Source organism: Helianthus annuus, chromosome 9 (genome assembly GCF_002127325.2).
Source record: "Helianthus annuus cultivar XRQ/B chromosome 9, HanXRQr2.0-SUNRISE, whole genome shotgun sequence".
NCBI lineage: Eukaryota > Viridiplantae > Streptophyta > Magnoliopsida > Asterales > Asteraceae > Helianthus > Helianthus annuus.
Genome location: NC_035441.2, coordinates 145133826 through 145205914, shown reverse-complemented (window position 1 = coordinate 145205914; position 72089 = coordinate 145133826). Strand labels below are relative to the sequence as shown.

The 72089-nt window shown below is 35.8% G+C and overlaps 2 protein-coding genes and 2 long non-coding RNA genes across 5 annotated transcripts; 1 reads left to right on the top strand and 3 right to left on the bottom strand.

Moving 5' to 3' along the window:
* Nucleotides 1-22815: 22815 nt before the first annotated feature.
* Nucleotides 22816-23601, bottom strand: LOC110893012. The gene has a single exon (XM_022140136.1). It carries the CDS (start codon nucleotides 23599-23601, stop codon nucleotides 22816-22818), a length of 786 nt encoding a protein of 261 aa, XP_021995828.1.
* Nucleotides 23602-26128: 2527 nt separating this feature from the next.
* Nucleotides 26129-27831, bottom strand: LOC110895190 (probable esterase KAI2). Its single transcript, XM_022142466.2, has 2 exons — nucleotides 27383-27831; nucleotides 26129-26737 (listed from the first exon to the last, which is right to left on the bottom strand). The coding sequence occupies exons 1-2, from the start codon at nucleotides 27748-27750 to the stop codon at nucleotides 26293-26295; spliced, it is 813 nt and encodes a 270-aa protein (XP_021998158.1). The 5' UTR covers nucleotides 27751-27831; the 3' UTR covers nucleotides 26129-26292.
* A 15941-nt stretch (nucleotides 27832-43772) lies between these two features.
* Nucleotides 43773-48942, top strand: LOC110895188. 2 transcript variants are annotated; one of them, XR_002566969.2, is made up of 8 exons: nucleotides 43796-44210; nucleotides 46625-46642; nucleotides 46721-46909; nucleotides 47042-47122; nucleotides 47377-47514; nucleotides 47644-47790; nucleotides 48593-48644; nucleotides 48725-48941. It is a non-coding gene; the product is annotated as an uncharacterized LOC110895188 (long non-coding RNA). The 2 variants fall into 2 exon arrangements; XR_004867471.1 differs by having other exon boundaries at nucleotides 43773-44210; nucleotides 47377-47790; nucleotides 48725-48942.
* A 3966-nt stretch (nucleotides 48943-52908) lies between these two features.
* On the bottom strand, nucleotides 52909-54326 carry LOC118482148. The gene is made up of 3 exons (XR_004867470.1): nucleotides 53717-54326; nucleotides 53490-53519; nucleotides 52909-53364 (listed from the first exon to the last, which is right to left on the bottom strand). It is a non-coding gene; the product is annotated as an uncharacterized LOC118482148 (long non-coding RNA).
* Nucleotides 54327-72089: the final 17763 nt, after the last annotated feature.

Sequence of the window (72089 nt, the reverse complement as noted above, 5' to 3'; positions counted from 1 at the left end):
TAGAGCATACGCAGCAGCCTCGCCCATTGTCTGAACTTGAAGTTTCCACCATGACAGAGCCTCATCTCGGAACAGCCCGGAAATGTACGTGACCTGATCTCTTGGGGCGCATTTGCTCGCACGCAAAACAGTGTCCGTCTTCTCAATCCAGCGTACGAAGGCTACGGCACCCCCAGTGCCGTCGAAATGTAGGGGCTGGCAGCCCAAGAACTGCTTGTAGGTGCAGCCGTTGGGTGGGTTATTTCCTGAGGTACCTCCGTTGCGCTCGGAGTGATGGGCCTCGTATTGTGCGATGACTGCAGCAATGATTCCCTGAAGTTCCGCCTCATTGGTGGGTATGCGTACATCCCGTCTTGGAGGCATCTTCCTATGATGATCGTACGGATCAGGTCATAGTAAGTAAAATGTGCGTAAGTATACAACAATATCAACACATAACATCTCATGTTATCAATAAATCAATCACATAACATCTCATGTTATAGAACATAAACAATAGATCACTTTGATTTCATTGCCACAAATCGAGACCAGAATGTAAGGTTTACAGGTACCCAACTGTATCATACAACATCAATGACTTAGTAGGTGACGACCCTAGGCAAGTCGTGCGATCGCTGGTCATGTTCAGGAATCTCTGATTCGTCCATTTTCAAATTCCAAGACTCCATCTCAAGCTTCTGTTATTCCAGTCTTAGAACCATATTTCTCCTTAATCATTTCCTTGAGCTCGTCCCAGCTCAGTGCATAGGAAGCATCTGTACCAAGGGTCTGAATCTAAAGATCCTATCATGAGAGTGTGCCATCTAGAAATGACCCCGAGGTAAAGGTAACACTCCGTTGGGGTGAACAGTTAGTCATTCTTAGAATGGAGTCAATCTTTTCGGACCAACGAACAATTGCAATGGTGCTTACTGTTTCGTCGAAGTTCAAAGGCTTGCAGTTCAGGAACTGCTTATAAGTGTGGTCAGTTGGGGAGTTATTTCCAGTAGTGCCATTGCTGTGCTAAAAGCGGAGAGCTTCATGTCGTGCAATTGCCTGTGAGTTGCGTTTTCGCAGCTCGGCTTCTATCCTTGGCAACATACTGGTGTTTGTGTCATGCCTAGGTGGCTTTCTCTTCTGCCGAAATGGCATGAGGTGGGTTAGACAACTTTCCAATTGTCTATGAGATACATAGCACCATAAGCCATCATGTACTCACCCAATTTTATACGTAAATATACTCAATGTATGGGTGGGGAAATAAATTACTGAGCCTTCACATAGGCTTGCCAATTTGGCTTGTTGCTTGAAATAGGATGAACTCGAGGCTTCATCGCCTTGGTCATTCGTGTTCGAGTTATTTCCTGCCACATTGGTTTTCATTAGCTTGACCCGCAGAGTCCACCAGGATTTCTGTGCACTACAAGTCGTTATTACGTGGGCCCCCGTAATAATAAATTGTCTTGCACAGTTACCCCAAATTTTCTCTCGTCCAAGCAGATGATCAATCAAGGAGCAACAGCAAGTGCATCGGCATGAACAGGGTCATGCTCCAATGCGGGGTCGGGAGCAACTCCTGGCTCAGGGGCCACAGTGGGCTCCGGATCAACAAACTCCATCTCAAAATCAGCTGGATCATCAAAGATAGGGTCGATAGGGACCATAGCATCCTCCAAGGGCTGGTCTGAGTATATGAACTCCGTGTCATGGTCTGGATCAAAACCAGGTGGAAAAACAAGATCACCCTCAATACTGTGATCAAACTCAAAGCTGTGTGCGGGAAACGGTGCAGCTGATGATGCCGTATCAGGGTCGGTGTCGTGTGAATGGTGCTGCACTCCCTGTTTATGCGAAAATGCGGATGTCAGAAACTCAAATGAGTCTGGGATAGGGGAATGGGCATGAGTTTCCCCTGCAGGAGCGTCCACAAGCAATAGGCTAATACCAGCGGCAATAGGGCCTCGCCCTCGAATGGGTCCTCTTCTAGTAGATCGTTATCATCGACAGAGGCCATGTTGGGGGCATATCAACAATGGGATAAACGGCAAGGGGCACAGGAGCAGGGATCACCGCGAGTGGCAATTTCCCAACAAGATGACCATCAGTAGGCTCTGCTACGACTTCAGGCAGCGCAAAAGGGCTGAATGTCGTCATTGTCTGTGCCGGTAGTATCGGAAATGTGCACCTCGTGCTCCGATGAACTATGTCGTCTGATGCTATGGCCATGGGATTCGTAGTGTCCATCTTCCTAGTACAGGATGAAAGCATGGCGTTTGTAACACAAACACATATACGTATAATAATCAATCATATTATCATATAAACATGTTAGTCAATAAGCAATCAAATAATTCTCCTAGTCCCACTAGCCTCCCAGCCTCCCAGACTGACACTCCTAGTCCCACTAGCCAAATTCTTCCCAGTCTCTAAGACTGACATTCCTAGTCCCACTAGCCAAATTCCTTCCAGTCTCTAAGACTGCTCTATCATCCACCTCGACCTCTCAGATCGAGCCTCGGCCTCCAAGACTGAGCCTCAGCCTCCAACACTGAGCCTACTCTCCCTTGTCTTACTAGCCATCTACCTCGACCTCTTAGATCGAGCCTCGGTCTCCAAGACCGAGCCTCAGCCTCCAAGACTGAGCCTAAAAATAAATAAATAAAATGTGCTCAACATGTGTTTATAAAAAGGTTTTGGATCTGGACTTAAGTGGTATGCAGTAAAAATGTTTTCGTGAGAGCCCTAGTGATCATAGTCTAGACTCGAGAAGGAATCCTAGTTCGCTATGATCAGAGCTCTGATACCAAGCTGTCACACCCTGGCTTTGCGGAAGTGTGGTTAATTTGGTGTGACTCCTTAATACCATAGCTTAGTCATAACAAAGCTATATGAATTAAAAACATGCAAGATCATCCATTAAGTTTTGAAAACCAAATACAATACCATTGTTTTAACGGGGGTACACCCTAATAACCATAATCTTGTTCAACAAATAAACAAAACATAAACACAGTTTAAGGACTGTGACTTGTCCAGGAAAGAGTCACATTCCCTAAACCCCGGATGACCTCGGAAACTAGTGCAGCGGGAAAACGTGCCATACCGTGCCAGATCCTTTAATTCCCTGAAATACATGTAAGTTGAAAAATCAACAATAATGTTGAGCGAGTTCATGTGTTTAGTATGTGCGCGCGAATAAACCTTTATAACCATTGTAAGTGTGAATATTTTGTAAACTCTGGTATGAAAGCAAATAAGGAAACATATCAGTTAATGTGTAACCACATGGTCCAACCTGCGGGCGCATGGGAGGGGATAGGACAAGGTCACCACATGGTCCAACCTGCGGGCGCATGGGTGGTGTTAGGACAAGGTCACCACATGGTCCAACCTGCGGGCGCATGGGTGGTGTTAGGACAAGGTCACCACATGGTCCAACCTGCGGGCGCATGGGTGGTGTTAAGACAAGGTCACCGCATGGTCCAACCTTAGGGCTCATGGGTGGGGTTTGTTATGCTCAAATAGGCCTATCACTTGTATCCCTCGATCGTACTACGAGGACTAATGTTCTTAAGGTTTCACTTACCCAAATCACATAACCTAACAGTTCCTTCCTTAGCTGACCATACCATGTAAGAAATATTCGTAATCATAGTAACATGTATTTCACCCCCGCAGTTTAGAAAACTGAAAACAGTTAAGAGAAAAGGGGGACATGAACTCACAGTCGGTGCGTCTCTACCAAGTACTCCAAATCGGGCAGCTGTGCAACGACCTACATGTGCTAATTTCTATTAGACGGATGGCCGTGCCTTAGCTTTATAGTTTAAGTTTTTGGGAAATAGTTAGACAACTATTTCGTGTTTATACTTTGCATGTACTTGGTAATTAATCTCCTTCCCAAGGATGGGGGATTTAATACATGGGCGTTCGAATTACACCATTAAGTCTCACTTAATATATTCATTTCCAATTCCAAAATATAAATATTTTTCTCAAAAATATTATATTTTCATTTCACATAATATTCCCCAAAAATAATATGTTGATAAAATATACGTTCATAATTATTTCCGTATAATGCGTAAGTTACGTTTTAGCGATCGTGTGGTAATAATAATTACCGTTGTAACTTATATGTTTATCGTGAAAGCGTTCGTATTATTTTGGATCCGTCAACGTTTGTAAATATTATTTTTACTCTAAAAATATTATTTGTGTATTTTTCACAAAATAATCATAAACAGTGTTGTGAAAATATATTTACCAAATATATATTTATCACGTTTAGTTTTGTGAAAATCCCACCTCCGAATATTTGTAAATAAAGTCGTGGCGAAATATATTTTGAAAACATGTCAAAATAATTCTAACACTTGTAAATAATTTTAAGTGTTAGGTTTTAGAAAACTTTCGCCAGAGTTTCCCCTGTAACTGGAGATGGCCACGTTTTCAAGCGTATCATTTTCTTTTACAAAATCATTTCAACAACTTCTTTATTCACTCAACAATTTCCGACACATAGTCGACAAGTATGTAAATCGCATAATCACATGAACTTGTAGTTTTTCCGAAACTATAGTGTAAATCCCATTATATTTTGTGGATCTTTATATAAAGTAGCTTAATCTCGTAAAAACCTCGTTTTTAGAATAGATCCATCTTTACAACTTCCCGTCACCTTTTACAAAAACTGTTATTTTGTCGGATCTTTTCATTTCACAAGTGTTTATACACTTGTGGTTTATAAAAATCATACTTGTTAGTGTAATATCCGTCTTTTAGAAGACATGATTTTCTTGACGCTTGGTTCTATGAAAATACCATTTGTACATACGTAGATCCGCCCGTTTTAAACACTATTTTACAAGTAAAAATACTTTTACACAAGTTCATGTTTCTCGTGTGGTAGAGTTTCACCTTTTAACCCTTGTACCATTCAAAACAAGCTTATGTCAAGATCCATGATCTTAACCAAACCGGGTTAAATGGTGATTCGAGCTACCACAACATAGATCGGGCCTAAATAATCACAACTTTCAATTACTACATCATTTACACAACTTATATGCTTTTAACCAACATTATTCATGTTTTAGTAGACTTTTGTGCTTCAAATTGTAAGTTCCCGACTTTTAACCGTTACAACACATTTTAACCACCTTAGAATAGTTCGAGAGAGTGTTTTAAGCATTATACCTCTAGCTCGAGGCTAGGGAAGATTCTATGCGAAAAAGGGGTGGATAAAAGCAAGAGAGAGTGGTCCTTCGAACTCCGAGTGCACCAAGACTCCTTATATGCGACCCTTAACACTTGTAGATGATTGAAGCTTGCAAGATAAAACTCGAAAATGGTTGTGGTGACCCAAGGGGGGTTCGGCCGAAGCCTTTGAGAGAGAGAGAGGAATGTTTGAAGTTGAAAAATGGAATGTGATGAACTCTTGCGCCAAGTCTACTACTTATAGATAATTAGGAAGTTTTAATCTAATGGTTAATGTGTTGTCTAGATATTAGACAACTAGGATTTTAATATTCAAAAGAAATCAAGTCTTGTCCTCTTGGTTTGGGCCGATTTCCAATTGGGGGGGGGGGGTACTAGTTCGATTTCAACTAGTTAGTTAAGTATTAGTTAGGTTAAACCAAGTTAGATTTAGGGACTAACTCAGTTAGTGGTGTGTTGTGCTATAATGCGGGTGTTAGGGTATTCAGGGACCCTAACTGGCTCAGAAAAAGACCAATATTGTTAATGTCAATATTTTTATGTCCCGAGTAAAGTCCGGTTGTTCGGTTGGATAGTAATCCGTTAAAGTGCTTAACAAAGCTTTTAAGTGTCGTAAATAACATTTTTAGTGACACAACTTATTCCCCGAAGTGTCAGGAATATTTTCCTCATGTTTGGCACTTTACTAGTTAGCCAGAAGCTGATATGTTAATTAAAGTGCTGTGTTTTGTGCTTAGAGTACGTTTTAGGCACATCCAGTCATTATATCTTATTCCTAGAGACGCAGTTCTACAACCCTTGTATCCCTACACTCACTATGGGTGTAGTAAAATATTTCTGGCTCGTACAGCCCTTAGAGGCAGTGTCTGCCTGATGCTGGCTTTATCAGCATGTTCAATAGGTTATCCGTTCAAATGCTACTGTGCTTTTGTGCATCATGTTTGTCACTAGAGTTCAGTATGTAAATAATGTAGTGACGGAAATCAAAGTATGATGCAGGAATATACAAGTATTAGAAATCAAGTAGCAGTTCATCAGCAATTTCAGTTAAGCACAGTAATTAAGCAGTAATTAATTATTAATTAAATAGTACGGATACCTGGTTTAGTGAGGGTTGCCACATCCGAGATCCTTCATGTCGAAGTTATGCAAAAGTAACCGCTTCGACTCATGCAACATGTCTAAACTATTACTTGCCAATAGAATATCATCTACGTAAAGGACAAGTATAGTGAAGTTACTCCCACTCATCTTGAGGTAGGTGCATTGATCAACTTGATTCTTCATAAAACCTTGCCTCTTCATGACTTCATCAAACTTGAGGTACCATTGACGTGATGCTTGTTTTAACCCATAAATGGATTTCTTCAACTTACAGACTAGATGCTCCTGACCTTCAGGTTTAAAGCCTTCAGGTTGTTTCATGTAAACATCTTCGTCTAAGTCTCCGTTAAGGAAAGCAGTTTTGACATCCATCTGATGCAGCTCTAAATCAAAATGAGCTACTAGGGCCATAACGATCCTTAATGAATCTTTACGAGTGACAGGTGAAAACGTCTCTTGATAGTCAATTCCCTCTTTCTGAGTGTAGCCCTTTGCAACCAATCTCGCTTTGTAGCGTTCAACGTTCCCATTCGGATCCAGTTTTGTTTTGAACACCCATTTACAACCTACAGGTTTGACACCATTGGGTAATTCTACCAAATCCCAAACGTCATTTTTCTTCATGGATTCAAGCTCATCAATCATTGCTTTATTCCATTCAGAAGACTGATCACTGCTAATGGCTTCATTATAAGAGATAGGATCATTGAGCTTTCCAGCATCCATTTCAGTCAGGTAGGTAACATAATCATCCCAATTAGTAGGCCTTCTTTGCCTAGAAGACCTCCTGAGTTGATTATCGGGTTTAGCGTTGTCTTGGTTTTGAGCGTTTGATGTGCCTTCGTTATGAGGTATAATGGGTTCTGGTTGTGGAGATGGAATTTGTGCAGTGACTTCAGGTGCAGTTGCATGGGGTACAAGAGGATTAAACGGAGTAATGGTAAGCGACGAGTCTCTCTCCCCCGCTTCTTGTACTTCTTGCAATTCTTCGTAAGGGTTGATACTGCTCCCACTGACCTTGAAATCCTCCAGGAACGCAGCACGCTTGGTTTCAACAATACGGGTGACATGGGAAGGACAATAGAAACGATAAACCTTTGAATGATCAGGATACCCGATAAAGAAACAGGTAACTGTTTTAGGGTCAAGTTTCTTTAGGAAAGGATTATAGAGTTTTGCTTCAGCAATGCAGCCCCATACTTTCATATATTTAAGACTCGGTTTCCTTCCTGTCCAAAGTTCATAAGGAGTTTTAGGGACAGACTTAGAAGGAACTCTATTGAGTATATGAACAGCTGCTTTTAACACTTCAGTCCAGAGGAATAATGGTAAATTAGTGTTGGCTAACATACTGCGCACCATGTTCATAAGGGTACGATTTCTTCGTTCAGCGACACTGTTCTGCTGAGGTGTACCAGGCATGGTGTATTGGTTCACAATCCCCTGGCCCTTACAAAACTCATAAAATGGACCAGGAGCTTGACCCACATCAGTGTGTCTTTCATAATATTCACCGCCTCTATCTGATCTCACAACTTTAATCTGACGATCTAATTGCTTTTCAACTTCAGCTTTATAATCTTTAAAAGTTGTAAGAGATTCAGACTTTTCCTTAATAAGATACAAGTACATGTAACAAGAATAATCATCAATGAAAGTGATAAATGAAGTATGTCCTGTGATACCTGCGATTTGATAAGGACCACTAATGTCAGTGTGAATGAGTTCTAATAAATTAGAGCTCCTAGTGGCACCTTTCTTATTCGCTAATGTCATTTTGCCTTTAAGACATTTGACACATGTTCCAAAATCAGTGAAATCGAGAGGAGGTAAGACTTCATCCTTTACAAGACGATTTAATCATTCTCTTGAGATGTGGCCTAAACGTTGATGCCACAACATAGATGAAGTCTCTAAGTCTCGAATCTGTTTCATCTTTGTGAGTGATTCATTAATATTATATGACAACAAAGATTTGGAAAAATTATCATCTAGTTCTAATCTATAGAGACCACCATCCAGAATGCCAGTACCATAAACAACGGAATCATAGAGAATAGAGAGTTTGCGATGACCATGAGAAACGACAAAACCGTCCATGTCTAACTTTGGTCCTGATACAAGGTTCCGAGTTACCTCAGGAACATATAAGGTATCATAAAGTTTAATACATAAACCAGTTTTCAAAAATAATTGTAATGTTCCTATGGCCTTCACTTCTAATTCCCGATCATCCCTAACTTTAAGTGTTCTTTGGTTTCTTCCCAGCTTCCGGATTGAAAGGAATCCCTGAGTAGAGTTAGTTACATGAACCATAGAACCAGAATCAAACCACCAAGAATTAGCAGGAACATTTAAATTAAAGGACTCAAGTATCATGAAAAAATCGTTACCTTTCTTAGCCAGCCACTCCTTGAAATCAGGGCATTCCTTTTGCTTATGTCCTGTTTTCTTACAGAACTTGCAATAGGGTTTGCCTAAGGAGCTCTTAGAGCTGGAAGGTGCACTTGTATTAGGATTTGGCTTTTGAACTTTAGAAGCATCCTTTCTTTGATGATTGTGCTTCCTCTTCTTAGAGTTGGAGGTTGTGAAGTTAGCAACATCAGTAGTGCGATCCATCTTCATACGCTCTTCCTCCTGTACGCACATAGCGACCAGCTCACTCATCGTCCATTTCTCCTTCTGAGTGTTGTAATTGATCTTGAATGCTTCATAGGACGAAGGAAGCGAAGTGATGATGAAGTGAACAAGAAAACCATCACTGATTTCCATCTCTAGCCCTTTCAGTTTATTGGCCATGTCATGCATCATCATGATGTGTTCGCGAATGCCGCTCCTCCCATCATACTTAGTCGTCACCAGCTTGAGGATAAGAGTGCTAGCGTGTGCTTTTGATGTTCCTTTGAATTGAGCCTCTACAGAAGCCAGGTAGGTTTTAGCATCTTCAGAATCAGGAATGACGCCTCTAATAGCATTATGAATGGATTGCTTCATGAACATGTGAGACATGCGGTTACATCTAGTCCATTTTTCATGAACTATCTGATCAGCAGTAGTACTTTGAGTAGTAAGATCTGCTGGCTTATTCTCTCTAAGAGCATAATCAAAGTCTAGCAATCCTAGTGTAAGCATGAGGGCATCCTTCCATTCAGCAAAGTTATCACCAGTCAAAGGTGGAATCCCGCAATTGGGTGCTGATAGTGGAAATAAGATGAGCAAGTTATGATACTAAGAAAGAAGTCCTAATGTGATCTAAGGGCATGTTATACTAAGGCAGGCATAAATAATGACCATTTTAATTATGAAGCTGTGATAATGTCTATTACTAACATCAAAATAATAGACTTAGTAAAATTTTACTTAAACGAAGACAAATCAGCTTTGGCCAGAAGTGTAATCATTTAAGTATGTGTGCAAAGTAATCATGACAAATCAGCTTTGGCCAGAAATGAGACAATCACTTTAGTTATGCACTTGTCAAGCATGCTAAACATAAATGAATTAAATCAGCTTTGGCCAGAATTAAGACATTTCACGTTCATAATGCATACTCAACATAGCCTTTTATAATACTTGAACAATAAATAGATGTATTAAATCAGCTTTGGCCAGAATTAATACATCAGAAGCTCATTCAAGTAAAGCTATTTTTGGTTTTGTAAAAATTATCTGATTCTGATTAGTTAATTAAGTGTTAACAAAACCAAGTATTTAATAGCAAACCACCTGTTAGCGCGCCCCCACACGGGGTTCGGGGCGGAGCCCCGAGCTAAATTTTAGTTCATATCAAACAGCCTAAGGTAATGAGGTCTCGAGTCATGGTCTCGAGTTAGGTCTCGACCGAGTTTTGAGATCTCGAGTTAGTTATGAGGTCTCAAGTCGCAACCTTAGTCTCGAGTTGTAGCCTTATGGTCTCGAGTCGCAACCTTATGGTCTCGAGTTATGACCTTATGGTCTCGAGTCGCAACCTTGGTCTCGAGTTGTAGCTTTATGGTCTCGAGTCGCAACCTTATGGTCTCGAGTTATGACCTTATGGTCTCGAGTCGAGACCCTTGTCTCGAGTTGTAAAGATTTGAGAGCCCTTATGATTTTGAGTCGAGACCTTGTGGTCTCGAGTCGAGACCTTGTGGTCTCGAGTCGAGATCTGATGGTCTCGAGTCCTTGTTAACAACTGTTTTGTGATGATAACTGAAAACTCGAAATTTTAGGGATTGTGGGATAGTGTTTCCTATTTTATTGCTGATCTAAATTATCAAAAGATTTCGAAAATAATAACTGGTTATCCTTTAACAGTTTTCGGAAACTTTATAAATAAAATTAAGATCAAAACAGTAAAAACACCCACAAATCTAAATTATATTCCAAAAGTTAAGGAATTTTCGAGTTTTTCTTAGAACAATATGATGAACCCTAAAAAATATAAACATAATTCTGGGTTCCGAAATCTAAATTTTAAGACTTTTATTAACAGATTTCGGATATTAAGGTTTGCCCATTATGGTCTCGAGTCAATTTAACAAACAATTCTTTTCCGAAAACAGGGATTTCAGCAACAAGGACTCAAAACAGCCGAGATTTTTAAGGCTTTAAAATTTTCGTTTTCTAGATTTTTGATCCCAGAATAATGGATACGAAAACAGAACTGATTTATCAACATATGCTCTGATACCACATGTTGGATCAGTTCTGTTTAAACATAATGGAAAACATGAATAACATACCTGTTACAGCAGACAGGCCAGCAGAGAATCCAGTTAGAGATGCAGCCATTGAGTTCGACATGATTGTCAGGATGATCTGGTTCCTCCTTAGGGTGTAAAGTTATGATGGTGATGAACCGAAACTAGGGTTGGTTTCGGTTATGGAGAGAGAGACGAAATAGACGTTATGAGGGTTGTGTGAATTGTGTAATTGTCTAACCCTTAAACTCTCTAATGATCTCCTTATATATACACCCAAGAGAAAACCTAATTAGTTAATAAGGGTAATATGGTCCATCAACAATTACCAACTAATTATTAATAGGTTATTAATATATTTTGATCTAATATAATATAAATGATTATAATGGCTAAAAAGATTAAATATTATATTAATAATATATTTAATCTCACAGTCTCTCTATCCCATGGATAGAGGTAAGGTTCGCCTACATCCCACCCTCCCCAGACCTTACTAATAGCTTAGCTATTGGTGGGATTTTACTGGGTATGATTGATTGATTGAACAATAATTTAGGAGCTGCCATTATGGAATCATGGGAAGAAGAAGATTGAACAAGGAAGAATAAGAACGAACACTGAAGACTGTAAAATCATGAGGAAGACCGAAGTGATAATGTGTGAGCCTGAAATCGAAAACATCCAAGGGGTTCTACGTGAGTCAAGAAGAAAAAGGTTTTGTGTTAGTTGTGAAAAGGTTATGTGTGAATCAAGTGTGATTCTGTTTTAACCGATTGAATGGAAAAGGAGAAGGAATCTATGTGATTCAATGATTCTAGGGTGAATAAAAAAGATATGCATGATTGAAGAAGACTACCTGTGAGAAATGGGAATGAAGAAGATAGTGAAAAGAAGTGAAGGTAATCAAGAATCAGTGAGATTCAAACTATACGAGAAGAAAAGAAGAGATGCAAATCATGATTTTTATATGATTATGATTGGTGAGATAGATATGACAAGATCTGAGTGGATTGGGTAAAGATAATAGTTTATGTGACCGAGGGTTAGATTGAAAGAAAGAAAGTTAGGTAACTCATGATCCAAGAATTAAAGTTAAAAAGACAAGGGTATTACATGGAATCAAATATCTAGGAAGAACATATTAAGGTTAAGGGAGAATGAAGGATATAACCTTAATAATTCATGTGTTAAAGGGGCTATACGAGAGGACTAAGAATTTGAGAGGTTAAACGGTTCAAGTGTGGATGCTGAATACATATAGTGAATGAATAGTGATCAGTTGTGGGAGATAAAGATGGGAAGCCGTTAAATGAAGAAAAGAAAAAGATTATTCTTAGTGAATTGTTAGAAGTGATGGTTAGAGATTTGTTTATTGATAGTTAGAGTATTAGCAATAGTTAAATTTTGAGTATGAATGCATGTAATGTGTTAGAATTATAGTGGGTTCGGTCAATTTGAGACTTACATGGTTAGATAACAACTCTTAGTTTAAAAACTCGGTTGATGTTTGGAAACTTGATCATATTCACCTTAATTAAATATGGTTAGTAGGATGTCAAACCACAAATAATTAGTAGATGGTGTGTGACATAAGTTGATTATAAGTTGCAACACACTGCAAACTGATTTTAAGATTAATTGTAGTTAAGAAATAATTGCATAAAGTCAACACTAAACACGGTATTGGATTGTAAATATGTAAAGAATAAATAAACACATCCAAGTTCAGGTTTGATAGAACAATTTATAATACAAATTTTTTAACAAGTTAGAAAGTTACATAGATATAACTTTGATTAACACAAAAAAACTGATGGGTAAAAAACTAGATGTTTCAATTGTATAACTAATTAATCTGTAACGAGTAAGACCAACAGAGTTAAACCATAAGAAATTGCCACATGTTAACGTGGCACTACAATCATCTAATTTGTGATGGATAAGACCAATAAAGTTAGTATAAATGAAGAGATCTTAGTTAACATCTTTTGAATATTCACACCCTCGTATAAATCACATGAAAACATTTGATTCATAAAAAATGATTCAACAAACATTAACATATCCATGTCTAATACAAATTAAGAACTCAACTTGAACAAATATAACACACACTAAACTTGGTTGTGATCACGGATGATTTAACTACACATGTTCTTGGTGAATGAAACAACCCGGATAATCTTATCAAATCATAGCGTGACACGTGTCCGAAAACTCTCCAAATAATTCCGATATGTGGAAGAAGAGGGACAAAATAGAGTAAATTACAAGTTTTGTCCTTTATGTTTGTCTCAAATTTCAGGCGCTGTCCTTTACCTTTAAAATTGATGACTTTTGTACTTAATGTTTGAAAATGTTGCACGTTATGTCCTTTAGGACAAACCCAGTTATAATTTTCAGTTAATTTATGTCATATGCACTGCACATGAGAGTAGAACAGTAATTTCACCTCCCTACTTGTATTTCCCTCTTTTAATACCATGATAACAAAGTGTTTTGGGTAACAATTTGGAATACAAAGTCCCAAATAAATTGACATTCCATCAAATGATTGATAGAATCATTCAACTCCAAAGGATTCGATCAAACACAACCTGAAACTCCACTATTTTGTATATAGATATAACATTATATGAAGGAACTATTTTGTAAAAAAAAAAATAAAATATATATGTAAATAATAATTCATCAAATTCTCTTGTGCACAACAGATTGGTGTTGAAGTTTATGCTTATTTCAAATGTGCAGTTCAAGCTTGACCTTAAATAGTCAAATGTGCAGTTCAGATTGGCATTGTAGGCTATAAATACATTGCACCTGGACCAGAAACAAAACTTTATGCAAACTACTGATGGCCACTGTCACCATCAACTGCAACTTCATCTCCATCTTTTTCTAACCCTATGGGCTCTAGTGCTGTTAAGTCTTCAAGCAAAGGTCTACACATTGTAACAGCTCTACCGTTGCAACCCCACCATAACATCATCCACCCACCACCGATGCACCCCACCATCACCTGCACCCACCCACCACCGATGCAACCCGACCATCACCACCCACCACCATTGGAACCCCCCTCACATCGCCACCCATCATTTCCAGATCTATCACTTACGAATCCCATTCCAAAAGTCGTCTTTTTTTTAGATTTGCGATGGTGGAGGTGATGGTATGCGATGGTGAGATTAGAGGGTTTGAAGAGTGTGTGGGTTTGATGCAATTCTGAACACGTGATGATGGTGGTGGTTTAGTTGATCCGGTGGAGGTGATGGGGTTTCCAGCGGTGGATCTCTCTTGGTGGGTGATGTTGAGCCCTAATTTACAAAAGTGATGACTTGAGTTGTTTTCAGGGTATTAAAAGGGGAAACACAAAGTGGGGAGGTGAAATGACTATTTTACCCTCATGTGTAGTACACATGACATATCTTAACTGAAAATTATAACTGGGTTTGCCCTAAAGGACATAACGTGCAACATTTTCAAACATTAAGTACAAAAGTCATCAATTTTAAAGGTAAAGGACAGCGCCTGAAATTTGAGACAAACATAAAGGACAAAACTTGTAATTTACTCGACAAAATATATAGAAAATGCGGGTTGATATAAGTTGAGGGGCTGAAAAAGCAAAAAGGCATTTTTTTTAATTTCTGGAGGTCTCTTACAGACCACAAAGATTAACCCCCTTACGGTCTGCAAGGGGTTTGAAATATATGTGCGCCAGAGGTCCATACGGATCCCAAGGCATGACCTCTTACGGCCCGTAAGGGTGTCGCTGACAACAAAATCCTTGATGTCAGCTACAGATTCAACCTTGTGCCACCTTTGCACGATTCTTCCCACTCATCTTCTCCTTCCTCCACCTGTTATGACACTAAGCAACACTTAGGAACATCAGGGAACACTTTTCATGGCCATGTAGCTTGTGCATTAGTATAAATAGGCACTTGGTCTTGAGTTTATTCACACCACATTCATACTTCACTTCTAATTTTGCTTTGGAGCTACTTTTGATCTTAAGGAGCCTCTTCTTCTAAGTTCAAGTGTTCCTTCTAACACTAGTAAGTACTATTTTAAGTTGATTTCAATTTTGTAGTTAGAATTTATTCGAAAGTCAAGTAGTTTGACTTTTTCTTTGACTTTCAGTTCTAACTATTTTGTTCAAGTCAAACCCGATTAAATTTTCCTACGTGATCATTTTAACATAGGGTATAATTTCCTGCAATTATACCCCCATGATCATCATGTTTAAACGGGTCAAACGACGAGTCAAACATATATTTATTAAAATGTCAGAAAAGCCCTTTTGGCGTAAACTCAAATAAAATGGATCTAAGCAAATGCAATCTACATTCTGACTTTGAGATTAATTATATAACATCAAAAAATGCAGTTAAACATGTTGGACTCGTCATAGACCCATTCGACCACCCGAACTCGTTTCTACGCGTGCGACTAGTTAAAATGACATAAACCATATAAACTATTCGTATAGGGTCAAACATTTTTAAATCCTTTCTGATTTAGAATGTATCGTTAAATAACTTGTATCCCCCAAAATTTTAACTCGGACGGGTATAAACTACATTCTATCCCGTTAACGCTTAATCTAGCGGAATCGAGCAAAATTTAAAGTTAATGGGTCAAGTCAAAAGACTTACCAATGACCTGTAAACATTCTAACAGATAATAATTTTATTCATTCCGGACTATAGAGTCATCTAGATAATCGCGCCTAAGATTAATAAACTTTGAATACGGCATTGCTACGAGAACCAAATACACTATTTTAGACAGCTAGCAAAGGTAAATACTTTTTAGCCACTTTTATATTAAAACTTGGGATATGACATATGCCACTTGGTACGGGTATCACAAATGGGCAAATCCTTGCAGATGTGGGTATTCTTTTTAATCCGTTTGCTTGATAACACATTAAACATTTGGGGTTTAATAGTACCATATCCGGGTGTCCCGATTCATTTAATTATAAATGGTCATTAAGTGCGGGGTGTAGGCATATACCTGAAAAACACAAATATTTTGATGTGTATATTGATCACATAGTAGTTATTATACTGGTTCCCGAATGTACGATAAGCATGTAATTCGGTAACACGAAATTATCCTAATGATTATTGAATAAAAATATATTTTAAAAACATTTTCTAAAACGCACCGGTTAATAGTATTTACCAATGCAAACTGGCGAATTTTTAAAGATTAACCGCAGGTGACAAACCTCAATAGTAGGCTGGATACGGTTCAACCATTAGCTTTGCAATTTGCGACTTCACGACTAAAGAACTATGATACCCAAAGTCTATTTTATTTCGATCCAACATTGTGGGATATTTTGTACCGGACAAGATGTTACAAATTTTATTTAATATATTTTCAAGCTTTTATATTTAATATTTTATCATTCTATCTTACGCTGTAAATTGTAAAAGTCTTATCAATCGTCACGTATAAACCCACCGTCCAGGTCCACCGGAAATCGGGATGTGACAGTGAATGATGATGTGTTGTGATTTTGGAAACAATTTGCACGATTTTGATGTAGGGGTCCCTTGTCATTGAGCTTCCTTCTCCTCTAGTCGTCATCTCTAGCCTTCAGGGATAAATGATTTCTTTGATTCAAAAATTCCCTTTTGAAATGGTCAATCCACCTAAAATGACTCCAAACCAAAGGAGTGGTTATATGTCGGGTTTGGTATGTCATACACCAATATGTATTATCTACACCATGCCACTATACATTGATCCGCGTATCACATGTCAGGGTTGTTTTTTCGGCTTAGATTGTTCGTTGTCTCGCCGCACGTATCCATGGCCCGTTGCTTGTGTCGTAATCCCAAATCTCCATCACTATCCTGCACATATAAAAGTAACATAGTATGTTTCGGAATGCAATTAATATTAAATACATGAGCTAAGATATAATATAATTGAAAATGAAACTCATACTTCGTAACCTACCGTCTAAACCAAACAAGTCGTTTAACTTTTTCATATATGTATTATATATTCATAAATCATATTTATCATTTAAAAAACTTTAAAACAAATTTAAATTTCAAAAAAAAAGAAAAAAGAATACGTGCAAACTGTTAAATTGTCAAAGTCGAATAGTACGAACCACCCACCTAACCAGTGGCGGACTTACAATGTTAGTAGGGGTAGCACGGGCTACCCCTCAACCCCGTCTCCGTAGTGTAAAAATACCCATTAACTCTATTTCTGTAGTGTAAAAATACACCGCAACTTCGTCTCTGTTATACAAAGGATACCCCTCGTCTAAAAAATAAAAAATCGGGATACCCCTAAATTTTTGAGCTAGTTCCGCCATTGCACCTAACCATGCCGGTTTGGTTTATCGTTTCCCGAAACTATAGTTAGTGGTTTCGGCCATAAGTTTTTAAACCAGATAATTGAACCATGAATACCCTAGTTTGAAGTTCAAACTAGAAGGTGTGTGTTGGTGGGGGATTGTCACTCGAATGCAACCTTTGACGATTCGTATAATCAAAGTGGATTTAAGAATCTTCTTCAAGATAAAGTTTACGCAATACATAGATAGTCTTCCACCTTAACCTTGTTTCATCATAACTTCCATGGACCACCACATTATAAAATGGTACGAGATCAAACATCTAGGCAGATATGTAACTTTCCCAGTGCTTTCTAGATGCCATCGTGTCTCCATAAGAGTGACTTGCCCTCCAGGTCCACATTATATACAAATGTAGTGGTCTCAAATTAAATTGGCTTATTTGTTGTAAAAAGAATGGGAGCGACAAGCCCATTATAACGAGTAGGATATATAAAACATTGTTTTTCTCCCCTCAAACCAGACAAAAACATATTTAATAGTTAGTAGTAACAACTCATCCAGATCTGGCATAGTAATGGCAACATTATAATATAGAAGACAAGTTGGATTTGAACATGCAGATTTTTGGCAATACTCCCTTCATTTTTTTTAACGGCCAACGAAACCTTCAAATGGGCTACTGACGAAATTTACAACATCGGAATACACACGTCTCCGAACCGGGGAAAACCCTCACCTAGGGCCGAAGCCCGTGAACACTCGCCTGAAGGCACGACAGTGTGGTGAGGTAAAACTCGCTCAGTTTAAGGATCGAACTAGCGATCTTCACCTAGTCGCTTAGTCTCCCATCATACCAGGTGCCGCAGAAAATAATGGGGCAGGAATCGAACCGGAGTTTCTTAGAACACCAAGTCTCTCCCTTACCACTCCACCACCATCACAATGGCTCGTAATACTCCCTTCATACATACAAAAAATGAAAACATACTATATAAGTCTGGAACTAATATGCGTGTAAAAAACTAGTTCGAGACTTTTATTATAGTATCCTAAAAATAAAATATTCTTTCTTGACAATTAAAAGCAGCATGAGGTATCACTCCTTTTCTAAATGCTTAAGCAACATTATTATTTATCACTGACTTCTTTTGTGGGAAACTACTTTTATCGTCTCTGCCACCCAAACCCACCTTTTATCCCTCCATCGCTTTCCTTAAAAAAATTTGGTCCATTTTCCGCTTAACAATAAACGATTTAAAATTTAGAGGAGTGTGGTTCGTTTAAAGGATGACAATAAAACCCGAATCTGATGAGAATACCCTGAAATATATAGGACGGGTAATCGAGTTTGGAACCAGGTATGCAAATATTTTTTTACTTTATTTGCAGGTATGGGAACGGGATTTGGTTGTATGTCCGTTTACCCGATAACCTATACCCGAAATAATTTCCAGTTTTATTTATTATAATAACGTGTCTAAAACGATAACTTACATAGTTTGCTTTATTTTTTTGGCATTTCTTTTATATACATTGTAATTATTTGAAACACGTTTTCTGGTAATTATGATAAAAATATATAGTTTGCTTTCCTTTTTTGGCATTTGTTATATATATTGTAATTATTTGAAACACTTTTATGGTGATTATAATTAATGTATATGTTTAATAGTTATGCAATAGATATCTGATGGATTTTGGGACGGGTATACCCAACAAGTATTTTTATTAAACTAACAGCTATGCCCGAAACCAACGAGTATGCCGAATCCGGACAGGTAATTTCCCAATGGATTCTCGGCCAATAATAGGACAAGCTTTTAGAATCAAGTATGCGTTTGGGATTAACCAAACCTGGCCTATTGCCATCCCTGCTCAACTTTTTAATCATCTTGTATTTTATTGTAAAAAATATGGGAAAATCTAATAGGCCCGTTCTCAGTTTTATTACAAGCACCCAAGGCCCCCAACAATTTTTTTATAAGCCCACTAACAGCCGTTTTTTCAATCCATTTTTGAGACCACTTAACCATCCGTATTCCCTGTCAAACCCAATCATATGATATCGCAAACGGCATTCCAAAATTACGGGGGTGTTTGGGAGTGCTTATAGTGACGTATTAGCTTATTGATTTTTTGAAAAGATAAAAAGTGTTTGGATAAAACTATTTTGTGAGAGGAAAAGTCAAGATTCCACCCAGATCATGGTTTCTAGTGTCCTGGATTTGTTAGGAAAACACTAAAAGCTGAATTTCTTATGCATCTATGCACGTAAACTAAGACTTACAGTTTGATTTGAATTTTAATCAACCCTAGAGTTAACATATTTTATAATTGTTTGTTAAACATAACTAATTAATTAAGTCGAGTAGATTTTTTTCTAATACGTAAATTTGCACGTACACCAAAGGGATTGAACCCATAACCCCCTACTACTCTAAACTCTATCTAATTCACCAACACCAGGTCTTTATTCCACACATTATACATCTTTTAAAATATCCATAAGTGTCCTCAGTTAATAATTATTATTACTTCAATACTTCTAAGTTCTAATATTATTACGAAATTTATGTGAAATCTATGTTTTAGATACAAGAATCCGATAAGGGTTCAGGACTGCACAGAGACCATATCGCTTACGTTTTTTTTGATAGGGAGGCCTTTATTGTATTCATTACGGGATGTAAGGGTGGTTATCACTCATCACTCACCAGTCACTCACAACTTCCAATCAAGTTCCGTCATGTCATCAAGCACTATTCCATCACTAGTGATGGATTTTAGTGGAAATGACCATCACTCACCACACACCCATCTCCATTTAAAAATAACTCACCACTCAAACATGTAAAATGCGTGATAAATTCAACGCGTTATGAAATCCACGCGTTGTGGAAACCACCGGCGGTGGTGTATCACGCGGTATCACGCGTTGTTCTCCTTCCATCACTGACCGACCCGGGTGGCCTTAGAGTATTTATTGCGGTGTTTGGTTTCTTAGTGTCATTCCTATAGAATTGTGTTTTTTGTCTTTTAATTGTAACAAGTGGTATTGGTGAGTTAGATAGAGTTTAGGGTAGTAGAAGATTTGAGGTTCAATCCCTATAAAATGCAAGTTTATTCATTCAAAAAAATTTTGCAAGAAGTAAAGCAGATATTAAATGTGAAATCTATCTATTTATTTGCTATTTTCACTTCGTGGATTAAAAAAATTGAAACAAGTAAAACAGATACTAAATGTAAAATGACCCACTTACACCACTTAAGCTTATGACTATCATCCTACAAAACATCACCGAGCAGCCACGATCTAGTTTCGTTCACCGAATACTCGGTATTCATCCCTTTGCTCCAGGCCCATTCATCATTCTTGTTATTTAACCGTGCGTCCGAAATCAATCTATGACAAGCCACTGCCTCGGCAATCTCTGTTTCCGAATCGGGGTATCTCTTCCAGACCCATCTAACCATTCCCACTTCGGTTTGTGTCCCAATTCTCTCAGAGACCTTACACCATTTGTTGCTTTCTAGCCGAAATAAAGACGGAAATAACTCTTTTAACGGCTCACAATTTATCCAAGGATCAATCCAAAACTTTATCCTCGTACCATTCCCCACAATACCCAGGATCATATTTACAAACTTGACGCCTTGAACCTTCAACCGGTACCCAACATTAACTAATTTACTCCAAGTGCCAGAAATTCTTTTGTTCGAAGGATACTCATCCCACTTCCTTCCCGAAACGTGTATTGCATCTACCACCTTTTTCCAAAGAGTATCACATTCAATTCTGTATCTCCATAGCCACTTCAATAATAGCGCATTATTGCTCACCTCAAGCTTATTTAAACCCAAACCTCCATCACTTTTCGCCTTCGTCACCTTATCCCAAGCAACCCAATGAACTTTAATCACCTCATCATTTCCTCCCCATAGAAAACGCTTAATAATTGATTCAAGTTTATTCACCACAGCTACCGGGGCTTAGTATAAAGAGAAGTAATATGTTGGAAGACTTTCTAATATGGATTTAATTAGCAAACCCTTCCCTCCATTGATAACGCATTAGCCTTCCAATTCGACAATATACTATTAAACACTTTCACCACCGATTCCCAATTGTTGATACGACTCATGTTAGCACCCACTTGAATACCCAAATACTTAAACAGAGTAACACCCGGTCTACATCCCAACACACTCGCCTTTAAACTCACTTCCTCCTCTGTCTTCCCTACCCCTAACAAGGTCGACTTATGTATATTTATCCTAAGTCCCGAGCACAAATGGAATATCCGCAAAATCTTCCTTAGAGCTTGAAAATTGATTTGAGACCATTCACCCATTACCATAGCGTCGTCCGCATATAGTAAATGAGAAACGGTCGGGCCCCCGTTAAGAAGCCGCACACCATCAAACGAACCAATGTCACAAGCCTTCCGAATAATGCTCGAAAACGCCTCCATCACTATAATAAACAAGAACGGGGAAATCGGATCTCCTTGACGAATACCTTTACCGCAACTAAACTCGAAAGTTGGCTTCCCATTAACTAACACTGAAGAACGGGCTGAAGATAACACACCATATATCCACCTACACCAAACTTTAGGAAAATTCATTTGACGCATCACAGACAACAAAAACTCCCAATGCACGTTATCTTATGCTTTTTCGAAATCTATTTTAAATATAAAGAGATCTTTCGCCATCCGTTTCGCCCAAGATAAAATTTCACTAATGATTAAAGGACCATCAAGAATATACCTCCCCGATATGAAAGCCGATTGTGTCTCATGAGTGATTGAACCCATCACCTTCTTCAATCTATTAGCAAGAACTTTAGAAATAACCTTGCTAACCACCCCAATGAGATTGATCGGTCGATACTCACCAAGTCCCACCGGGTCGCTAACTTTAGGAACCAATGTAATAAACGTCGAACCTACTCCACGATTAATGATCCCTGTTTCTGAGAATTGCTGAAATATCTTCATGAACTCGGCTTCGAAGATTGACCAAAACTTCTTCATAAAATGAAAGTTAAAACCATCCGGCCCCAGGGCTTTATCACTACCACATTCAAACACGGCGTCTTTAATCTCCTTTTCCGAGAAAGGACAAATAATTTCCTCAGCAGTCTCCTCACTGATCTGTTTTAAATCGGGACAAACTAGAGCCGACCGATCCTTCATTTCTTCCACAAACTTATTATTAAAAAATCCGAACACCTCTCTTTTGACTAGAGACGGTTTAGAAATCCAAACACAATTAACTATCATACCTGGAATCGAATTAGCCCATCGCACCCTCGCTCGTATTCTCGTCTCCTTCTTTAGCCCATCGCACCCTCGCTTTCTGTATAAGGTCTTTAACTTTGAAAGCTTCTAATTCTTTAATCTTTGTCTTAGTTTCCCCGTACACCCATTGTTCAGCCTCGGTAAAGTCTCTGTCTTCAATAATCTTGTCCAATTCAGGAAGCTCCTACTGAAGATTTGCCTCCTCCTCTAATTCATTAACAGTAAGCTTCATTCTCCACTTGACAATTTCTTGCCTAATTCTCTTGAACTTATTCATTAACACAATATCCGGTGGCCCACTCCCATTGAAATCCGAAGCCGCCTTTACTACCACATCATCAAATCCATCTCTATACAACCACGAATTGAAGAAATGAAATGGTTTAGCACCAAAGTTCCGATATTCTACCTTTAAAATTAAGGGGCTATGATCCGATTTCTCCCTCGCCAGAGCTCTGTATTCAGCATTTGGCCAGTCGTTTAAGAAACTCCAAGACACAAACAATCTGTCAATTCGGCTGCATTTATTTCCTGACACAATGGTGAACTTTCGGCCTCTCAACCCATATTCATGTAACCCGACTCCATCTAAAAATTCTTTAAAATCGTTAGTCGCAGAAGCAATGAATTTGGAGTTTCTACGTTCACTTCGATCTCTCACACAATTGAAATCCCCTCCCACAATCCAGTAACTCGAATCCTGGACAATCACCCATTCTAACTCGGTCCAAAGCGCCTTCTTATCTATCAACTTCTGTGGAGCGTACATGTTAATAATGGTCATATCTTTCCCACTATCCTTCATCTTCCAATACACAGTCAAGAAATTTCTATGCTTATCCACCGATACCTTCACAGACTTCTTTGGATCACAAATTGAAATTAGACCACCCGACCGCCCCGTAGCATCAACATGATCAAAATGGCAATCTCCATTACCCCAAAACCTTCCAATATCTGTGCCATCCATGACGAGAACTGTGTTTCTTGTAGCATCACAAACCCAATATCATTTGTTCTATGCAGATTACGAATCCAATCCCTCTTACCTTCACTTCCCAACCCTCTTATATTCACTGAAAGAATATTCATTGACCATCCGATTGAAAACCTTCGTTATTAACAACCTTCACTAATGAGTCTTCAAATCTATCAAGGTTCGTTACACCTAACCTCTTAGCCAAATTAATTGTAACATTAACTTCATCCCTGGTGACCTTCTCTTGCGTCTGTAATATTGAACCATTCCCATTGTCCACCTCAACAGGCCTCACCACACTTGGCCTGGCTTCATTACTCGCCACATCCCTATTTAAATCAGGCGTTAAAAACACCGAATGTATTTAATATTTATATCTTGGATAATAATAGAAAGATGAACATATATTATAGATGATAAGTATAGTTACTTATACTTATGCATCTCCTATGTTCTTAATTAACCACTTTTTATCGATTCAAAATAAAATTTTGGTCTCTAATATCAACTTGTCACACCTCACTATAGATGTGACCTAATGTGAACGATTGATACTAGAATTCAAGAACATATTCGGTGGAAATAAATTTTTCAATAGTTGTCTTCAAATACAAAGTGATGTAAATATGTAAACTTAAGGTCTGTTTGTTTACATCTGAATGGACTCATTAAGAGCCTACCTCTGAATCGGTCAGTGATATGGGCTGTTTGGTTCACAAAAACTTAACCTCTTAATGGAACCATTCAGCTCTGAATGGTTCAACAACTTTTATTATCTGAATGAAAAATTTGACACTCCTACCCCTTGCCCTAACAAAACAATCCGCCCTTCTCCTCAATACACTGCACACCTCTTTCTCCTCCACAGCCACCAACATCTCCTCCCCCCCTCCTCTCTGCCGCCCTTAAGTACTTATTGGTTCAGATATTGCCAAACAGCCCCTAGGTCTAAATTATAAAGAGTAATTATCATAATCACTTATTGGTTCAGATGTTGCCAAACAGCCTTTAAGTCTAAATTATACAGAGTAATTATCATAATCATTAAGTCTTGGGTCAGGGCTGGCCCGAAGGGTGTGCGGGATGGGCGACGGCTCAGGGCAAAGTGGTAGCTTATTCATTTGTATTTTTCATACTTTTTAGTATCCGGATCTTGAAGCAAAGTGTGATAAGTGTGAATGTGTGATAACCGGATCTGGAACTATTTTGGAAGTTTTACTTTGATATTACATACATCTTTGCAGCACCGGCTCAACTTGAAGTGAGTTTCTATTGAATTCTTCTTCTCCCTTACATATTGTTTTAGCATGATTTTTAGGTTCTGGTTTGATTTTATTTTGTGGAGTTTTATTTTTATGTTTCAGTTTTAGGTTCTGGTTTGATTTTATTTTGTGGAGTTTTATTTTTATGTTTCAGGTTTATTGTTTGTTAAATTTGATGTTATGTTTTGATTTAAAATAGTGGATAAAAACATTAAATTTTTGTTCTTTAATTATTTTAGTTTCTCGCAATGTTTGCTTTATTAGGTTTCAATATCAGAAGCTTGCAATGGAGCTTATAGTCACTAGTTTGGCTAACAAAAGCGTTTATATGCCTCTGGCCTAATCTTGGTCTCTGAAAATTGGAAGCCCTTAGCTCCACTTGGAAATTAACTCCATGGGTTGCAAAAATCTGTGTCTACTATGGTTGGACATTGAATGGCTTTATCATTCTTTATATCCTTTACTTAAAAACATTGTGTATTAGTTTTTTCGACCCGGTATCTCCTATCACTTTTATTATATGAGAAACATATTATCAATCTCTCATATCAAGTCTTAGGTAACATACTTCTATCACACATGGTCATTGCAACAACTGTGACAATGCTCCAACAATCTTATATATATAATGCAATAGCAACCATCAATCACGTATAATAAATATAATACAATAACATCAGATGGTGCCGAGGCACTTGGGTCTGCAGCGTGCAAACTAGTTAATCCACTATTAAGTCTTGATTACTTCTTATTAAGACAATCCTAACAGTAAATAAAAAATCAACTGTCCTAAGATGATATCTTGAGCTGGAGTTTGTCACTTTGTCCCATACAACCTAACCAAGTCCGAGGCTGAAGCTCGGTCAACCCAAACTAGTGACAGCAATATCACATTTTTTTTTATTGACCTGTTCAAATATACAGCAATATCACTTTAGTTTTTTTACTTACCCTTTTTAGTCCTTTATTAATAGTTCTAAATTACATTTTTAATACATAATATATTATATATGTACGTAAGATGGAATATCTTAATTTTTTAACAACTCTTGTGTCTGATTGATGCTTTTATGACTTAGAAACCTTTTCTTTTTTATTTTGCTTGATCAAGCATGCAGGTTTCTTTTAAATCTGACCAATACATTTGTTAGTTTTTGTATAAAGTGAAATTGTTATATTAGAGATCTAGGTATTATCATAATAATATAATAATAAAACATTTTTTTTTATCAACAAGTTGTAGTAAACAGAACCAATTAAAGTACACAAAAGAAAGTTTTATATACAAAAGATATGTAAGTACCAAAAAAGAAGCATACACACTATTACAATATTATTCCAAACTGATAAGAAGGCTTTATCAACAAGTTGTAGTGCACACAACCAATTAAAGTAACCCAAACAAATAACCTAAACATAACTACAACGCGATATCACAACGAATGTGCCTGAGAATGACCGGAACCACGACATCTGGGGAGCTCAACTGCGGGAGATGACCATCAGTCGACATGACCTCAACAATGGACTCACCACCAAGGTTCTGGTGAAGGTACTCAGCCACAACCACTGGAACCGCCAGATCTTTCATGCTTTGTATGATGTGACATGGGACTGTAACATGACGCAACAGATTCCTCATGTCAATTTGGAATATGGTTTGTAAGACACTATAGGCTATGTCTGGTCTCATATTGAAAAGGGTTCGACTAAATTCTTGAACTGCTACAGATTCCATATCCCCGCCAATTGCTAATGGAGCGAAACCAGAACACCATGCCTTATAATTCGATTGCATTGCTTCAAATAGTTGGTCAAGATCTTCTTGCTCAAATCCTCCAAAGTAATCTGGATCGTTCAAATACCTATAAAAGTACAAATATTAATAGAAGAATATGTTATTAAAGTAACCAAGTTTTAATTGTTTCGGTAAAGTCAGTTAAACATTAATCTGACGACAAAAACTACTCAAGTTTTTAATATTTTTTCACTGTTATGATTTTTTTTTTTACAATATTAAAACTAAGCGATCTAAATAGAATAGATATGAAACTCGGTTACTATTTGCTGATTATTATTTTTAAAATTTAACAAAGAAATAGCAAGAGGTAACTATAAAATAAAAACGTCATCAAAAAATAATAAGTTTTATAATTGTTATAATATTAAATATTATGTTTTATGATTGAAAGCTACAACTCCCTCGAACAATATATATTTGAACGTTGAAATTTAGACATTTTCTCATAATTTACTAAAAAGTAATATATAGTTTTTAATATTTACTTGTGTTAAACGGTAATTAAGTAATTAACCTCCAAAAAAAAAGTTTTTGTTGGCGTTATGAAAAAAAAATGTAATTAACCTCCAAACAGAAGTCAAAAACGTGTTTCAACTTCTGGTGACCTAATCCCCACGTAATCATCACGGTAAATTAACGTTTCCAAAAAAAGTCAACTCACCAAAATCAGCACCTAAAAAAAACATCATCGTACAATCGTTTAACTAACCTCGGAGAACCCGCAATCATTACAAGTTTAGAAAACAGATCAGGACGAAGAATAGAAGCCAAAGCCCCAATCATAGTAGACACCGAGTGACCAACATATATACATGAACAAACCCGAAGTTCCTCAAGAATGCCAATAACATCGTATGCAAACCCTTCAAGGGTAGCATACCTATCAAAATCAAAGTATTCAGGATTCGTCGTACCCGCCCCCATCGTATCGAACAAAACAACCTTGTAATCGTCTACTAGATGAGGTACCAGATGTTTCCATACCGACTGGTCCGTACCAAAACCGTGTGCCAAGATTATGGTCTGGCTGCCGGAGCCTAGGATCTTTATGTTGTGAGCTTTTTCAAGAACTCCCATAGCAATTGGTTTATGTTGTCTGGTCAAAGGTGTTTGGTTTTGTAAGTGGGGGGGGGGGGTGTTGAGCTACTGATCACCAAATGTATTCGTTTTGATCAGACGGTTGGTTTTGATTTGGTCATAATGGAAAGTGGACTGCTAAGTACAATGAAATGATTGGGACAGGTTGGATGTATTCTTGTGTTCGTGACTAGAGGTTATTGTTTAGTTTATGTTTATTGTTTTTTTAGTTTGTTTACAATGGGATCGTTTTCAGATTTAAATGTTTGTCGGTTAGGAATTATACAAGTTATGAAGTATTAAGGGATTAATTATAGTCAGTTTTGAATATTGTATTGGTTACTTGTCGAACAAATAACTTTTTTTATGTGTGGTGTCGTTTTACTATAATACTTGCAAGTGTTTTTACATAGCACCAAAAGAATAAGTTAAATTTTTATATGTGGTATCGTTTTACTATAATACTTGCAAGTGTTTTTACATAGTACCAAAAGAATAAGTTAAATTTGGAAATTTGGAAACTAATTAAAAGAGATTTTGTTTAAACAGTATAAATGAGATTTTATATTATATGTGTGGTTTTGTTCAATCATGATTGCAAGAGAATTTAATGAGTTGAGAAATGCTTTTTTTTTAACGTCAAATTTTTTTTTTTTTTTTTTTTTTCATGTGGGATTTGAACAAAACCCCTCTCTCCCAAGGTGCTTAAGGGCTTTTACTCTTGCCAATGGACCACCACCCCATTGGTAAGCAGCGGCGGCCTTTAGGTGGGAGGGGAGGACCACCGACCAGGGCCCGAGATTCCGAAGGGCATATTTTACCAGAGATGCTTTGAGTGATGCAATTGGAGGTTTGGCGGCAGTTTGGCTTTTGGGTGTTATGGGTTATCGGATTGAGCATGATTCTCAGCGTTTTATGGGATTAAACTCGAATGTTATTAGTTAAGATAAGATGGAGATAAGTGTTATCATAAAAAAGTGGGTTAAAATGAATGGGTTAACGGCCTGAGGTTACTAGAATTCCGGCGAAACTAGGGATGAGAATTTTTACCGAAATACCGATATCGTACCGATACCGTACCGTACCGATCATAAACGGTACCGGTATCGGTAATAGATTTTTCGAAATTCGGTATCGGTAAAAAACGGTACCGGTACCGGTATTATTCGGTAAATACCGGTATTAATACCGAATTTTATAATGACTTTATGTATTTTGCTATTATCTTAGATCCCACTATGAAGTTATATTTTCTTGAACATTGTTTTACAAAAACCAAAATCAAATTTCTTTTGTTTGGTTATTTTTAATCAATTATGTTGATTTTTTAAACATGTTGGAATTTCGATGTTAAAAGTCAAACGCATGGATGTTTACCTTTTGATTTTTTTTTTATTATCTAATATGTTTACCTTTTGTTTACATTCCTCTAGTTCAGTTAATAATGGATGGATGGGTTTCACATGAAATTTTTTTAGGTAAAACAATGGATGACACCAAAGCGATACCAACGTGGTAAATTACCGAAATACCGATACCGAATCTATAAATACGGTACGGTAATCGGTATCCATATTTCCTCAATTTCAGTAACGATATTTACGGTAGCGGTACCGGTATGATACCGGTATCGTACCTATCTCATCCTTAGGCGAAACCACCGGAGAAGACTAACAGAAAAGTGTCTCTTTTTGTTATTGCAAGTTTTAGTGATTCACACAAATGGTTCCTACGGTTATAGTTATTTACAAAATAGATTTGGAATTTAACTTATGTCATATGACATTACAATAAGTCAGGTTTAATCCTTCAGTTTTTGGTTTTTTAAACTTATATATTAAAATTTTACAAACTATATAAAACTACATTTCTTTTATAAAATTTAAATAAAAACTTTAAAGATTTAAAGTTTTATGTTTTTTTATTAAATACCAATTTATAAATGTTGATTATTTAGGAGTTAACTTAATTTGTTAGAAACTTTGTCGATTATTTAGGCGTTAAAGATTCTATAAAAAACTAGTTTATATTATATATTTCCTTAAGAACGAAGGGCACATTTTTTCGAGCTCAAATAGGGCACACAAATTTTTAGGGTCGGCCCTGCTTGTAAGGATTCAAATACACATTACTTTTGTAAGAGACAAACACTATACCACTAGACCAGTAATAGTAAAATGTCTATCATTGCAGATTCAAGAATATTCGTCTATTTTCGATATAGTTTCGGTGAATAATTTAGCTATTACTCACCCATCGTCATTGATAGTAAGGTAACATATCATTTTTTAATTTAACAACTATAACAATGCTATACTCAAATTAAAGATAATAAAATGCTCGTTTTATGGTGTAACTATTAAAAAATATTAACGTGCAAAAAAGTCATTACCATTAAAAAATCATGAATAAGTTAGTTTTTTATAGGAAAATTGGTTTTTAATAAATCAAACTTTGTCCCGTTGGTAAATAATAATCTTACCTACATAATTGGTATATAATAATCCTACCTATCAACATGTTGGTACTCAATGAACTTTCGTTAATTTTTTTTAACTCAAGCTAGTTTTTAAGTTTTATTTATTACACAAACAGTCCTTGTAGTTGTAATTTACTAGTTTTAACTATTTTAAAACTAGTAAATTACAGTCCCTTGAGGTTTTTTTTTGTTTTATAAAATAGTTAAAACTAGTAAATTACAACTACAGGGAATTTTTGTGTAATAAATAAAACTTAAAAATTAACTTCAGTTAAAAAAAATTAACGGAAGTTCATTGAGTACCAACATGTTGATAGGTAGGATTATTGTATATCAATTACGTAGATAAGATTATTATTTACCAACGGAACGAAGGTTGGTTTATTAAAAACCAATTTTCCTTTTTTATAAGTGGAATAAAATCTGAATAGTACTAATTAACCAGAATTTAGTTAAACATGAGAGATTAAAGTGTAATTAGGCTATGCGGTGTGAGAGTGCAGGAAACACCATGTGGCAGCCACGCCAGCGCCAGTAAGAAGGGTGGCGTGGTGCCAAAAAGCGCGGGGTGAGATGAAGCGTGGAAGGGTGGCGTGTGGTGACACATGGTATACACCTTTTGATTTATTTTATATTTAAAAAGTAAAACAAATCTATTAACAAAGTATAAATTAGCAACTTTATGTTACATTATGTGTTGTATCCCAAGCTTTGGGAGTTTTTCAAAAAAAAAAAAACTTTGAATTTTCAATTTTAACCCAAACATTTTCATATTTTTTATTTTAACCCCTTTTAATTTTTTACTTTTAACCCAAAGTTTTCCATCTTTTATAATTTAACACAACACTATATATTTACAACTTTGGTCACCCATATTTTTTACCTTTTGCAAGTTTTACGTTTCGTTCTAAATTTTGCGAGTTAACACATCGTAGCGTGTATGTGAGGTTCAACGTTTTTTGCTCTATTTTTTCATATTTGACAGACCCGTCGCAACGTGTCCATTTTTACCTTTTGACAAATTCGCCGCAACAGGCGGGTCCTAGATCGACTAAGTTATTATTTTCTACGTTTTACGTTTCTGGTTAATTTCTTCGCGTTAACACACTGTAACGGGTGTGTATGGTTCAACGATTTTAAATCTGCTTTTCGTTCGGTGCAATTTTTCCCATTTTATATATTTTATTTTTACGATGTTGAGAGTCGATGCCGTTGTGGCATTGGTGCTACTTGGCACTCTTTTACAAACGTTTTTAACCTATTAATTTTTTTACTAATATTTTGTTTCGATTTACCCCTATACTTCCTTTACTTAAAAACTATTATTTACGTGCATATTTTATGTACGGGTAGGTGTAAATATGTTTTGTTCTACATTCCGACGTAAACTTTTTTTTATAGACGAGTCAGGTCAAATATAATGTGTTTCCGTTTAAAGAAACCATTTTTACGTGCATATTTTTATATATGTTTTGGTATAAATTCAAGTTGTTCTACGTTTCGACCTAAACTTTTTTGGGAAATGATTCAGGTCAAATATAACATTTTTCGTGTTTATTTTATGTGTGTTTCGTAAAGTTTGTTACGAACCGAGTGGAGTCAAATTATGATTTCTTTTCCTCCCCTTTTTTCGAAAGCTCTAATTAATCACTTTCGATTACATGTGCAGATTTTGCTTCATACCCGTTACGTTTTCTATGTATAAGTTGGGTCACATATAATACGTTATGATTGTTTGATATGAATTTGATTTACTATACGTTTGATCCAATCACAATGCTTATACAGGTTACATTGAGTCCAACTGGATACGTCGAAATGTGTGTTTTCATATGGTTAATGCATCATATAACGTTTGAACCAATCCATTCAATGTTTACGATGCACCCGCGCCACAACGCGGGCGGGTCTTGATCCTAGTTAAATAAAAAACACTAATATTAATTAGAGAGTTAATTACACTATTAGTTCCTGTGGTTTATGCAAAGTAACAACCTAAGATACTAATAGATTAAAGAAACATTTTGAGGTATTAAATTTTAATTTTGTAACAAGTTAAAGTACCAACACTAACCTTTGTTTATTTTTAACTGATTTTGAGGGTATTTTCATCCTTTTACAAACAATAATTAATTTATGGTATATAACAGAAATCTTAAGGGATCTTTTGTGTAAATCAGGTTTTTTTTAAATAATTCTATAAGGATAATTATTCTATAGGTAGTATTTGTATAATTTTAATACAATTATATATATATATATATATATATATATATATATATATATATATATATATATATTTGAGCACCAGTCACCCACCCGTCGCCCGGAAAAAATAGAGAACCCCTAAACCCAAATCTCAAACAAAAGCTCCTCTTTCACACCTTTTCTCACTTCAACCGTTCCTGCTTCTTCATGCACCAACCAACTGCTAACTGTTGGTAGATATCACACCCCAACCGATGTCGGAAACATTGGGGCGTGGCGCTGAGCGAAACAGATTGTCCAAGAGAATCCATAACAACTATTAATGACAATATATTTAACGTTAAAGTCCCATACCAATAACATATAAAGTAAAAACAGTTATTACAGACTGTCTTTCTCAAAAACAAGTAAACTGTTCCGACAACTCAGATTTCTTATTTGGTGAGTTTCTAGACCTCCTACTTGGTTCATCAAAGCAGACATAGCATCCTATCAACCTTCACATACGTTAAAATAAAGTCAATACACTGAGTGTAAAGGTGAATACACAAGTTTGTATAGCATACAGTATAACGAAAGCGTTTACGCATAACCAGCATGTAACACGTAGATATGTGAATCAAGTAAGCTATCGACAATGATGTATGCAACCGACATGACTGCGAGTGTAGAATGCGCAACACATTATCACCACTGTGACCATGTGAAGTAATACCCTTAACAACTCCTATCCATGACAGGTGCTGAGTCCAAACTATAGTACTATCGTTGCTAAGGTGTCAGGCAACAATCACTATGTAAACATAACATACAAGCATTCGTCGAGTCACGTAATACATGCGAGAGCGGTTAACGTTTAAAAGTGTTTGTGTTGTGTGTTGGTGTACGTTGATAGCGCACGTATGTAACACCCAAAAGTGCGTTAAAAGAAATGGGTTCGAGTATACTCACAGTTTGTGTTTAAATAAGTAAACACAGTCTTGGATTGAAGGGAGCGCGTTGGAGTTTAGCGTGAGCATAGAACAGTAGCGTAAGCGTTGAACAGCGTGTAAACAGTGCGTCAGATGAGATAAGTGTCAAATGGTGAGTCGATCGGATGGTCATCCGGACGGATGACCATTCGAACGGATAGCCATTCGAATGAGTGTTTAGAAGCTTTTGAAGTTTTCGTTGTAGCATTTAATCAAGTCATCCGGTCGGATGGTCATCCGGACGGATGACCATTCGATCGGATGGCTATTCGACGAAGGGTTTGAAGTTTGGTCAAATTGTTTTAAAACATTGGGAGTTATAAAAGAGGCTGATCACCTGGTCGAATAGTCATGCGATCGGATGGTCATCCGATCGGATGACTGTTCTATTGGGCGATCTGATGTCTTGAAAATTTCACAAGTTTTCTAAGTTAAAAAGTTTGAGTTTTAACAAAGACGGCGTGACGACGTGTCAAACAATGGAAACACTCCAAGTCCAGCTCAGTCGATCGGATGGGAATCACCCCATTCAATCAGACTAACTGTTCTCGATGAGATTTCATGTTCAACCCGTTAATCGGTCATCTCTTCGGTGGAAATCCGTTTTCAGCCCGGCTCTTAACTAGAGAATGAGTAGAGAGCCTGAATGAATCTAGATTCCATCGGCTTTGAATGAAATGTGAAGGAAAGTTGAAGAAAAGTATGAAAAGAGATGAAATCAGTTGAAAACATTGAATTTTCATTGAGATTCGTGTAAAATAATCTGGAAATCATTTAGATCTAAACATATCTTGATGAGATGACGTCACACAACTGATTGCATAAGCAGCCGAGATGATGTCACCTTCAAGGAGTCCAAATCAGGTGATTTCATGGAGAAAATCACTAGTTTTCATGGAGAAGATGATGGAGAAGTGTGTAGTGATGATGGAAGTACAAGATTTAGGGAGATATACTTACGAAATAGCCTTGAATCGAGAGAAAGTGCTTGAAAGGGGCTTGAGAGCGTATAGTCGAATGGAGCTGTCACATCAGTGAATAGTGATGTGACATGCGGGTATTTATAGTGAGAGAGAGAAAGTAAAGCGGCGGAGGAAGTGGGTCGGATGGCAAGTCAATTGGATGTCCATCCGATCGGATGGTCATCCGGTCAGATGGTCATCAGGTCGGATGTCCATTCGATCGGGTGGTCATTCGACCAGCCTAGTTGCGTTTTGTTGGTTTCCGACTTTCATTACGCACGTTAAGCGTTGCGTTGCGTTTAAGCGAGTTGCAATGAGGTAACCACATAACTTTAAACAAATAATCACATAAATAACCCACATAACACATAAAATGCATAAAAGTAAATTTGTGTTTCGAGTTGCGATGAGATTGCGATGCGATAGCGTTTAGTATAAACATGTGATGTAATATGCGATAAATTGCGTATAAATAGTATGCGTTGTAAATAGTGTTAAACGCGATAAATGCGTTTTGAGTAAGCGTTGTGAATGCGTTGTAAAACATAGTTTAAAATATCGTTTAACCCATTGCGATAATTGAAATCTCGAGAGTACAAGGTAATTAGGCAATAAATGGCAGATCTTAGTAATGACCCGAAAGGTCGGGTTGTTACAGTAGAGGAGTATCGTCAATATCATCATCATCATCTTCTGCTGGAAATTTTCTCTCCAATCTTCTTATTACCTTTCGAGTTCTTTCACAATCGTTGGCCATTGGAACCCCAAGGGCCAGAAATCCCTCTGAACCCCTTCATCCATACTAAGTATGGCCTTGATTGTCTTGATCTTCACCCTTTCTCCTATGAGAGAACTTTAGACTGAAACGTCTCTCCGACCTCTCAAACCTCATTACAATAACCTTAGCTATTTTTTAAGTTGTATGGCGTTTTGGAGAATGTTTGGCGTTTTAGACACTATGTGGCGTGTTAAGTTGTGTTTACATATTTTACTTTTATAATGACTTTTTTCCCGCCATGTAGGATACAGTCCTATAAACTGACAGCTAATTATGGCGTTTTGAAAAGATAAATAAATTCAATTTCCCATGTAGTGGCTTTTAATATAATAAATGTTAGTAATAATGTTTCCGTCTCTTCATTTTACTGTTTGTAGTTACTGTTTTGTTTCAGCTTCATCTGTTTATGGCTGTAAAACGTCCCATCTTTATGGTTGTAATTATGGCGTTTTATATTTTCAATGGTATTTAGATAAATATGGCACTTTGTTCTATTCTCTTGCACATTGTTTTATACTTTTTTTAGTTTTATTATAACAATACTTGTCCAAAGTAATTTTATTGTAGTTTGGACGTTTTATGGCATGATGACGTTTCACAAGCATTTTCTCGATTGGCGTTTTATTATAATTTTTTAGAGAGTTAATGTATTTTGTTCTTAGCTGAAAATTACATAACAAACAACAGAAAAAGAAAATTAAAAAATAAATAGAAGCAATTTATCTTCTAAATCTTCACTATCATCAGTCTCTTTTTTCTTTTGAAACTACAAGAACTGTCACAAATAAATGGCGTTTTGGTTTTGGTGTGGTTTTTTGTTGTTCGTGTGTTGAAGTGGGTTTGTGGATGTTGGAGACATAGATCGACGCCGTGTGGGTGGATGCTATTTCCCCGTTATCTTCATTATCATCATCGAGTCCAAAATAGCATTTACACTGGGATCGGTCTCTTCTCCTCATCGAAACCTTCTTCAAGAACAAAGAAGACAAAATGACATATCGGTGTCATCAGTCTCTTTTTCTTGATATTTGTCCATCCCATGCAGAAAAATCTTACTCCCCTCACCTAACAAACCATTCAACGAAACTTCATGCACAACATTACTGAGTATCTAATAAAACGATGTTTGCCATCGTTGATTTTTCTAACTTTTTGGCGTTTTACAGTGAGTGGTATTTAGGAACCATTGTGTTTGTGTTTTTTTGGTGTGATCAACGGAAGGTGCTGAGACGTTTCTATTTATAGGATGTTTTTGGCGCGTAGTTTAGGCAGGATATTATTATAACAATAAATGCATTTAACAAAGTATCCGGTTTTGCTCAGCTTTATCTTTCAGGCTTGGTGTTTATATTTTATGGCGTTTTATGTTTTATGGCATTTTTGTACTTACTTGGCGTTTTATACTTACATGGCATTTTATATTTCAATGGTGTTTTATGTATGAAAGTATGTTTACCCTTTTTACCCTTAATGAAGCACGTTCTAGTAATAAAACTGATGTTATTTACGATAACGCCACCGCACCAATCTAGTCCATAGATTGTTTTGATTGGACGATCCATAACCGTTCTCACACTTTTCACTGTTTTCCCTAAATCCTGGCCATATATATATATATATATATATATCTATACTTTCTATAAAAGGAGAAATCCAAGTGACATAAGAAAAGCTGATGTGTCAGCTAGAGAGCATGTCCAACAATGCTTTTCTTATGTCATCCGCGATGAGGTGGCAGCCATAGAGGAAGCATAGTGACATCATAATTCAAAGATCTGCCATCCAAACCACTGCCCCACTTTTCAATTTCAAAGGTCTGGCCCACATTCAATTATGAAACCACTGATGTTCATTCAAATTTCAAACCACTGATGTCTCATTAAAATAGGAGGGTAATTTGAAATTTAAAACTTCATAGCGATATGTAATTTGCATTTAATGTCATCAGAGCTTCAATTCTTCTCTCTCTCTCTCTCTCTCTCAAATGTAAATTCAAACCCAAATCCAAACTCGATCATAATTTCAAAAACCCATTTCAATCTCTCTGTCTACTCTCTCTCAACTCTCTATCTCTAAGACTGTAGATACAGCGAAGATGATGAAGACGACAGAGGCGTTGCATTTAACATCGATTTGAATATTATGCAGATCAATGGTAGTTTAAAAATAGATATTTTTTGATATTTTCTTTTTATCACAAATTGAAAGCTTGTATGCTAAATGTTCTTCAGGTAGATCTTGCTGGATTTGTTATTTGATGTTGAAGTCTTGAGTTTGTTGGCCGAGCTTCCGAATGTGATCAAGGTTATAAAATGGATCTCAACTTTATTGATGAAGAGGTAATGTCTGTTTGTGTTTAAAAATAGATGTATATGTGTTTTAAATAAATCACATAATTGTTATTTTGTTGGTAATTGTTAATATACTTTGTAATCAGTTCTCCTTCTTCTTCGTGGTTTCTTGAGCTTTGTTACGTGTTTTCCAGATTGAAGTTTCTTCAAATCGTCATCTTCTCCAATGCTTCCATTGATTCTTCTCTCGCTAAATCTGGTAACAATCCGTGACCTAATTTCTTTCATGATTCTATGAAATTTGATTGATATGTTTGTAGCTTTTGATTTTGTCTTTGATTTGTTATTGTTTATTCAGATGCTTGCATTGGTGTACCATGTGATTACGAGTAGATTGATTTTGATATGTTTGTAAAAGGAGAAATCCCAATGCAAATTAGAAAACCTGGTGATGTCTGTTTATTCGTCATGTTTAATATTGATTTGAATATTATGCAGACGAACGGTAGTTTAAAAATAGATATTTTTTTTATTTTTTTCTTTTTATCATGAACTGAAAGTTTGGATGCTAAATGTTCTTTAGGTAGATCTTGCTGGATTTGTTGTTTGGTGTGGAAGTCTTGAGTTCGTTGGCCGAGCTTCCAAATGTGATCAAGGTTATAAAATGGATCTCAACTTTATTGATGAAGAGGTAATGTCTGCTTGTGTTTAAAAGTAGATGTATATGTGTTTAAAATAAATCATGATTCTATGAAATTTGTTTGATATGTTTGTAGCTTGTGATTTTGTCTTTGATTTGTTATTGTTTATTGTTTATTCAGATGCTTGCATTGGTGTACCATGTGATTACGAGTAGATTGATTTTCAGTTGGTATATATTGGGATTAAATACTCAACTGGTGGAATGACAGCAAGTCCAGCTTATGCTTCAAGATGTCTCGATCTTTTTGGAGGCGGATAGGTGGCTTTGGGAGGTCTGAAAATCAGAATTGATATATTTAGGGAAAATTGGGTTGAAAGATGATAACCCAACAGTTGAGGATCTCATTCTACATCTCCGGTAAATTCAATTGTATTCTCAAATAATGTTTCCTAGATTTTTGAAGACCGACAAATGTCTAAAGAAGCATCACTGTGGACATTTGTTGGTCTTTGTCGGTCTTCAAAAATCTAGGAAGCATTGTTTGAGAATACCATTGAATTTATCGGAGCTGTCGAATGGGATCCTCCACTGTTGGGTTATCATCTTTCAATCCCATTTTCCCTAAATATATTGATTCTGTTTTTCAACAGGGATGTAATGTAATGATTTCTCTCAATTGAATAGACGGACACTGTTGAAGACAAAGCTGTTAAAGACAGGCACTTATGTACCTAAGGCCTGATCAACCAAAGGAAAACCACTGCTCAGTAACAGCAGTGGTTCAGTATCTACAGCGGATTCAACATCAGTATTTATGTATCAGTTTTTCTTATGTAACAGTGTTTAGTGTATCGGTGTTTAGATTTTGTTACAGCTTCGATGATGGTTGTTAGATTTATGAAAATGTAATTGCTACATTTTGAATATTATTGTTATTATATTATCATCTGTTGATCGTGGTCTGTTAAAGCACTGCTGTTAAACATTCTCTGTTGAACTGCATCATCTGTTAGTCCATAGCAGAGGTTCTCTTTGGCAGAACTTTGCTTGAACCATCTTGGTGTTTATCAGCAGATGTTCATCATGAGGCGTGTGTAAACAGGTGTTTGAAATCCTCTGTTGAACTGTATCACTGTTAAGTCACAGCAGATGTTAGCAATTTATACTGTGGAATGATCAGCAGATGTTATGTTTGGCAGACCTTTGTTTCAACAGCAGATGTTAGCTTTATGATGCTTTTGTATTCATATTCAGCAGCAGAGGTTGTTTTATCAGCAGAGGTTATTTGCTATAACAGTCTTTGTGTTTATTAGCAGAGGTTATTTGTTATAACAGTCTTTGTGTTTATCAGAAGACTTTATCTGAATAGAGGTTGAGTGCATAAATTTGTTTGTAGTCAGAGGTTTGTATCAGAGAGGTTATGACAATGATCACCCATAAATTTGTTGAAGCCTTTTAAGTAACAGCAGATGTTAGCTTTATGATGATTTTGTATTCATATTCAGCAGCAGAGGTTGTGTTTATCAGCAGAGGTTATTTGCTATAACAGTCTTTGTGTTTATCAGCAGATGTTGTTTGGAACAACAGACTTTGCTTGAACAGATTTTTTGTTTGACAGAGCTTTTGGTTTGTCAGACTTTATCTAAATAGAGGTTGAGTGTATAAATTTACAGAATATAATACAAGTTTTAATGTATCATGAAGAGCCAATTAAAATATATAGAGAATGTACAAAAAAGGTTTAAGTTAATATAAATAACAAGATAAGCATACATGATTATAATTTAAATGTTCGTAAGTCGTAAGTTTTCAAAATATAGAAGTTTGATACATCACCATCCCATAATTTATCTCAAATGAGATAATACCAACAACCACAACTATCTGTAGACTTTCTTTAAGATCAGCTTGGCTTTTTCTTCAGAGTAGACAAATTTGCATCTCATATTTCTGTAGATACCATTGGGCTTCGTGAACTTCTTGGTGAATTGACAAGCCGCGTATCTAAATCCCTTGCCATGCTTCTCCCGTCGAAAGTCAATTACAGTGTCAACTCCATTCAGATTTTCAACTGTCATCTTCAATGTTCTATGAATCCTTGATAAAGAAGCTACTTTCACATTCAGACGCTTAAAAATAAATATAAAATACCAATAATTAATAAGAAATACATAATGTATTTAAGTAAAGTAACAAAAAAAAAACAGTTTAATTGTAACAAACATTTAACATCCAAAGAATGAGGAATAATATATTAACAGAATAAACTTACAAAATGTTTGTTGCAGTACCATACGAATTGTAAGGGGTATCCATCAGGATCAGCTTCATAATCTGAGACAGCAGCATCAAAATCTGCGTCGTCGATATCATCGGATGATTCATTCGATGCAACATAATCACTATCAGAATCTCTGTCGTTGGATTCTTCAACATCCGACTGGTGATGCAGATCCTCGGTAATTTGAGGAACTTCCAAATTGGGTGAGGAAGTATCGTCTATCGGACTGTCATTGGATTTTGGTGCAACAATCTCACATCCATTCAAATCAAAGGCAATAAGCAGAAAGATGTAATCCGCTACGTATCTTAAAACAAGTACAATTCTTGTTTGCATACCCATGTATTGTACAACCTTTTCCGATCCATCGGTTATAAAGTAACAATTCCGAAGAGGATCACGTTGAAGTAGTACATCAAAAGAGTCCCACGGATTCACATAGATCTTAAATGTCTCTTTAAGTTTACCAACTCCAATACTGACGTTGACTAACTCTTTGGGTATTAGCTGAACAAAAACATATAAAAGTATGAAATCAACAAAGGTACAGTAAAATTAACAACTATATCACTAATTACTATAGTAACATTTAAGTATTGGATTAAAATACCAAAACTTACCAACACGTCTTTACAAACATCAGTAAAACTATGGGAGAATGAATCCATACATCCAAACTTTCTCTCAAACGATATTGATGTGAACATAGAAGTCATTGGGAGTTTTGTTGGATAATGATGAACTTTTTCAAAAGGTGTCAGCAGATATGTATATGGTGCAGTTTTTTTAAATACCAACAGACATCCTTCTTTCAATGAAAGGTCAGAGACAACTGAGGACCATCCTTCTTTTAAAGCAAAAGTTCCATTGTGTTTTAAGAATCGGTAATCCCATCTCATACCTTTTAGAGCTTAATATGGCATTGTTTCCTTCTGATGTGTTAAACAATCTTCGTTTATCTGGTTTACCTAACCATAAATTAGTACTAAAACTTGGTGCTCCGGTGATGTTACTCAGAAACATTGATCAGGCAAATGGATTGTGTAATGGTACACGTTTACAAGTCACGAAGCTCGGAAAAGTTGTGATTGAAGCAAAAATTATCACAGGGACTAATATAGGTCATCATACTTTGATTTCAAGACTGAAGATGACACCTTCAGATAAAAGAATACCAGTGAAGATTTCTCGAAGACAATTCCCACTTTCACTGTGTTTTGTTATGACAATAAATAAAAGTCAAGGACAATCATTGGAGGCGTGTTGGTTTATATCTTCCATGTCCAGTGTTTAGTCATGGCCAGCTCTATGTTGTTGTATCTAGAGTAAAAAGTAGGAAGGGGTTGAAAATTTTAATTTGTGATAAAGAGAAACGAGTCTGTACAACCACTACTAATGTGGTTTACAAAGAAGTTTTACAAAATCTATGATGATACTAAACATCTGTCAACCTGGCAACGTCTATTAGGTATAATGGAGGAACCGTTGTTAGGAAATGTTTGTTGGAAAGCAATACAACTTTTTGAAAGCATTTGATACTTGCTCTGCATTAAGCTTATCCTGAGAACACATGTTGTTAATAACATTATTCTCTTAACATCTGTTTACTAACCTTTGTAATTTCTGTTGACTGACCTTTTTAACATGGGTCGACTAACATCTGATAGTTACTATCTATCCATCTGGCAAGCTCTGTTGGAGATAATCGATGACAGTTCTTAGTAAAGTCTGTTGGAAAGCAACAGAAGTTTTTAACAGTTAATAGACAACAGTGGTTTCCTATCAACATAATGGAATTGTTGTTGAATAAACCTATTGATCATTAATTTATATCAATTTTGTAAGTCTGCAGTAATTATTTTTTTACTCTCTGTCAATATGTGTTATGCATGGCTTTCTAAGAAACAACAGTGGTTTGCTATCAACATAATGGAATTGCTGTTGAATAAACCTATTGACCATTAGTGTATATCAATTTTATAAGTCTGCACTAATTATTTTTTTACTATCTGTCAATATATGTTATGCACGATTTTCTAAGAAACGACCCGTGTTTGCACACGGGTCTTACCGCTAGTTATATATAATAAACATGATAAATAAGGGCTGATGTGTCATGATGATATGAGGGCTTGGAAAATGATGTGGCATCACCTTAGGCATTCTAGAAATTGGTTTTGGCTCCAAAATTTCGGGTCTTTTTTTTTCTTCATATGGGTATACACGGGATCCGGATTTTGACCCGGGTATATATTGTTTCTAAAATTTTCTTTTCATTCAAGAACACTACAGAACTCTTTTCTCTATCTTCCCTCTCAAAACCCTAGCGCAGCCATGTTTGAAGTGGAGGTTGCTTGAAGCGGATTTTACGGCGGCGTATAAACACTAATCAAATGATTCTTCTTCACTCCAATTATACCTTAATCAAATGATTTCTTCATTCGCCTCTCGAAGCTATGAAACCCTAGATTCACAACTTCTATTTTGATTGAATAGGGGTGTTTTGATGTTTATTTGAGTGTTCTATTTGAAGGGATCTTAATGGGCTATCCTTGAAGGAGTATTGGTACCTGAGATAGGGAACCTCACACATTTGAGATGCCTATGAGTGCTACACAGACTTCAATTTTTTTTCTGAATTTAGTAATATAGTTTTTTTTTCTTTGAAATTGTATTATGTGGTTTCTCTTTAAAATAAAACTTGCTATAATGCTATAGAGCCTGTAGTTTGAAAAAAAAGTTCTATTTTTGAGGGAATTATAAAAGTTCATTTTTTGAGGGAATTATGTTAAGTAATATGTTGTTGAGATTATTGTGCCAGTTTTATTAAACGGGTCAAATGAGAATTAGTTTTATTAAACGGTTCAGTTTTATTAGGTTGGTCAGATTTGATAAACGAGTCTATTTGTTTTAAATTTTGTGTAATATATGAATTTAAAAAAGAATTGCCCCATTCCCATTTAAATAGCATCGGTTTTGCATTGATTAGTATTTATAGGTATAACCTTATAAATGGTTTATTCTCTTTTCTCATTGTTCTTTTTCTTTTGCAGGGTGCCTTTACTGTAGTTTTACCCATAGGCCATGAAGATGTATTCCTTGCTTTCTTACTTGGTACCAAATGCTTATCCTTAATTTCCTCCATATGTATGCATTTGTTTTCTGATCTTCGTGTTGAGTCATGTTTCATTCTACAAGATATTGTTTAAAAAATTTAAAACTTATATTTATGCTTTGATCCATATCTTTTGGTTATATTTATGCTTTTTCATAGTATACTTGATGTTAAGGGTATTCTTTTTTATATTCTTTTTTAGATTCTTTCTTGTGGAATACAAAAACAGCTGTTGGGTTTCTAATCTCTCTCTAATATCTTTGTTTTTTTCAGTTTTCAGTTGAATCATTGAAGATTGGAAAAATTGTTGGGTGATGTCAAATGCCACAAAAGGAGGTGCTATAACAAAAGTAGAAATCTATACAGCTTCGACTTGTATGAGGTAGTTTAACTCACTAATTAAGGTTACTAATGAATGGGTTCCAAATATTGTTTCATGATGAATGGTGAGTTTAAGGTTTTCGATAATCCTTCATGGCGATTTTGAAAGCCAGCTGTTACCATAAAGAAGAGCGTCATGGCGATTGCGAATACGGTGGCAACACTTATATGTTGTTGTTTGGAGTAGTGCAAATTTTAATGTCACATATACTGGATTTCCATAGCATGGTTTTGGTGTCGGTTGTTGCGGCCATAATGTCGTTTTGTTACTCGTCTATTGGACGAAAAATATCGGCAACTCGACTAATTCATCGAACCCCCTCATTTCTTGGAGGAGTTCTTTGTGCAAAGGTGTCACGACCCCCGACCCACCCTGGACGGAATCGGGAGCCGCGAACAGCCAAGTGGTACCGGTGATTATTTTGAAAAATATTGCAGCGGAAATTTCATCAGGACCGTGAGTTAGGAAAAATATCAGAGTTTAGAAAACACCGGATTTTATTTATTAAATTGATGGGATAAATCCATGTTTTACAAAGATAGCTTTAATAAGGGATAACCCAATTATATAAAACAATATTTCTTAATTTGATTTAATTAATAAAATAAGCCACTTCTTGAAGCCTTTCAGTGCCGTATCCAACTCTTACTCCAATCTACTGTAATTACCTGAAACGCGTTTTAAAAAGGTTTTGTCAGCAGGAAATACTGAGTGAATCATTCATTTTGATGAAATGACACATGGTTATAATATACAGTATTAAGAGCGATTACAATGTTTATATCAACCAATTACCTAACGGTATTTGTCACTCGACTCGTTTCTGTGACTATGGTCATATCACCCATTGGCTAACCCGTTGTCCAATGGTGACGATTATCAAGTAATGTATACAAAACCCCACATACCGGCTGTAATTGAAGACTACAAAGACTTAATCCCTGTAATTATAACTTTGGAAACAAACATGATTTTGAAAGTAAATTTGGTAAAAAGAGAATGACTCACATTATAAGCATGCAGATTTTTACGGGCAGAACTTAGCCTACTGATTAGCCTTGTACCCTAATTAAATAATAATGCACACGAACTAGGTCAGTAACTAATACAACATTTACGATAACCCACGAGATTAATACCCTCACAACGAATGACAAAGTGTAAACATCCATCGGATTCGCAACGAATGACAGAGTACACCCCGAGTTCGGGTGGCACTCAAACATCTTGTCGGAATCACGATTAATGACAAAGTATAGCATTTAAACATCCTGTCGGATAGTTTCAATCGATCGGATATTGAATCGTAGCAGCGATTGAGTTAATACCCGGTATCGTAGCAGCACCCCACTAATGAAAATTATGATTTTATGGAGTAATTCTTCATTTTGAGAGAATTGGTCGAACACAGACGAACTGCTCATGTCCAAACTATTTATAGTTGATTTCTGAGGTTGTCGCGGCCCGCGTAAGCCACAGGACAAACCTTACGCGGCCCGCGTGGAAGTGTGGATCAAATCGGAGATTGCTGAGTCACCGGTGGTTGCGACACGTGTGACGACACGTGGCCTTCATGCATATCCAGAGACCCACGAGCTGTCCCGGCCCGCGTGACCTTCTACCTATTCTTTACGCGGCCCGCGAGAAGACTAAATATCTAATTTTCTTGATTCTTGATATGGATTGGGGTTTCAGGTGTCGGGGTGTTTACTTACGGATTAATTTGGGACATTTTTGAATATAATTATATTAAAAAAGAAAAGGGAATAAAATAGTGAGAAAAGAGAATGGACCCACTTTGTAACTTTAGGGTTCACCTAGGAAGCCTCCTGGTATAAATTTTGGGTATAACTTCTGAGCTATTTTAAATATATATATATATATATATATATATATATATATATTTGTACTCGTGTTAAGTATAGTACCCCTAACTCAACCTTGTCCCTATGTCACGAGACAGAATCCCAACGAACTTAGTCAGGCAGAGCCCTGACATGCGTTATGGGTTCCAGATCAATCGGAAAAGGTAGCGGTGATCGGGAGTTACAAAACTTAAAACGGGACAAGGCTTTATTATTATTATGGGGTAAAATAATAAATAAAAATATATATGAATCGAACAAGTAGACGAAAGAAGGAGGAAGAGGTGAACAGGTTTCTTTTCGAAAATTGTTTGCTTATTTATAGTTGAGTTGCTACCTTACTGCTTACGAAAAAGAAAAGGATTCATTTTGATCCTAAAGGACACCTGTACTCTTATTATCATGATCCCATGCATGAGATTTCATTCTCATTACACGTAGCAACACTAAATGAAGTTTATTTATTTATTTATTTTTACTTTAATATTTATATATTATAATTAATTTAACTGCTTCCCTTATTTGGCGTGTATAACTTCTAAAATATGACGTTTTATAAAATAATGAATATGTCTTTAGAACTAGAATAATCTAATCTACATTTTGAACCAAGTTTCATTAAAAACAAAGTAGGTTCAAATATAATGTATTTTTATAATTTAATTACTAAACGGTTCATGGGTCCGTCTAAATACTTCATATTTCTAATCTTCAACTTACCCGTAATCTACTCGTCTAATAAGTTTTGATAGACTTTTATTTTATTTAGAAAAGTCACCCATATACAGGCCACTTAATTATAATATTTCAACCCACTATATATAAAATAGTTACTAGTGGTTAATAAATTTAACCAAACCTATAATTCTTATATGATAAAAATAGGAATGTTACAAAAGGCCTCGATGCTGTTTCACGTGAGTGTTGTATGGATTTTGTAGTGATAAAAATTTGAATAATGTCCGACTCTTGATGTTTCTTCTTTTCTTTGGTAGAATGTACCTCCGGCTGTGTTGGTCCTGTTTCTACGAGAGCATTGATCAGAATGGGCCGATTTTAATGTTGATGCTTACTCAGCTGCTTCGGTAAAAGCTAGCCCGTATGGATATCAAGGGTCACGGCCCACGAGGTTTACAGGTAGCCAGATCATCATGCCACTTGGCCTGACAATTGAACATGAAGAGGTACTGTTTTGCACATATTAACCATTTTCTTAATTTATGGAATACTTTGTAATCTAAATAACCCTTTATATAAATTTGGTGAAATTGTCATATGAGACACCCAAATGTTGAGTTTAATTAATCTATGTACAGATGCTTGAAGTTATTAGACTCGAAGGTCACACAGTTGGTCAAGAAGATCCTTTTGTGTCGAGGGACATTCATCTCTTACAGGTGCTTAATCAGCTTCTTTTAAATTCATTAAAACTAGACAAGGTTGCAATTTTGACCCGTTTACTTATTAGCGGGTCGAATATCTCCCATGTGTGAAAATAAAATTAGCTAAAAGTGGAACTGGCCAAACAGGTTGAAAAGTCGACCTAAGTGTATTTTTTTTAATGCATGCAGCCTCCTAAATCTGTCTGCTCAAATATTTAAATTGTTACAGTAATAGTATGGTTACTCAATAGTGTAATTATTTTCTGTAGTTATGCAGCGGAATCGATGAGAATGCAGTGGGTCGAGTGTTGGATAAATATTTTCTATCCCCAAACCCGAAGCATCGTGAATCCTACATCTCTCTATTGCTTCTCTTTTCGGTTGCGTCTGCCAAAGTCTTTTTCAAGGTAATTTGCAGCTTCTTCCGAATCCAGCAATCTGTTAAGCATATGAGCAGAAGCTTGATTGTGGTGGTGGCTATGTGAGATGGCGTATGTGCAGTTATAACCCGTTACATTGACTCACTGTTTTTCCAGGCCTAAGTGCAAACAGGATATTCATCCAATTGGCATTATTTGGGATTTGGTGATGTTATGCCAAGAAGTTAGATGAATCGTTTTTTGGACTCTAAATGAGGCCCCAACTTTGATTACGAATCACTCTCTGATGCAAGTATGGGCCAGGTGAGTGAAACTCTAAAATTAAATTTTTTTTTGTTTTGTTTAACATTTTGGTTGCTGTTTGTTCACCGGTTCTATCGGCGATCCTCTAAATGTTATGTAGCTTATGTATTGTTGGTTTATAATTCTCTCTTTGTTTATTTTAGATCAGAACTGCTGCATATCCTTGCATATTAAACAGGTCAAAGAGGTCAGAATTATTTACATCGGTCAACTTTCAGTAGAGTACATAAAATTTCATTAAATGTATTTAATTGGTCAACTTTATAGAATGAGTCAAAAGATTCTCATAAGTTTTGATAAATAGACGTCCACACTTTTGACATATTTTAATCATTTTAGTCTTATACTGAAAAAGATGGTTTTTGTTTTTCTCAAGTAAATCGTTAAATCTACAAGATTTTTTGTTAAATTTTTTCTGATATTTTTACCTTTTTTTTGCTGCATAAAGCTATTTTTAAGTTACAGTTTGGATCACATGTAAAAAACAATTACATGTTAGTGTGTTACAATCAGTTCCTCCTATTTTAGCTTATGGATTTTGGTGTAATGCTCTAAGTGTCGTTTTATCTAGATTTCTAATCTTAGGAAGAGCCTAAACTTAGTAAACTCAGTAGTTTTGGTGTAATGTTTTAAGCGTCTTTTTATCTAGGTTTTTGATCTTAGGAAGAGACTAAACTCAGTAAACTCAGAAGTGGATCAGGCACCTTCTACATGTTGAATGTTAGTTGTTATATCATGGTTTATACTAGAATGATGTTTGTCACTAAATAGGTTTCTCAATAATTTGGTTTCTCAATATCAGGAGTCTCAGATGTTTATGTCATGTGGTATCGTCTTTTATGGGGCTCTATGAGGTATTGACTTTAGTCTAATAAAAACCACCATTTATTTCCATCATGAAGCTAATTCTTCTCTTGTATTTATAAATTTGTAGTGGACTTTCACCCGCGCAGGATGTGTTAACTTCTAATGCATATATCAAAATATGTGATGCATGTGGGATTTGGAAATAATATTAGGGGTTCTGGGGTAGACAGTGGATGTATAAGGCTTACTTCTTTGTAATTTTGGTTACATTGACCTATAGTTTACTGTAGAAATAGAATTAATGATTTGTATACCTTAAAATCAACTTGTAAAAGTAAGCTCTCTTATTTTTGGGTTTTTTAATTTTATACTTGATTACAATATTATGGGCTTGGGTACAAAGTTTTTTTATATTAATAGAAGTTTACAACATAATATGCACTTAAGCCAAGTCAGTGTTACTTTTCATGCAATATTTAACTCATAGGCATGGTTTGATTTTAATTTTAAATAGAAATGAATCAGTGTGTGTTGAAATTTTTTATTAATGTAATTTAAATTTTCCTGCCCGGATGTCTACCCAGGTGATAACCTATTTATAATCTATATACAACTACCCGTTCAAAAAAACATAAAGTAATAAAAATAAATAAATCTTATATAACAATAGTAGTCCGTGCATACGTTAAAATAATAACCTGCTAAAAGAAATTAAGTTTTTGACTATTTTATTCAAATCAAAAGGATCGGCTACCTTCTGAAATTCAAAACCTAACAAATCTCTTTCTTCGTGTGAGATGACGGATATTGTGAAGAGTTTGTTAAATCGCAAGTCACATTTCATCTGCCTTCCTTCGTTCTCTCTCTCTCAAATTTCGCATCTCAACATCAACACCCGCCACGATCAGTAGCCACCATACTCCTTTGATTTTTCTAAGGTTCAACAATTTGGAAGCATGAGGAAGCTAGGTGGCTGTGACACTCCGGAACCGACAATGAAGAAGATGAAGACGACGCTGATGGGGAGTTCATCTCTTTATCAGAATTTTCCACAAATATCGGTACAGTATGTATTTACGTCTCTTTGTTTTTTAATGTGATGATTTTATATGTATTTTGAAGGATGGTAGGCCTTGGTCTCTGTTCCAGTGTTATGTGCCAATTCCGGAGCCACTACCCACGTTCCAATTAACCCTTCAGTCCTCATTTCCTTTGCAGTTTTCTTAATTATTAGAGTAATGGTAGTTAATTTTTTAATGTAGTGGTGTTTGCCAATTCCTTTTAGATGTAAAGCCTATAAAAGGCCTGTTTAATTTCTTTGTTAGATTATGAATGAAAAGTTAAAGAGAGTTATCTCCAAGTCTTGTTTCTTGCTATTTTCTTTTGTGTTTGACCCACTCAACGGGTTATTTATCCCAATTCCGATTAGTGTCACATGAAAGAAGATGCACCAGGAAATGGGTTGCACACAACAAAGAAGGTAGTTCGAGCACTAAAGGCGGTGAAAAGGTAATACTTGCTTGCACATTCTTGTTGATATAACATATATTGAGGGTATAACATGAAAGGTGTTTCTTTAAGATATTGTGATTACACTCTTATATTGTACCACACGAAACATAGTTGTTGCTATTTGTATTTGTTTATAGTGGTTTGAAATAAGGTATTAATTTTAATTTTTAACTTTTGGTTGTTACATTTTTTAATGATGAACTTCAGTTGAGTGATGATGGCGTTGTTGATGATTCGCCGGTAATTCCTTTGCTGTTCAAAGTTTGGTTGAATTTTTTTTTTGCTTCAGAATTTGTGGCTTCTTTATTTTGTTTTTAGGTTTACTTATTTGGAGATTCTTCGAGGAAGAATCAGCTGCAAAAGGGACTAGCACCAACACATCTTAAATAGACATATTGCTTCAAACAAGGAGATTTAAAGTGAAGTTATTTGATTGCCTACATTATTTTTCAAGTCCATGAAAGTTTGCAGTGATTTATACTTATACATATGCTAGATTTGGTCATGGTTCTTAGGGATGAGAATTTTTACCGAAATACCAGTACCGTACCGATCATAAACGGTACCGGTATCGGTAATAGATTTTTCGAAATTCGGTATCGGTAAAAAACGGTACCGGTACCGGTATTTTTCGGTAAATACCGATATTAATACCGAATTTTATAATGACTTTATGTATTTTGCTATTATCTTAGATCCCACTATGAAGTTATATTTTCTTGAACATTGTTTTACAAAAACCAAAATCAAATTTCTTTTGTTTGGTTATTTTTAATCAATTATGTTGATTTTTTGAACATGTTGGAATTTGGATGTTAAAAGTCAAACCCATGGATGTTTACCTTTTGATTTTTTTTTTTATTATCCAATATGTTTACCTTTTGTTTACATTCCTCTATATATTACTCTAGTTCAGTTAATAATGGATGGATGGGTTGCACATGAAATTTTTTTAGGTAAAACAATGGATGACACCAAAGCGGTACCAACGTGGTAAAGTACCGAAATACCAGTACCGTACCGGTACCGAATCTATAAATACGGTACGGTAATCGGTATCCACATTTCCTCAATTTCAGTAACGGTATTTACGGTAGCGGTACCGGTACGGTACCGGTATCGTACCAATCTCATCCCTAATGGTTCTAGTTTAAGAGACATAGTTGCAAGTTTTGTTCGAGATTAATAAGCTTTATTGCTGTCATAAATTCATTAAATTGTGCAATAATTGATTATAAGGGTGCAATGTGGAACCACATAATGGCTTGGTGCTTTCGTGTTGTGGTTAAGTGTGTTTGAATGAGTATAAACGAAATTCTGGTTAGTCTCAGTTACTTATTGTATGTTTTCAGGTCCAATTTCACATGACAGTGTTGGTTAATGTTAATTGTTAATTTTGTTGTTGGAAATTAGGTGCTATTTGAGGATTACAAGATGTTCATCCCTAAATGAAACACGAGAATTACAAGATTTCAATTCACTTGTAGAACTAAATTGTAAGCAAGTCTCTGTAATTATGTTGATTAAACAATGCATCCAGTCATTTAGTATTCCTCTTAAAGCACATCATCTTTCTGCCTAATTTGGTTTCAGTATATGAATATTTGTAGTCAAATAAGGAACCTTACATAAAGAATGAAAAGTAGATTATAAACTTAATATATTCCACTTCAAACACACATCCATACGGTTGTTTCTTCGCTCACAAAAAAGAACAAAAAAATCAAGATTACTCAATTTTACGTATTTGCATGTCGTAGATATAAGTTTTTAAATAATATAATATCGTAATAATAATATTATGATACAACGGTAGAAGAAAATTGTGTTACTTTTTGTAGACCTAGATTCTAATCAGTGTTTAGTTTTTAAAAAATCTAATTCGATTCGAAATTCAAATTCAAGTTATACATGTTTTTTATATGTATATATAAATATACACACAAGCACAGATTGATAAAAAGCTTCTAATTTTGGTCCAAATTTAAATTACATTGTCAGTTCATTATATGTACTAGGTTATAAGCCCGTGTACTACACGTTGTTAAGTATAAAAATGATGCAATAAAAGAATTAATAAATAATTACATACTTCATTACATGTAATAATAAAAAATTACAAATTAATGTTACTTTTGTATTTTATAAGTTACAAATCAATTAATACAAATACATATTAAAAAACTCTAAAAAATTCTTTGTGGAACTAAAAATTTCGTGGTAGACAACACTTAATACCCTACTTAGAAGATTATCATCTTTATCAACATGTGAAAATACTGGTTATTTTAAAAACAAAACCAACTATGGACAGCGATTATTCTTGAATTTTATTTATTATAATCATGAAACATACAGTGAGAGAAAGTTGTTTTCTTTGATCTCATGCATTACTTATACATGGGGATGATTAAAATGAAAAAAAAAATATATATATGTATAACTATTTGTGGAAATGATAATAACAAATTATAAACATGATGAGGTTTTAAATTTTTGGTTATGTCAAATAGTGATTGTTGTATAAATTTTTGGTTATCCCATCTTATTTCAATAAATTTCAATAGCATATAAGCCATTAATCTACCTTATAATTTGAACAGCATCGAGAGGCTATAAATCTAGCTTATCACACCATCGATGCCTTGCAAGATTACAAGAACCTAATCCCAAGTCGAATACCAATCATTGGCAACGATAATGTTAACATAAATATTATACGAATAAAAAGCTACCAGAAACGAGTGTCGTAATGCAAAGTGTCTTCCCGCCGCATCGCGCGGGCACCCTACTAGTTTTTGTAAATGAAAGAAAATATTACATTAAATATTACTAATAAATGTCTTTTGTGAGATTAAAATTCAAACAAACCTTAACTTCAATTTAGTAAGCGACCACAACTTAGCATGCGAGAGTTAGATCTCTGTCCTTAAGTCCATTGCATATCAAATGAGCCTCATGATCAGGGTTCAAGTTCATATTAAGGATAATTTGCATATCAAATGAGCCTCACTATCAGACTGCATCTGATAGTTTGTAACTGTGGTTAAAAAAATTGAGCCCCCAAAAAGAATGATTCTTTCTAAACAAACTCCGAAGTAATAAAACAGATGACAATAGAATGTAAAATAATCAAGTGTGGCGGTGCACAAACTAACAAATTACACCACAAAAAGATAACTTACTTACTTGTAAAAGTTGAGATAAATCGATCCTCCTAGAGCCATAAGATCCTTTTGGCTAGCAAACTATAACCTGCATATGATCAAATAATAAGCATTTCCTTTGTTTTATACATAACTTCATATCTAAACATGTAGATAAAATATACATAATGCAGAGTGACAATACGAAGGGCTATAGAAAATAGTGTTTGATACCTTAGTTCGCCCATATGGGTTGGGTGCAGTCTGCAGATTAGGGGAAAATTAAATTAAATACTAAAAGTTTCATCTAATAGCATCTAAATAATAAAAGATTAGAATATAAGTATCTACAAAGTACAAACTTCACATTAACAAAATAATATAACTTGAAAATATGAAGTACAAAGTTAATAAAACAAATCAACTTCAGATAGAATTTGTCAATGACTGAAAAGTCAAACCTCATAACCACATTTGCAAAGGCTTAGCCGCTCATCAGTCCAGTCCAGTCCATCTCTTTTGCATAGAAGCATCACTTTTTCTCTTCTTAATTGCTAAATTTAAAACACGTTAATAGTTCAAATAAAAAACAAAAAGTATTAAAGGGGAAGTCAAAAACAAATGAAAAAAGGAAATAACTTACCAATGCTCGAGTAATTGAGTGAAAAAATAGGGCATATCATTGAATTGTCTCTTGAAGTGTTAAAAAGTAACACTAAAAATTTACCAAATTAAAGAACAAATTATAACCAATAAACAAGAATTAATGAACTATGAAGAAAGATGAAGACAAATTAGGGTAAGAAGAATGTGATTGAAGAGGCAATTGTAGGCCAGATAATGAAATTAAAGTGCACTGATCATAATCTTCATTTGCGAAAAATCACCAATCAAAGCTTTAGAGGACAAATATGTCGACAATCTTCTCTTAACTGCAACGAATCACCAATTAGAGTTCTTCTCTTTGTCGATTTGAAAGCGGTTGTATCAAATAAAAGTTCATTGGATTTTGGAATTTGTTTTGCAGATCTGGTTTGGGGAAATAATGAATTTGAATTTTGAATGAGATAAGTTGTGTGAGAAAAGGAGGAAAGCTAGAAAGTAAAGGCTTCTGACGTTTGAACCAGATAAGCTGGTTTGAGGATGGTTTGATGTCTATGCTTTGAACAATTGTACATTATGCTTAATGTTTGGAAAAAGATAGAGATGCAATATGTTTAATAAAACATAAAAACTCAAAAAGCTTTAAAAATTACACATAGGATTAGTATAACTTGGGGGGCTAGATTTTTGACACATAGGATTTACCAACATTCCTTTATTATATAGAGAGATATCCCCTGCCACGTGGTTTGGTTTATAGCTTCTTATCTACTACATGTGTGTCTCTCAGATTCCAGGTGTCTTTCCCCTTTGCACCAAGTTTCAGAATTCATTCTTCACATCCACTTATTAAGCTTTACATCATCAGCAAATCAACCGGATTTCCTTCTCCTCACACGAACGAACTTGGGTATCGATTTGGGTATGTGTGTGATAAATTTGCCACAACTTTGATTTTTGTCCCATTTTGATTTTATATGGATTATTATATATTGTAGCGATTTAGGTAATTTTATTTTGTCGGTTTGTAATTTATGTTTCTTTCTTTTACAATTGATTGAATGTGAATCTGAACCGATTGCTATGGTGGTTGTATGAAATCGGTTCTACGGGGCAATTTTCGGTTGAAAATAGATGATTTATTTTCATTGCCTCATGTGTGACTATTGGTAAAGCACTGTTGCACTGACCATTTGATTATTATTCTACGTCTACAGAGTAATTTCAATCTTACATTATGTATCTATCTGGTAATTTGGGTATTATATGTGACAAGTGAATTTTCGTGGAAACAAACAAGAAATCAGTTCTCGTGATGTTGGATTTGAGGTATAAATACACAGATCAACATAATTACTAGTGTAACACTATTTGATTTAAATTTATACTAGGTGGATTTGCCCGCGTGATGCGGCAGGAATTCGGTCAAGTCGGTTCAATTTGTTACCGTACATATCTTTATAGTACCGACACTGGGTATAAAGTCATGATATCTCCAAAAGCATATGGTTTACATTGAAAATAATAAAGAAACGAATACCGGTGTGGGTTCCAATAATAACTATAGCACTACGGTTTGCTGGAGAGATTTTTTTATTTAAAACAAATTCACATATTCTACTTTATAAAAAATACATTGAACGCGAGAACCGACACTCGATTTAAAGTCATGATATCTCCAAAAGTGGGCGGTTTACATTGAATATTATAAAGAAACGAATACCGGTGTGAGTTCCGATAATAACTATAACACTACGGTTTGCTAGCGAGATTTTTTTATTTAAACCAAATTCACATATTCTACTTTATAAAAAATATATTTAACGCGAGATATCAGATGAAAATCAAATCAAATAAAACTAAACGGGTTAATAGTGTATATTTTTGTAAGTATATATTGATACCGGTTCCGAGAATACCAATACGGGTATCGACGTGGCTCGGTCTGTGTCGTTTACGTTCGCCATGGTACCACATATTTATTTTACGACCTAATATTTAGGCTTTTTATGAATTTCATGGGCCACTTTTAAAATTTTGGCACATGCATATATGTTTTACTCAAAGCATATATATATATATATATATATATATATATATATATTGATATAAAATTTTGACCTAGTATTCCCACCAACTCAGTCTAACAACATATAAAATTCCCACTAACTCTGCCTTATTTAAAACATATATATATATATATATATATATATATAGATAGGTAGATAGATAGATAGATAGATAGATAGATAGATAGATAGATAGATAGATAGATAGATAGATAGATAGATAGATAGATAGATAGATAGATAGATAGATAGATAGATAGATATGTCACCTAAACTAACCTTCTACTTTCTTAATCTTCAAACTTGAGTCAGTCTTTCCGTTTTTTCCTTGTTAATGTTCCACCTACGAACCTTGAAGGTCCATGAGTCAATATTTCCCTTCTTCGTTTTCTCCAAGTTTTCTTCTTCAAGCTCGAATCCATCTGGATCCCCCAAGGGAGAAAGCTCTGCTTCTCTAGCGATCTTGTCCATCTCCCAAGTAGGAGAGTGTTTAACTTGACCGGAGCATACTGCCACTTGAATTTCGGGATTCTCAATCTGGCTCTTGCTCGTCATGGGATTGGGCTTGTTAAAGTAAGTGCTCAACTCACTTTTGATAGTCCTGCATACAAAAAAAATGTAAATTATTATATATACTTTATGAATTAAAGATGATTAAAAGAGTATTCCTATTATATTTTTTGTATATCTTACTCAAGATTCAGTTTGCGCTTGTTGACATAGACAACTTAGTCATAATCTTCTTTAAATAACTTGTCATGCAAATTTTGCAAATCCTTTTCAAATAAGACTTTTTCCCCAAAGATCTTTAAGCCTCTTGAAGCGGTGACCACCACTAGCTTGTTGGAAACTCCCCCTGTCGCTATTGGTCCAACCTTTCTAAAACTGGTTCGACCGGCCGGTTTCCTAGTCCAACTGCTAGGTCACCGGTTCAACATATGGTCCAATGTATTTCCGGTCTGATACAATGACCCGGACCGGGTCAAACACTAGTTCTCGATACGATCGGCCGGTCCGATCCGGGTCTGAAAACATTGCCTGTAATCTTAATAAATGCTCTACTATGAGTGTGGCGCTCCGCACCAACAAGGCAAAAAGCAGGCAAGCTTACTCTTTCAGGACTAGCTAAATAAGTTAATCCATTTGTTCATAACATTACATTTTCTTATTCCTCTCTTTAGTTGCGAGTTTATCACAAGGTGCTTTAAACTGCATACTGATTCTGGTTTTTTTCGGGGTGCAATTCAAGGCACCGTTCTTTTTATGCACCATTATTTCAACCTACTTAATAGATATCATCATATAACCCAAAAGGAGACCATTGGAACAGTAAGGAGACCCGTGCAATGTCCGATTCGGTTCAGAAACATTGCACATACGAGTTCTCCAGCCAACTTATACATGTCCTAATTGGAAGGGCCCTGACCGGGCATGCTACCATTTGAACTTCAGGATTCCCAGTCTTGCTCATCATGGGCTTAGTGTTTTGAAAGTAAGTGTTTAACTTACCTTTTACGGCCTGCATACAAATGGTATGTACGTTAGATGTACTTTATGAACTAATTAAAGATTATTAAAAGTTTGGTATATCTTACTCATCATTCAACTTGTGTCTGTTGATGTAGATAACTTTGTCAAAATCTTCTGATATCATGTTAAGCAAAGTATCTAGATTCGTTGCAAAGATAAATTCTGCCATGAGGGTTTTAATCTTTATGTAGTTGTTGCCACCACCACACGGTATATAATACATAGGTACACATACAACCATTCTGTTTTTTTTTCCAGGTGCGATTATGGGTAGGTACCTGTCACGACCCCCGACCCACCCTGGACGGAATCGGGAGCCGCGAGCAGTCCAGTGGTACCCGTGGTATCCGATTTATGCGGCAGCGGAATTTTCTATTACAGGATCTTTTCACCGTAAAATGCTCGTTTAATATATTACACAAAGTTTTTAGGGATAAAATCCCATAATTTACAATAAGTTGATTTCACACAGAAATCATTATTTTCCAAAAACATGTTTTATTTATTTATTCATCATGAGCCACTTCTCTGAGCTTGTAGTGCTTTACTGCACTTTTCCTGGATCACACAGATCACCTGAAACATGTTTGAAAAAGGTTTTGTCAGCGGGGAAATACTGAGTGAATCATTCTGTTTTCTAAAACGACCCGTTAGTTATAAATTATAGTATTAAGGGGAATTACAATGTTTCTGATATCAAACCAACTACCCACAGTATTTGTCACTCGACCATCCATTGGCTAGCCCATTTGTCCAATGGTGTCTGTGACTGTGGTCAGATCACCCCTTGGCCACCCGTTTGTCCAAGTGTGACGGGAAATAAGTAATGTATACAAAACCCCACATACCGGCTGTAATATGGTGATTACATAGACTTAATCCCTGTAATTATAACCTTTGAAAATAACTTGGAGTTTTGTAAAACAGTTGACTCACAAACTGTGAGAAAAGAGTTTATAAAAGTGGAATGACTCACATTGCAGATTAACGAGCAAGATATAAGCCTACTGATTAGCCTTGATTAAACCTAATTTAACACAATGCACACACAGGCAGGTTAGTAACTAATACAGCAGTTACGTCAATTCACGAGATTAAACCCTCACAACGATTAATCAGTGCAATACTCGATAATTCAGTCGGATTCACAACGAATAACAGAGCATAGTCCGAATTCGAACAGCACTCTAATATTCAAGTCGAAATCACGACAAATAATCAAAGTACAAGCTCAATTGAGCAGCACCTGGATTATCGTTGGATAGTTATAATCGATCGGACGTTGAATCGTAATAGCGATCGAGTTATTACCCTGATTGCGGCAGCACCTCGTGATCGTGTGTGTGTGTTGTGAACTGTATTGCATGTAACTCGACGTACACACAGAAGTTTTACGTCGTTTTAAGTTCACAGTTTTAATGCCAAGGTCGGCTATTTATAGCCAGAAATTCGACTGGCTTACGGACCGTATGACCTGACCCTTACGGTCCGTAAGGGAACCTGGTCAGCTTACGGTCCGTAAAGACCAACCTTTACGGTCCGTAAAGGGTGCAGCCTACTTCCTAGCCTAGCTGAGTTCGGTTATAGCCTTGGTGAATCAAAAATTTCAACCAATCAGCATCTAGCAACGAATTAAATTAGATAACTATCAATTAGGGTTTGCCCCCCTCGAGTTTTAGGGGCCCTGATCCCGATTCCGATTGTTCCGGAAATTTCAGGGTTTATGCCAAATTACTTGGGTGTCTCAATTAGGGTTTTCTTATTGGATAATTATTATCCTGATTACGGTTTTAGTGACAGTTGTTACATCCTCCCCACCTTAAGAAAAATCTCGTCCTCGAGATTTATTGGAATAGATGAGGATATTTTCGTTTCATTTCTGATTCCAGCTCCCAAGTGTATTCTGGTCCTCTCTTTGAATTCCATTTGACCTTGACTAACACCAGTCGTTTATGTTTGAGAAATTTGACTTTTCGATCTTCGATTGCCAATGGTTTCTCTATGAATTTCAGCTTTTCATTTACTTCTACATCCTGAAGAGGGACTACCAGGGATTCATCTGATAAACATTTCTTGAGATTGGATACATGGAATACATCATGTACTCCAGCTAATCCTTCTGGTAATTGTAAATGATAAGCTACTGGTCCTATTCGTTGAATCACAGGGAATGGTCCAACGCACCTTGGACTTAGCTTTCCTTTCTTACCGAATCGTACTACTCCTTTCCAAGGAGAGACTTTTAAAAGTACTTTATCTCCTACTTGAAATTCTAAAGGCTTACGACGATTATCTGCATAGCTTTTCTGACGATCTCTAGCAGTCTTCAGTCTTTCCTTGATTTGCGATATCTTGTCAGTAGTTTCTTGCACAATCTCTGGACCCGATAATTGACTTTCTCCTATTTCTGCCCAACATACGGGAGTTCTGCACTTGCGTCCATACAGTGCTTCGAATGGAGCAGCTTCGATGCTCGAATGATAACTATTGTTATAGGAGAATTCAATTAATGGTAAATGGCTATCCCAATTACCACCAAAGTCAATTACACATGCTCGGAGCATGTCTTCTAGAGTTTGTATTGTCCTTTCACTCTGTCCGTCTGTTTGTGGATGATAAGCAGTACTTAGATTTAGTCGAGTTCCTATTGCTTTCTGAAAACTTTTCCAAAAATGAGAAGTAAAACGACTATCTCTATCCGATATAATGGAGAGCGGAACACCATGTAGGGATACTACTTCGTCCACGTACAGTTGTGCTAACCTTTCCATGCTAAAGGTTTCTTTCATTGGTAAGAAATGAGCTGACTTGGTTAATCGGTCTACGATTACCCAAATCGCATCATTACCTCTTTTGGTTTTGGGTAACTTGGTAACAAAATCCATTGTTATGAGTTCCCATTTCCATACAGGCATTTCTAGCTGTTGTAGTAATCCTGAGGGTTTCTGGTGTTCAGCCTTAACTTGTGAACAAGTTAAACACTTGGATACGTATTCGGCTATATCCTTTTTCATTCCTATCCACCAGAAATTATTCCTTAAATCTTGGTACATTTTATTGTTTCCTGGGTGCATGGTATACCTAGATTTATGAGCTTCTTCTAAAATCTTATTTCTTAACTCTCCTCGCTTAGGTACCCAAATTCGTTTCTTATGGAATTTCCAAATTCCATCATTTCCTTGTTCTAGTTCTTTTATATAACCTTTCATTCCTTCAGCATCATCTTGGATTGCTGTTTTCTGAACTTCTTTGATTTGTGCCATTAAATCTACTTGTAGATTTAACCTCAGAGCACGGACTCGTTTCTGTTTCTCATGGTACTTACGACTTAAGGCATCTGCAACTACATTTGTCTTTCCTTCGTGATATTGGATATCACAGTCGTAATCGCTTAGCATCTCCATCCATCTTCTTTGCCTCATGTTTAACTCTTTTTGCCCAAATATATATCTTAAACTCTTATGATCTGTATAAACAGTAAACTTACTTCCATACAGATAATGTCTCCATATCTTAAGGGCAAAAATTATGGCTCCTGGTTCTAGGTCATGAGTCGTATAATTTTCTTCGTGCTTTTTCAATTGTCTAGAAGCATACGCAATTACCTTCTTGCGTTGCATTAACACACATGGTTGTAAAACAAGGTTTCCAAGGCCGAGTACTCCCCGAGTAGTCGCTACAAGGCAGGCTCCCGAGGCGACTTTCTTTGACTCCGCCTAGTTACTCGGAGTCGGTCAAACGCAATCAACCTCGGCCAGAATTGGATCTAGTAGGTTAACTCGGGCCTAGTTTGACTTAAATAATAATATAACATAATTTCTATACCTATTATATTAAAGAATGAATATCATTTTCACGTATTTTGTTATAAATATTAGTAAATTTGTGTTATCTGACATATATTTAATCTCCAAAAAGTAATTTCTTTATAATTTAACATGTCCGAGTACTCCCCGAGTACTCTCCGCGTATACCGAGTACTCTCAACTCCCCGGTCGACCGACTACGGAGCGCCTAGCGACTTTTGCAACCATGTTAACACACATCCATAGCCTAATTCTGAAGCATCACAATATACTTCAAAATCTTCGGTTCCTTCTGGTAAAGCTAGGATTGGTGCATTTGTCAATCTATGCTTTAAAATCTTAAAAGTTTCTTCTTGTCTAGGTCCCCATTCAAACTTTGCAACTTTACAGGTTAACTTAGTTAAAGGTACGGCTATCTTAGAGAAGTCTTTGATAAATCGTCTATAGTATCCAGCTAAGCCTAGAAAACTTCTTATCTCCATAGCTGTTTGTGGGACTTTCCACTTTGTAATTGCTTCTATCTTAGCAGGATCTACATGGATACCTTCATGATTTACCACATGACCTAAGAATTGTACTTCTTGTAGCCAAAATTCACATTTCGAGAATTTGGCATAAAGCCTTTCTTTTCTTAACAAAGTTAAGAGAACGTGTAAGTGTTCACAATGTTCTTTTTGACTTTTGGAATAAATAAGTATGTCGTCGATGAAAACGATCACAAATTTATCCAAGTATGGTTTACAGATTCGATTCATCATGTCCATGAATGCTGCTGGGGCAAAGGGCATGACTGTAAACTCATAATGACCATACCTAGTTCTGAAAGCAGTTTTAGGTATGTCTTCTTCTTGTACTTTCAATTGATGATATCCGGATCTTAAATCTATCTTAGAGAAATACCTAGCTCCTTGCAATTGATCAAAAAGATCATCAATCCTAGGTAATGGGTATCGATTTTTAATCGTAACCTTGTTCAATTCTCTTCAATCGATACACATTCTCATCGATCCATCTTTCTTTTTCACAAACAATACTGGTGCACCCCAAGGGGATGAACTCGGTTGTATGAATCCTTTGCTTAATAATTCATCTAATTGCTTTTTCAATTCTAGCATTTCGGTAGGTGCTAATCTATATGGTGCTTTGGCTATTGGTGCAGTACCTGGAATTTAAATGAATTCTAAATTCTACTTCTCTATCAGGTGGTAATCCAGGTAATTCTTCTGGAAAAACGTCTGGGTATTCTGAGACTATTGGAATATCCTGAAGTTCCTTTTCTTTAGTGTTAATGATTACTGAAATCATATACACCATCTCCTGCTTTCTCGAATAGCTTACCAATTTCATTACTGAAATAAATTTCAGTGGCTTTCGAGGTTTATCTCCAGTAATTAAAATTACCTCTCCTGAAGGAGTTTGAATTTCTACGGCATTTTTATCACATAGGATTCGTGCATGGTTGGCTATTAACCAAACCATTCCTAATACTACATCGAATCCGGCTAAGTTCATTGGTAACAAATTTGCAGAAAACTTATGGCCTAATAGTTCTAATTTTCCTTCTTGCCAGACTTTATCTATTTTCACAGAATTTCCTTCTGCGGTTTCAACTGTGAAAATTTGCCTAAGAGTGGTTAAAGGTAACTTAAGAGCTTGACAAAATGAAGTATTAATAAAACTTTGGTTCGCACCAGAGTCAAATAATACTTTTGCAAATACGTCATGTACTAGGAACGTACCAGCTATCACATCTGGAATGAGTTCAGCCTCTTGAGTGGTCAGCTGGAATGCGCGTACATTCTTCTTGGTTGCTCCTTCAGCTGGTTTAGCTTTGTTGTCTACTGGTTTAGCTAGCTTAGGACATTCGGATTGAAAATGTCCCCTTTCTCTGCAGTTATAACAAATTCTTGTTTTCTTCCTGCAGTCTTCTTCACGATGTCCTTTTGCCTTGCAAAAATTGCAAACTATATTGCATTGTCCATAATGCTTCTTTTTGCAATTTCTGCAGAAAGGAGGTGATGAGGATTGCCCTGTTCCTCTTTTCTTGGTATTACCCATACGAAATCCTTGGGTAATCTTTTGAGCTATTTCCTTCTTCCGGTCTTCTTCTCTTGTGCGCACCAATTCATCTGTTAGGGTGTTAGCTAATTCTATCGCATCGTCAATGGTACGAGGTCTCGCAGCTTTGACGATGTTTCGGATTTCACTAATTAACCCCCAGATGTAACGGGAAATGAGTACCGGTTCTGGCGAAGCCAGTGTTGGTACCACCCTTGCGTATTCAAAGAATGTCGAAGTATAGCCCCGGCAATCTACCCCTGTCATGCGGTGACTTAGGAATTTGTTTGCCATTTGATCTTTTTCATATTCAGGACATAATTTTCTTTCTACAAGATTCTTAAATTCTTCCCAACTCATGGCATAGGCTATCCTTCTTCCTTTTGCCTGGAGGACCGTGTTCCACCATTCTAGTGCTCCTTCTTTGAACAGATTTGATGCATACATCACTTGATCCTCTTCGGCACATTTGCTTATTGCAATTACTGCTTCGGTTTTCTCTAACCAGCGCAGTGTTGCAGTTGCCCCTTCGTTACCTGCAAATTCAGTGGGTTTGCAAGCAAGAAACTCTTTGTAAGTGCAACCAGATGTTGCAGCTTTTATTCTTTTTAGAAGTGGGACTTGTTGCGGATCATCATCGTTATGATTGCCGCCTCCATTTATGCTGTTACTGCCGTTATCTTCCAGAGTACGTTTACTAGGATGTAATGGTTGTGGTTCGGCAGGTTTTTGAACAGCAGCCACAATTTCTGGAATAGCATGGGCTATTCCTTGAGCGATAAAGTGCTCAATATCTTGTCGGGTTATATATTGATCTTCCGGTTCTTGCTCAGATTGATTTACTTCATTAATTGGTTCATTGTTAGCGTTTTCCATCTGCTAATTAGTAGGAATTTATTAGTGTCTAACTTATTAATAACAATTTAGCACAGATGAACACATAAATTACTACAACATACAAACATAACCAAAATTGTCGATTTCTCGACTTTCATTTTGTTATTGTATATTGTATATGCCTCCGTACACACCATATCTTACAAGGTTTTATTGCCCATTTTACAGAATCAGTTTTACTACATTAGTTATAATACAGACAAACTTTTTCCAGCCCTTCCTATCTTTTGGTTCACTGGCAGTTTCAGTAACGACGCTCCCTCTCGTCGTACTTCCAAGAGATCTGCTCCCCCATTTCCCGGATCCTATTCCCGGTGCCTATCAGTTCTTCACCAAACTGACGTAACTCAGCTAAATTTTCATAGCTCATTGGTGGATTAGGGATAGGTTCTGGATCAAACTGTGGGAGAAAACTATATGGACTATTAACTATATTTTGGAATTGCCAGTCATTAGTCCACCATTCCTCCATTTGGCCTAATGGTCTGGTGTGAACTAGTGGGTCTGGAATAGCTGGTCCTAGGTTTAGTGGGAATTGGGCTGTAGCAGGATAAGAGAAGAAATTATCGTTGATAGGCTCTAGAACATCACAATTATCCAGTAGGCGGTCTATTTCGTCCTGGAACGTGATTTCCTCAGACTGTTTAGAGCTTTCTCCGTTCTCTATTCCCTTTTGCTTTAGGTCTATTCCTAATTCCTTTTCTGGTGGTTTTGAACTTTCTCCAGTTTCTATTTCCTTTCCCTTGTTCATGCTTACAGGATTTTCTATTTTAGGAAGTCTCCTAGTGGTTGGTTTCCTACGGCGTACTTTCCTCCACCCTACGTATCTTCTTTTCTTTTTAGGTTTGGCTTTTTCCAGCGGTGGAGCTTTGAATTCCACAGGTTCTTCTATGTCAGCAATGTAACCAGTAAAGTCGTAAGAGACTTCGATAGGCACTGGATATAAGTTGAGATTCTGGAATGCTTCCGATATCTCATTCATGCTGCATAGTATATATGCAAAATACAAGAATGCAATGTTAAAACTTTGGAACAAAGTTTAACAAACAAACACTGAAGTTTTATTGCATACCAATTTGTACAGAGGACAACAGAAATAAACATGCTAGGATTTTATTTATTTATTGGATAGTGATTTTGCTTACTAGCTCAACTTATCAGATATTTAGAGGTTTGCATTTTCTGCTACAGAAGCTAGCATATAAAGATTTGCCCATTTCTTGTCTATTTTATCTTCCCAAGGTATACTATTACCAAATTCTTGGACTTCTGGGTTAAACCTAATCTCTCTTGGTTTGGGGTTTCTTTTTCTCCTGACTCTTTTTAAGTATCGAATCCCTTTTCTCTGGGGAAAGAGGATTCTCATAGTTTGCCTTGCGGACAAAGATTCCTCCTTCTAGGTTTACTGGGTTTTTAGAAGAAGATGCAATATCTAATTTGTGGTAGATAACAGACAGCTTTTGTTTACCCATACTGTAACTAAATAGTCAGTTAATAAAACATATAATCACAAAATGACAATTAGTAGGATTAAGTATTTTGTCAAATACTTAATTCAGTAAAAGGCTTAAATCAGTGGCTCAATAGTTATTAATTATTAGCTCTGATACCACCTTCTGTCACGACCCCCGACCCACCCTGGACGGAATCGGGAGCCGCGAGCAGTCCAGTGGTACCCGTGGTATCCGATTTATGCGGCAGCGGAATTTTCTATTACAGGATCTTTTCACCGTAAAATGCCCGTTTAATATATTACACAAAGTTTTTTAGGGATAAAATCCCATAATTTACAATAAGTTGATTTCACACAGAAATCATTATTTTCCAAAAACATGTTTTATTTATTTATTCATCATGAGCCACTTCTCTGAGCTTGTAGTGCTTTACTGCACTTTTCCTGGATCACACAGATCACCTGAAACATGTTTGAAAAAGGTTTTGTCAGCGGGAAAATACTGAGTGAATCATTCTGTTTTCTAAAACGACCCGTTAGTTATAAATTACAGTATTAAGGGGAATTACAATGTTTCTGATATCAAACCAACTACCCATAGTATTTGTCACTCGACCATCCATTGGCTAGCCCATTTGTCCAATGGTGTCTGTGACTGTGGTCAGATCACCCCTTGGCCACCCGTTTGTCCAAGTGTGACGGGAAATAAGTAATGTATACAAAACCCCACATACCGGCTGTAATATGGTGATTACATAGACTTAATCCCTGTAATTATAACCTTTGAAAATAACTTGGAGTTTTGTAAAACAGTTGACTCACAAACTGTGAGAAAAGAGTTTATAAAAGTAGAATGACTCACATTGTAGATTAACGAGCAAGATATAAGCCTACTGATTAGCCTTGATTAAACCTAATTTAACACAATGCACACACAGGCAGGTTAGTAACTAATACAGCAGTTACGTCAATTCACGAGATTAAACCCTCACAACGATTAATCAGTGCAATACTCGATAATTCAGTCGGATTCACAACGAATAACAGAGCATAGTCCGAATTCAAACAGCACTCTAATATTCAAGTCGAAATCACGACAAATAATCAAAGTACAAGCTCAATTGAGCAGCACCTGGATTATCGTTGGATAGTTATAATCGATCGGACGTTGAATCGTAATAGCGATCGAGTTATTACCCTGATTGCGGCAGCACCTCGTGATCGTGTGTGTGTGTTGTGAACTGTATTGCATGTAACTCGACGTACACACAGAAGTTTTACGTCGTTTTAAGTTCACAGTTTTAATGCCAAGGTCGGCTATTTATAGCCAGAAATTCGACTGGCTTACGGACCGTATGACCTGACCCTTACGGTCCGTAAGGGAACCTGGTCAGCTTACGGTCCGTAAGGACCAACCTTTACGGTCCGTAAAGGGTGCAGCCTACTTCCTAGCCTAGCTGAGTTCGGTTATAGCCTTGGTGAATCAAAAATTTCAACCAATCAGCATCTAGCAACGAATTAAATTAGATAATTATCAATTAGGGTTTGCCCCCCTCGAGTTTTAGGGGCCCTGATCCTGATTCCGATTGTTCCGGAAATTTCGGGGTTTATGCCAAATTACTTGGGTGTCTCAATTAGGGTTTTCTTATTGGATAATTATTATCCTGATTACGGTTTTAGTGACAGTTGTTACAGTACCTTTTTTGCACCAGTATTTTAACCTACTTAACAAATATCATCAGATAACTCAAACATGATTCAACCTACTTCTTGTTCCGGGTGTGAACCGAAAAAATCCAAGTGTTCTTTTTTCCTTCATCCTTGTTCTGCTTTCTAAGATTTTTTTTTCTTCAAACGTGTATCAACTCCAACCCCTGGACAAAAAGCCCAACATCTCCAACCAACTTATCCATGTATCAATGGGAGGGTGCTAACCAGCGTTGTAAGCTACCGCTTGAATTTTAGGATTTCCTCTGCTGCTCATCAAGGACCTTTTTTTTAATTAAGTGTTTATCATACATTTTATGGTCTTTCCTACCAAAAAGATGTAAATTATGAACTAATGAATAACATAAATTCGGTTGATAAATCATTACTTAGAAAAACAACTTTGAAAAAAAAAGATATTCAATTGAGGAAACCAATAATCAAATGTTAGGTTAAAACCGATTAAATAGAGATATTCCTTCAACATTAAATGTTAAGAAGTTAATCTCTCTTGATGATTTCAAATGAACGATAATGTTATGTGAGCATTCTCATTCTTATAACACTACAAAAATTCATGTAAAACATTGAAAATATATTGAAACATGAAGATTGAAATAACAAAACTACTTAATTACCTTAAATTTCATTTGTTGGGGAACAAGTTCAATAATTAACTTGTATCTTTTGATGATGAACATGTACGATTCATTAAATTGAAAAAAAAAATCGAAAAACAAAGTTTCAATTGAAGCTCGAGAAATAGTATATTAAGAAGAAAAAAAGCTAAGTTTCCATTGCACATGACAAAACCGATAATCAGATGTTAGGTTTTATGAATCAAATGTAAGTACCGAAAGTATGCTAAATCAATCTAGCATACATACTCAACTTAAATCAAACAATAAAACATGGAGGTTTACTCACCTTAATACAAATTTTGAATATAGGTTTTATTATATGGAGTTGAGAAGAACGAGATTTATATAGAGGTAGATTAATGATGAATTTTGGATTTGGAGGTAACATACACTTTTTGGGGGTAGGGGAGGAAGACGTAAATTCTGGTGCAACATAAAGGGACATGTGGCTTTACCTGAGAGGTTAAGTATCCCGCAATTACAATACCAACCCACTTTACAATTAAGAAAGCTTTTAAAGTTGGTTTTACCAATTTTTTAACAATAAATGTTATAATATCATGGCATGTAGTTCTTTTCTTATCATGTCATATAATTTTCTTTAAATGCAAATTAGGGATGGGATTTGTATAGCAGAAGTACCGAAAATAACAATGCCAAATTTGAACAAACTTGGGAACCAGATACCGTACCGATACAGGTACAGTACCCGCTTTAGTACCACTTTTTCGAGCACTTTATTGATATGCGTACGGGTTCCAAATAGGCTAAATCAATATAAGCTTTATCAGTATGTGTACCGTTATTCAAGAAACAATTATACCACAATACAAAAATAAAGCATAATATCATATTTAGTACCAATACCATTTTTTACCGAAAAAGTACCGGTATCGATATCCAGAGTACCAAATACCAAAATCGTTAAAACTTGATAAAAATACGAGTACGATTATTTGAGAAAAATCCCATTTATACTAAAAACGTGGACCCAACACCAACACGCCTACTAGGCATGCATCTAGTTATTGATTTTTATAATCGTTCTTAATATACATACTTAATAAAGAATAGCTAGATTGTATCTTTTAGTGGCGTATATTATTTATTGTTGTGTGTGTCTTTTTTAATGTTTAGTTTATAAATTGAAAAACCAATAAATATGGTTGAATGTGGAATACGAAAGATCAATCTATCTTAAGAAATCTTCACTTTTCTAAAATGACGTACGGTGAGAAGAACGAGATTAAACGGAGAGAGCAATATACACTTTCGTGGGTAGAAGAAGAGACAAATCAAATGTTGTATGATTATGCCATGGCATTAGGAATGGTAATGGATCGGGTTTGAGACGGGTTTAGGTAATCCCAACCTCAAACCCCGTTAGATAAGCTTGTCCCAAACCTGTCTCAAAACCTGTCGGGTTTCTAGCAGTTAAATACCCGTTAGGTATCGGGTATACCCATGGGTTTCGGGTAAACCTGTTAATCTAAAAAACCCGTTGGCTATACCCGACCCAACACTCATCGGGTATCTGCTGGGCAACTACTAATTATTAGTTACATTTAGTGTTATCATAATCAAATTGTATCAAATAACTACAATGTATACGGAATAAAATACTTATATGTATAAAAAATGGATGTATCATATATATACATATTTAAAAATATAAAAGAAATTATATCGAGTATACAATCGGGTAAATGGGTACACTTTATCGGGGAATCAAGTCGGGTAAATGGGTATATCAACAAATTCCAAACACATATTAAATCAAAGAATTACATAAATAGTTCTTAATGTTATAAAGGGTGTTTTGGTCATTTTCATAGAAATCTAACAAAAACTAACATTTGTTAGTCTTAGTATCTTAGATTGTTACAAAATTAAAAGTTATTACATCATATTGTTATTTTAAACTATTATCATCTGATCTTGTTACTTTGCATAAACCACAAGAGCTAATGATGTAATTAACGCTTAATTAGAGAAATAACATTAATAAAAAAGTTCCATAAACTTAATTTTTTTACATAAAGTTAAAATAAAAATTACATAAATTAAAAAAAAGTTACATAAACTTTTAATTATCGTCTTCGTTTGTTTTGGTTATTTTCATAGAAATCTAACAAAACACTAACATTTGTTAGTCTTAGACTCTTAGTAACTTAGCTTGTTACAAAATTAAAAGTTATTACCTCAGATTGTTATTTTAAACTATTAGTGTACCTGACTTTGTTACTTTGCATAAACCACATGGACTAATGATGTAATTAACTCTTAATTAGAGAAATAACATTAATAAAAAAATGACATAAACTTAAAATATTTTTTTACATAAACTTAAAATATAAATTTATATAAACTTAAAAAAAAAGAGAGAGAATGAGTAGCTTGACCTCATTCTAGTAAGGAAAAGCCTAAATAATATTATAACCTAATTCAAGACTAGATAATACAAATAAAATTAAATTAAAGTTGAACAAAAGAATGACATAAAAAAGTAAAGAAACAACATAGCATATATGGAAGCACCTATGTGATGTCTCAATCGTGATAGGAATGTTAACGACGTTAATGCAATGAGACGGCGATGTTGATGACTATAGGAAATTATTGATGACATAGACATTTACCTCCTCTTTAAACTATGAGGTGTGGAGGGATTTGGATTGAAAGTATTACTTGACACGTGGCAGGTGTAGGCTCCACCAATTTACACTTAAAAATGTGGGGTGTGAAAGGGGCGTGGCCAGGCCGGCGTTGCCAGACACCCAACCAACCATTGCCAGACACGACACCCTAGGCCAACACCCTACGCCAAGCACTATCAAACGGGCAACGCCCACCAAAACACCAACCCCGGGTTGCGTACCCGGCGTTAAAGATCCGACAATGCCCCTTGGCCACACCCACACCCACCAGTCTTAGTGATGGTTGTATACTTGTATCGGTGATTAATTGCCTCCTCTTTATTGCAACTATTATAGTGAAGAGGAACAAGATGATACATGTAGGGATGGCAAAAATACCGGAGCCTGACGGGTATAACCGAAACCCGACACAAATGGGACGAGTATACCCGATACTCGACGGGCATTGGGTCGGGTATGGGACTAGTTTTAAAAATTTTCGCGGGTATGGGTCGGGTATGAGATTAGGTGATACCCGACCCGATTACCCGAAACCACATACCCGTTTACACGAACCATATACCCGATCATATACCCGATTTTTTTTAATTTATACTTTTATTTTTCATTACCTTTGTCTATTAGTAATTTATTTTACTACATTAATAATGCGAAAAAATAAATTTTCTTTTACTATATGCATTTGATAATAGTATTTATATTTTGTATGTTGTGAAATATATCCATGTGAGTGTATCTAATACTAATAAAAAGGTCCCCTTAATGCCACATGGCATTTTTATAATAAAATTTCACTAAAAGGCCATATGTCAATTTATCATGTTATCTCAACCATAATAAATAATAAGTAAATTAATATAAAAAATATTAAATGATTGAATTTAATATATATATATATTAATCTTATATTAATCATTACATTTCTTCAATATTCTTAATTCTTAATATCAGTTATCTATTTACCTATATTTTTATATAATATCTCTACTTTAATAAATAAAAACATACTTATGAAAATATGGGATAACCAAAAATATATACATCCATCACTATTTGATGTAACAAAAAATTTCAAACATCATCATGTTTATAATTTGTTATTATCATCGTCACAAATGTTAAACATATATATAAACAATATATATATATATATAATATATATATATATATAATCTTAGATAATGAACTAATTCCATTCCATCTTCTATTTGACAACACTTTTTAAAATAACAAAATATTAATTTAAAATAAAATATACCAATCCTTTTGTATTCAAAAACAAAATTCTTACTTCGTAAACGCATCATTTAAAATGAGTAATGTTATATTTTTTTTAATTTTGTATATATAGTTCATATTAGGGTTATATCATTATATCTATTTATATCAAAATTTATATTTATTATGTGTGAT

What these genes read in the sequence shown, in the direction of transcription:
- LOC110893012 (XM_022140136.1), bottom strand. Translation starts at nt 23,601, where the DNA reads ATGGATGGCACAGATATTGGAAGGTTTTGGGGTAATGGAGATTGCCAT.
- LOC110895190 (XM_022142466.2), bottom strand. Translation starts at nt 27,750, where the DNA reads ATGGGAGTTCTTGAAAAAGCTCACAACATAAAGATCCTAGGCTCCGGC. An exon ending in ATGATTGCGGGTTCTCCGAG is followed by an intron (nt 26,738 to 27,382) that starts GTTAGTTAAACG and finishes GTACTTTTATAG; the next exon opens with GTATTTGAACGATCCAGATT.